Consider the following 72089-nt stretch of genomic DNA (forward strand, 5'->3'; position numbering starts at 1 on the left):
AGAAATGACTCCAGGATCCCTGACCTTGGCTATGAAGCTGGCCCCGGCAGCAGCCAGGGACAGTGGCTTGGCCAGCATGTCTACTGGCAGATCCGCAGGTCTCGGGGGAGAAGAGCCAGCCTGCCGGCTCTTGGCAGTGCTCGACGGTGACCTAAAGGCACTGGGAAGTGCTTGTCTGAGGCAAATCCCTCTGTGATCCAGTACTACCCCTTTTTGGCAGTGAAATGTCGTGTTGTTGGCACTTCCTAGCCCAGGCTAAGGAGGCCTTTCCAGGAAAATAAGGCACGTAAAAGATCAGTGTTGCACTACGAAAGGGGTTCAAAGGAAAGTATTAAAAGTAATATGAATAGTAGTGCTGGAAACACTACCTCAGGGAGACTGTGTAGGTAAACAAAAGTTGCAAAATCTGTAATACAGGATTCTATAAATACTGACAAGACATACTTCTGAATGTATTGTGAAGTCAGCACAATCCTTAGAGGTAACCTGCTTTTTTTTTTTGGTTCACTTGAAGTTCACACTTTACAAAACTAGGACTGGGTAGCTCATGGGATGTAGTGCAGAGATTTCACCTTTAGGGACGTGGGCCAGTCCCGGGCAGCAGTGACAGAAACAGCAGTGCTGCCGTGGGGACAGCTGAGGTTAACTGGGTGGTGGTTCCTGCCTATTCCAATCTATTTGACAAAGATTTTTATTAGGTTTAGTAGGCCAAAGAGTAAATTGCAAAAGTAACTAGATTATACTTGCTGCTGGATACAGTCCCCCTAGATCAACATTGAGACATGCTAGTGAGCAAACACACACCAGTTTGCAAACCTGACTGGTATATTTCCTTCAAATAGTTGGATAGACTTTAATATGAACTGGTAGTGAAGTTTGGCTCCGAAAACTTGCACCAGTATAAAGCCAACAGTCTTTGACATAGTCTCTTTCTCTGTGTTCAGGAACAATGCCTCCTTCTTTGCTGATGTTAAAGAATGTTTTATTGTAGGGAGCAGTATAGAAACATGGCACTAAAAGAGGAAGCAGGGTTTTACTGCCAGCTGGCCATTATTTAAAGAATTCCCAATTCAGTGCCAATGATCAAAACTTTCAGATCCTGGGCTCAGTCTGTAGGAGAAAATATGACTCTGAAAGCCACTAAATTTTATCTAGAAACCAGAGATGATAATCATAAAGCTGTAGGAAGTAGATTTTATAAAGTGCCTTTCTAGAGCAAAACTTGCTTCTTACGTTGCAGTATGATGCCCCATTTTTAGTCCTATACCCAAGCAACTAAAATATTATTCCTCAAAAATGTAAATGTGTATTGTAGATTTCTTTTTAATTTTTTGACAAAAAACCATAACCACCTTACGCTGATCATCACTGGAATGATTTTTAAAGATTATTTTTAGAATTTACTAGGTTTAAAAAAATATTTTAAAATGGATATCCCATATTAAAGCCCTGTTCTCTTTCTCCAGATGTATCTGAAGAAAGTCTAAATCTTCTTAGATAATTTACTTTTCAAATTAGGAGATCATATTTGACTGTCATTTTGGTCAATACTAAAGCCAGGAAAGCATTCAGGAAAATACTACTTATCTGCAAAGAACTTCACATTCTCATCACAGTGTGTCTTTCCTGTAGACAGCATGGCAGAAGATTTTCCATCTATCCACCTATATATTCTAGTAGCATATTACATTATTTCTTGATGTTGGATATCTAGTTAAACTGAAATACATAAAAATGTGAAAAATCTGAAATGCTTAAAAACGATAAATAAGTTTTTCAACTAGCTATATATGGCTTCTTCCCTTACAGTAATGCCAGTCATGCTTGAATTACCTAAGCAAATTTCATCAAAATGTCAAAAATCTACCAAAACTCTTTTTTTTTTTTTAAAACCCCAAACACAAAGTGAGATTACAAAATGTAATTTGCTCTTCAAAAGATAAATTTCCAATATGCCTTGGAGCCACTCTTAATTATTTTCTGTAAATCACTGCATTTTGCTTTTCTTTGCCAAGATCTATCAGAATCATAGCCATCCATAGCTGACCAGTTTCTTGGTCCAAGAAGAAATCAATGACCATCAAATGCTTTCTATTGTTGTTACTTTGTAAATACAAATCCTTTTCTTCCAGCAGGCATAGTAGCAAACTGTCCAAATGGCAGTTTTTTGCAGACAGCACAAGAATGACATCAGTGCAGTGAGGCAGCGTTTTGGCTCTGAATGTCTGAGCGCTTTGATACCAAACTTGGTTCCTGATGCTTTATGGCCCTTTCTTGCTTGAAAACCCTCTGGTGGTGTGGTTTCTCTCATCTCACACAGTGAGACCAGTGGTCTGGCCACTCACTCCTCACCAGCCAGGTGCATGCAGAGCTGAATTTCCTGCAGGCCTGCCTGATGTGGCTGTTTTATGTGGCGTGTTGGTGATTCTGGTTTTGCTGACTGTGTGCTGTGACTCTCTTTCGGAGCACTCGCCTCAGTAACCAGTAGCAACCAAGCCACTACTGTCCTTTGACATTACACCGTAGTTAGTACACACACACAAAAAACCCTTTGCAAATCCATCAAAAATCACAACGACAGAGTTAAAGCAGGATCTTTAATAACACCAAGGCCATGGGTTTGATCCCTGTATGGACTATTCACTTAAGAGTTGGACTCAGTGATCCTTGTGACTGCCTTCCAACCCAGAACATTCTGCGATTCTGTCACTGGCATCCCACAGACTGAGCCAACTAGTGCTTTAAACCCGTAACCATTCAATGCACCACTTCCACCACGAAATGCTCCATTTCAGAGCGTGTGCATCCTGCACGGAGGCATCCCGGTGCGGTGCGGAGCGGGCAGAGCCGCCGAGTGCCGCAAAAGGCCCGTTTGCAGCAGCGAGGCGTTTGCGGCAGCGCGGCCGGGCCGGGGCCGGGCGGGCAGAGGCGCGGCGGCCGTGCAGCATGCTGGACCCGGAGGGCAGTGTGGAGCACCAGCCTGCCTCCTCCTTCCCCAAAGTCCTCCTCATCCCTCTAGCCATGCTCCTCGCAATTGCAACGCTCCTGCTCTTAGCCTTTTCCGCTACGCGGCAGAAGGAGCCTGATTTTTACACTTTCAAAGTTGTAAACATCAGGGGCAAGCTTGTGTCTCTGGAGAAGTACAGGGGCTCGGTAAGTGCGGCGGGGAGGGCGGCCCCCGCCCGGGCTCACTAACAGGCAGCCCTTGCATGTCCGCGGAGCGAGCGCGGGGGAGAGCGCTCGGGGCCTCGGTGCACACACGCGTGGGCATCTGGGCAGCTCAGTGTGTGGCTGATGGAACACGCGCTGCCCTTTAGCGAACAAGTCTGGCTAACACAGGCTCCTCTTCAATAAAGCGTTTGCAGTCTAACCCCCGTGTGTGTCCCCGTCTTCTCCTACTGCAGCCGCCTGTAGACGTGGCAGGCAGGGAATGCTGCCCTCCTGCCGTTCTTGCAGCAGGATGGATCGCTTTGGATTCTGCCTACTCCATTGGAAGTTCAGGAAGTTTGTGTCTTTGTGTAACTTACTTTTGGAGTTTATTTCTGCCTTTTAACTGCATGACTTCGTGTATGTTATTCTTACCTAAATCCCATTCCTTTTTAATGTTCTGCATTAAAAAAAAAGGGATTTGGTCCGCGGCTGATGGAGTTAACAGATTTCACAGTACTTTGTAAAAACATGAGAGACATTACAAAGTATCAGAGTATAGTGAAATTGTAACAACATCATGCAATTTCTCTGTCACTTTTCAGTGTGACAGCAATATGAAGGGCACATAGATACACGTTTTTATGATGTCTTCTAAATTTTGTTTACATATTACATTAAGGATTTCTAGGCAGAGCTTTCCATACCATTTTAAAACAATATTCTTGACTATAATCTGATTTTATTTCATTTAATTTAATTTCATTTTATTTTATTAGTGGTTTGATCATCTAGGAAAGATGGTCAGTACCTATGGAATAGTGAAAAGAGAACTTAGCACACTCATTATACTTAATAATATAAACTCTTATAGCCCCTTTCACAAATTATAGAAGCTAAAATCAACATCAACCCCCCAAGTGCCACTCTTAGCACACAAGTGCCACATCTGTGATACAGTCAGGCAGTGCAATAGTTTTCCTGCTCCCCAAAAGGTGGCACCACTTATTGCTTTCACCCTTTTTCTCCAGCTTTGTGTTTCCACCTTCCTTTTTCCCTCTCCTCAGGTGTCTGAGCTCACTGGTCCACAACAGCAGGTCACTAAAACATTGGCAGGAAGACAGAGAAGCTATATAGGGAGATGCACATTTTCTTGAGCTCAGCAGAAAGAGATACTGGTGGATTTGGACCAAATGAGAGGTCTAAATCCTACCTGGTCAAAGTCCTCATCCCCCTCCATACAGCAGAACTGGTCCTATGCCCACTCAAATATCTGTGTTGGAGAAAAATGTGGAAGCTGTTTAATATTGAGCAATATTTGTGGTTTTTTAATGAGCTCCTTCCAAAGGCTCTGTCAATAAATCCTGTTACTGGGGCATGTTTTGTCTGCACATCATCTGCTAATCTGAATAAGCAAATATGACCTGTAGCTTCTCTATCTCAGGGCCAGAATCCACATGGAAAGGAGTTAAGGGAGAACTCCAAAGAATTCCTTACAGCCACTCTGCAGAGAGCTGGGGGTGTTCATCCCCTCTGGAACAAGCTGCAGAGCCTGGTCTGGAATCTCATGAACAGGCAGGTTCAGGGTGTGTGCTGTATCCCAGTGCTGTGGTTCCAGGCCATCCTCGAGGCACGGCTGGTTTCATAGAGGGGAGCTCTAGAGCTGTACTTGGGAAAGATAATACCACTGATTAATGGTATTCCTTGATCTCTGCTAGGCCATATGGAATAGTTTACTCCAAAAAAGTGACATTCAGCTTCTGTATGGAATAAAAGGTAGATTTGCATTCAGGGATCCTATTAATGTTCAGGCTACCTGCTCTTTGATAATGCATGTGCACAATTTTAAAGCAAATTATGGCAATAAAACACATCCCTTTCTGTCATTATATTGTCAGAACTCAGTATCAAGATAGAAAAAGGTTAATTAAAACTCCCATTTATTTCTTAAAATAGACTTGCTTAAGTCTCCAATTAGATAAGTAATGTTAGGGTGTAGATTTATCATAATATTTTAAAGCTATTAAAAGAAAGCAAATATTATTAAAGTACTACATGAGTGCTGGTGGTATTTTAAGGAAAGTGAGTCACTAGTTCGCTCCTGGAACAATAGTCTGCTAATTGCTAAACCAGCTTTTACCAGCCTTAAGCTTTCTGGCAGATGTAGTGAAGACATTTTCTTCAATTCAGTCACTCAGCTAATTTATTTCAATAACTACTTAATTGGTAGTCAAGAAACTAACTAGGAATTGAAACAATCCAAAGACTTCCAGAGTCTAAAAAAAAAAATTGATAAAGTCTGCTAATTCTAAAACCGCAAGAGCCATGCTAAGTATAAACAATCAGTGCAATTCATGACTGACAGAATCCTTCTTCAATAAGTCATTATTAATATAAACTTGTGTCTGTTCAGATCATTGAAACAGTTTTTTCATCGTTAGAAAAAAAAGACTGATGGATATAATTCACTTTCTATTCGAGTGTATCTTGATACGAACCACAATTACCCTCTGTTATATAGTAAAGAAAGGGAGGACTATTACCACTGAGAAAAGAGTTCCACAAGTGAAATAGATCAAAAAAACTGTCTGGTTCACTGTGTTGTGGAGAAGGCCATCCTTCTATGGTTTTTCCACACTACCATAAACTGTTGACCCATCTACATTAAAAATCAAGGGCAGCGATGAGGATGGACAAGAATTAAGAGGATCCAAACAAGATTAGTTTTCTGTCTAATCTAATTCAATAATCTTTTCTTTTATGATCTGTGTCTGATATGCTGTAAGAGGCAGTATTCTTACCAAAAATAGTACCTCTTTGGGAGTCAGAACTCCCAAACATCAACTGTTCCCTGCTGTGTTTATGCCTATCTTGGTGTAATGATACCAATCTACCACCCAGCTAAGTACAGTGTGCTGGGGTGGAATTAAGCAGTGTCAATGCAGTGCCTTTGGAAATCTTGAGCCATAGGTACTATAATCATGGAAAAGCATTAGACACTATAACAATTTAAGTATTATTTTTATACTCAATATTATTATTGAGAGGAGTGCTAGGCACTTTGGACTAGAGCTCACTGCAATCCGAGAATGTGGTGTTACTGAGTGTGGATAAATACCGAGCACAGCCACTGAATTACTGCACAAATATTGCTATTGGTTCCACGAAGGTGATAGCTCAGTGAGTTGGTGCAGTCTGACACTTGTGGCTGGTTCCTCCATCAGTCACATAGAGCCAGTTAAGAATCTCTGTGTCTAAAAACCCAAGCATCTACTATCTCTGCTGACAGGTCCACAAAGGGTTACTTGAAGCTGAGACAGATTCCTAAATCTGTCCCGGGATTTTTCCCTAAAGAAGGCACGCTGGTGTAAATATGAAGTAAAGCAAGAAGAGTTTTTTGCAGTGTTAAATAAATGAGTTTACTACTAGAATGCATGGTTTTCTAAGCAAAGGCAAGGAAAGGATTAAGTATTAAAGTATTAAGAGGTCAGACAACAGCTGATAAAGAATTCAGCTGAAATGAAATCATTTTTGTGAGGTCCACTGAACTGTTTTCACTGCACACTAGGTGGTGTGCTTGACTTGCACTCCTAAAGTCAGGCATATTGAACTTAAATTAAGTCGTTAACAGCGGTAAGAAGTCAAAGTACAGCCTCTACATGAGAGCAAAAAGAGTGACTTTTATTAATATTTATTAAAAATAAAACACAGACCAAAAAAAATCACCACTTTAAATCACTTCTAATACCAGACACTTGAAAGATAACTCAGTAAAGATTTTTAAAGAATAATTTTAAACATTCATTGAGAAATACTACAGATCATGCAAGTTTTCGTTATATGTGTTATACATTTAAGAGGTCTGCACTATTAAGTTATGGAGTTCAGGAATGGAGAATTCAGTTACAGAGAATGCATTTTTCTAAGGAAAAAAGAGAAGCATAATGTGTCTGCCATCCCTAGAAATGCTGCATGTAGTTTCCATCTGTTTCGGAGGAATATGTTTGGAAGTTTGCACTATTTGCAGTGTGAGCTCTCAAGCCTTTCACCACCATGCCAACTAATTACTGATTTTAAACAGCTGTAAATGAAAATAGTTGTTTCTTTTTGAGTGAATCCTTTCAAGCCCTCTTTTGACTTAAAATCAAGTAAAAGTTATAAAAGCTTGATTGTATTCACTGGCAATTCATCTTTCATATCTGTTTTAATATGAACACAATGCTTACAAAACCTTATTTCCCCCAAACCTCCAGTGATAAATTCTTACATTACCATTCTGCTTGAGATAAAGAACCAATAGAGATGAATTCAGTAAGGCGGATGAATACTTCTGCATCATGAATATTCCGAGGCTTAAAATATATTTTTAAAAGCTTCTAAAATTTCATAGGAAAGAACTACATATGACTTCAGCTCTTAGTAGTACAATTTATCTTTGTTTCAAACTAAACTACAGTTATCACTATGTTTGGTAAATCAGATTATTTGATAAGAACAGAACTGCCAATAGTTATTTTTTATGTCCAACATATAAATTCTACTTCAAATGCTGAGAGTCTGCAACAGGAATGCATCATAAAATTATTACCTCTTCTCTGAAAAAAAAAAAAGTCTAATTATATGTCATAATTTTGGATGTTTTAGGAGACTGAATTTAAAATTTCAGGCAGAGCTTGTAAGTGTTGTCTGAATGAAAGGGATAATTCAGAGCTGAGATGGCTGCAGGTCATATTTCCTATACAAGTGTACAGGGGTTGCTTAGATTGCATCCTGTTGACACACTACACTACAAAGAAGATTACACTAGCTTGTGCTTGGTAAGATTACCTGTCTTCCAGGGAAAACAGTGTCACTCCAAATCCACTTTAAATTCAATAGCTGGACTTTGATGATTCTTGTGGGTCCTTCCAGCTCAGGATATTCTATGATTCTATGATGGCCGTACAGCTATACAAAGTAGAAAATACACAGAGTAAGTGTTAATGTTTAATGTAAGAAATTGCAAACACCAACATCCCCTTAGCTTTTTCTTTACTTATTCCTACTCCTTTTACTTATTTCATCTTATGATCCCATACCTTACCCAGGTATGTACTTTCACATGCCAGTTTGTTTCCTGGCTTTAAAAACACGATGCACATGTAGCCGTTTATTTTTTGCTAAATGTAATGTATTTGACACACCCTATTTCCTTAAATACTTTTGTAAAAAACTGTTAGAATTGACTCAATTTATGTAGAATGAGCAGCAACTTACACAAAATTCATGAGAATAATAAAACTATAATTCTAAAAATAAATTCTAAAAGTTATTTAAGGATAAAATATCTCAAAAACCAATGAAAAATTCTTCAAGGCTTTGAGAAACTGTAATATATGTTAGTTCAGAGTTAGGTCACTTTATTTTCCCAACAAATTCTGTTGTTCCTGTCTGTGACAGCTTCCTCCCAGCTGGATCTGTGCTGGCAGATCCTGGTGCTAGTATCTGAGTGACACAATGCACACAGCATTGGACATGAGCCACTGCAGGAATGACTTCAAAGGATAGTGGGCAGCCTTCACCTCTTGGAATCACTAATTGAGGCAGTAAACCTTTCAGCAAAAATTGTTGTCATTTTGTCACAACTGAGTAGATTTACTCTAGAAGTGATGGGAAATTTTACAGCCCACACTGCACAGAACAACCCCAAATCCTGTAATTGCTTCTATTAACTTCCAGGTCAAGACATCTACACTAGCAGTGATAAATGGATCAGCCAGTTCAGTATGGGCACCAAATTCTGTGCAAGAAAAGATGCTGCAGAACAGATGCTTCACAATAGATAAATAAACAACAAAAAATACATTGATTTACAAGTTTCTTTCATTTAACTTAGTATATCTTAGCTGGATGGTCACTTCTTAAATATCTTTAAAAATTGTCCAAAAGGCAGAATGGAGAAATACATATTCTCTGTAAACTGAAAATTAAGATTGCTTAGCAGTTGATTGATTATCTTAATGCTTTCCAAAGAGGAATACATAAAAGAAATATTAAATGTTCCTTTTGTGAATAGAACTCAATGTAGTTTCAAATATGTATTCAGCCACAGTTCCCTAGACATTCTTTCTTTTTTTAAAATAATCTTCATTCCAGTCTACCTGTTGGAAAACTGACATGTGCAGCACATTTTAAAATGTGCTCTCTTGTTCTTCAGGTGTCTCTAGTTGTCAACGTTGCAAGTGAATGTGGGTACACAGACAACCACTACAAGGCCTTACAGCAGCTGCAGAGAGACCTGGGCCCGTACCATTTCAATGTGCTGGCATTCCCCTGCAATCAGTTTGGGCAGCAAGAACCAGACACTAACAAAGAAATTGAGAGCTTTGCACGAAAGACTTACGGTGCCTCCTTCCCCATGTTCAGCAAAATCACCGTCAGTGGAGCTGGTGCAATTCCTGCCTTCAAGTACTTAATTGGTGAGTAACCTGGAACACTGGAGGGTTGTTTCTCCAGCATAGAATTCCTCTGACACAAAATACCATCTAACAGAAAAAGGAGATCTATGATTGAGTTCACAGAGTTGTCAGGCTCAAGGAGGTCAGAAGTCATGTAGTCCCTCCTCCTGCACAAGGCAGGATTTCTCTTTGTTGCCTTTGTCTTACCTTCCAAAAAGATCTCCAGAGATGAAGACACATCAATAGCAGATGTCTTGTAAAAGCTGGTTCAATAAACCTCTACATGGAACACAGGCCTTGAAATACTCTCCTCTACGCATACAACACCCTGACCTTTTTCCACTTACAGCCTCGTAAGTGCTCCTCCTGTGACATGAGTGCTGCAGGTTGGATTTATAAGACTCATCTCTAGAGCTGTAGGATAAGTGGAAGCAAAGCACCTCACAATTTACTTCAACAATCAAAAAGTGAAACCAGGCACTAGACGATGTCCTTGAATACTCCCTTCCTCATTCCTCCCCAAGCACTGGAACAGCCCTACTGTACAGTTCGTCCAGTTCCAATCTGCCTTATAGCCAGCACTGAGACCAGAAGAGGTTTTGCTGGTTCTTACCAGCCAGCTGACAAGATACACTGTAAGGCAGGATATTCCCTATCAAGGCACTACTTTTCTTGCACTGAACAAATGCTTTGAATACCATTTAAATGCTAAATTAAAATGTCAGTCTTAACCCAATCTGAAGGAAATGTCTTTCAGCAATGAAATATAGTAAAGCCCAATGTGAGACAGTATCACCTGAGCTGCATTCTGCAAGGACCATATCCCTGCTGCTTCTCTCCAGCACCACAGTGTTCTCCCACATACCGCTGAATTTAAAGGAGTGTGGATATTATTTCTGGCTACCTCAAGCTCACCTCCTTCCAGGTGTCTGTAATGGATCATTCTGCTAACAAAACTTCCCTGTAATCCTCTTCACATCCTTTAATCTCTGTTTTGCCCAGGAGAATTGTTCCTGCAGGCATGTCCCAGGAAATTTGCAAAACTTCTGTTTCCCCACTGGCCTGCCTGCAGAGGGAGGCTGCTGGAGGCTGGGTCTTTATTCAGCACAATGACAACACAGTTGAAAGTGTAGGTCTGGCTGTGTCTTGATGATACTTTGAAATAACTTCTGATTCCTTAGGAGGTTTGCCCAGTGTAAAATCAGTGGGAAAAAAGGTGCTAATTTGTCTGCAGTGTCTGTACTTGTGCTTTTAGTGGGATGAGGTTCATGGCCTAATTGAAAGTCCTGGAAATTTTGTTAGTCACATAGCAGAATAGCAAAGGGTAAGGGTGTGGCTCACGTAAAAGAGTATGTGACCAGGAAGGGGAAAACTAGGAGATGAGAATTAGGTTTCCACCTGGAATGATTACTTTGTTATTTCTTCTGGATAAGCAAGTAGTCAGTCCTGATACAGCTATATTGTTATGCCAAATTCAATTTTCCTATCAGTGTTCAGCTGTGTCAGGTATATCTGTATAGCACAGCAACACATACATATCCCCTCACACACTTCAGCACTGATTGTTGTGCTTTCTCCGAGCTCAAGCTTCCCTGTTTCCATTAGTCGCCAAGGGACTACTGCCTAGTTAAAGCTGTCTGTCAGAAAATTAATCTTATTCAGTCTGAACTTCCTCTTAATTTTACATTCCTTCTTCCTCTGAAAGGTTAATCATCAAATTGACAAGAACAAATGTCAGGAATTGGCTAACGTGTTTTTCTAATATATAACTTTTTCTCCCCCCCTGTAGATTCTACAGGAGCAGAACCAACTTGGAACTTCTGGAAATACCTGGTGGACCCCAATGGGAAAGTAGTAAAGGCCTGGGACTCCACTGTCTCTGTTGAAGAAATAAGACCCCATGTTACAGAACTTGTAAGGAAAATCATCCTAAAGAAGAAAGATGAATTATGACTTCCATCATAAAAATCCCAGCATTCCAATTGCATCTTCACTGAGAATCAGGGCTGGATTTTTTCTTTTCACATTCCAAAAGAGAGGATGTGGGGAAAGGAAATTATGACCAGTTGAACCTGTATTCACCATCCTAGGAATGTAGAAAACAGCAAGTTAGCACAGCCAAAGTAATTTAATATTTTTCTCCAACTGAATTCTGTTCAAGTTTTCTAGAAAAGGAGAAATCTTCAGCAATTGTTTCTTCCCCAATTTAATTATTAAGTTGTTGGTAACACTATAGGAAATCAGGTCATGTAGGAAGAAAGATCAGAATAATGAGAATGTCATAGCTGGGATCTCCCTGATATCTACAAATCTGTTGTCATATTTTGATTGCAAACTGAATAAAATAAAGAGCAAAAAGGGCATGATTGACTTGAGGCATGTGGTAGGAAGGGGGCCAAAACAGATACCTTCAGACTAGGCAGAATTTGCATGTTCTAATTACCACAGCCAAACACAGCTAATTTCATGTGTCTAGAAAATTTAGAATGGCACAGGGAAAACACATCTATAAAGCTTAAATGAAAGAAATATGAAGACAAAGTCTCTGTAAAAATTCTCCAGAAGCTATGAGAAGAATTTCTGCAGTTTTCGCCAAGTAAAGATTATCAGATGATATTTAAATAGTCATTTGAATATCTGTAAGACCAGAGCCTACATGAAATGGCTATTTCTTTCTTCTATTAGCGTGTTACCTTAGAATTACTCTCACCTCATAAAACTGATGTTAAATTTATTTTCCATTTTATAACACTATCCAATTTTGCTGCATGTACAGACAAACATCAGTCAAAATATTTTTTCCATGGAAATAATTTTGCAAATATTTAATTCTTGCATAATGTTATGTAGTTTAATACCACATTAGTGTTACAAATGCTTAATGGCACCTTTTTCAACTCCAGCAGTCAGGAATCTGCTCAGACTTCAGAAGTCCCTAGCTCATGCTAAAATAACACTAACATTTGCAGCCTCATTGTTCCTTGACAGAAACCCTTTGAAAATCTTGTCAGGAAGAACTCTTTTTATCTCAACAAAAACCCAATGTTCCCATCCTCTTAACCTCAGGATGCCTTAAGAAGAATCTAGTCTTGTCCAACTGCAGTATTATTGACAAGTGAAAGCCTTTTTTATGCTTTCTGATGCTCTTTCAAGTAGCACAAACAATGTTTGTCCATAGAGTTGTCAGGGCCCATGTGTACAAATAAGCCTTAATTGACATGACCATGGTAAGGACTTTTTCCAGCTCCTCACTGCCATTAGAGCTCTTCAGTGTCCAGACAGGCTCTTGTTGAAAACAAAGGCAAATATTATGGCATGTCCAGGCTTGCAGAACAAGAGAGGAAAGAATACTGACTGGACTCATTCTGTGGAGCTCTCTGCAGAAGTAAGAGCTCCAGGTACTTTAGGATTTCAGGAAGAACATGAAAGGCAGAGATTATACTGTACAAAACAATCTCAAATTGCCTGAAAGAAGCTGAGAGCAAGGTTTTTTAAGTTTTAGTGAAAAAATAAAGGGGGGGGAGGGTAGAAGAGAGAATAAAAGGAAGTAGTAATAGAAGAACATAAGTAAAAGGAGAAATCAAGTAAAAAGGAGGAAATGAGAAGGAAATGAAAATAGAGTTTACAGCCAAATAATCATTGGGACAGACAAAGCATGGAAATGTTCAAGTCTGAACATTGATACAAATGGGTATGTTCCAAGCTCTATCAGCTACTTCTCACTTGAACTGTAACTTAGGAGTGCAGGAAATTGGTGCTTGTGGCAGTGAATATCTGTATTTTCCTCCTCTGCTGGTGAGAGAAGTGAACTCTATGCCTGATTCAGTCATTTAGTCTATTCTTACATGGATCAGTCTAAGACAATGGTTGCTAAGGATATCACAAAGAAAGGAAAATCAGGCCCAGCTGATATTGTGCACGGGCAGAGAATCCAACTCTTAGAAAAGGAGGTCTTTATTACTCCACAGACTGTTTCTCTTTTCCTCTTTTATCTCCTTTGATACTAATGCAATGCCCCAGCACGCTGTTAGCAAGTGCTGCAAGGCTTAAAATTTTCTCCTTCAAAAGTTTGTTTCTATTTTATATCTGAAGCCTGGATGAGACCAAACCAGGCTATGAAAAATATTTTAAGCCTTTACCATTTCAATTTCACTTCAAACAGAACTCTGGATTTACATAGAAACAAACTTCCATTCTCTATTAGACAAATCCTACAAGTCTAAAGAGATATAATGGCAAGGATCAGTTGGGAAGGTTTTGTCATATATGGACAAATATTGTTTGTGTTGCTTTTAAAGGCATTACAAGGCACAAAAAAAGCTTTTGCTTGTCAATAATACTGCAATTGGACAAGACTATATTCTTCTTAAAGCATCCTGGGGCTAAGAGCAGGGGACCTGAGCGTTATGTTTTTGTTGAGATAAAAAGAGCTCTTCCTGACAAGATTTTCAAAGGGCTTCTGTCAAGGAACAATGAGGCTGCAATTGTTAGAGTTATTATTTTAGTGTGAGTGAAGAATTTCTGCAGTCTGAAGTCTGAGCAGATGCCTGAGTGCTATGAATAACTTCAGACTGATACTGTCAGAATTGGTGTTCTTACAAGTTTGGCCATTTAAAGAGAACTAAGGTAAGTATTACATATGCAAGCCTTGAAAAAAACGTATTTGATCAGCCACATGATTTTAAGTACATTACTACTTTCTCTGAAGTTAACAGATACATTTACATTATTAAATTAGGCATGTGGCATAGACTCCATCCTTTGTTGCACTAAATAATTTTGTAGAACAAATGCTCTGGCCTTTTAATCAAAGTTCTGGAGTGAAAGTAAATATGCTGTAGAATATTTATGTAGATTAATACATATCTGGTCACACTGTAAGGACTTCATGACTTCCTGCTCAGAAAAATTGCAAATCAGATTGCACCGAGTTGAATTTGACTGTTGAGACTATAGAGAGCATGCAGAGATCAGAAATTACTTTTTTTGCCTCATGAATTCCAGCACTGTTTTAATCTGACAGAGATCTTCCCTACAGCAAGTTCTGAAAACTGTGAACCAGCTCTGAATCTATAGCATGAGACTGTTTTTCCTTGCCACTTATTTGCTTTGCAGAGAAAATAGTAGTGTATATTAACAGATGAGCACATTGATGCATGGAGAGTGATTACCTTCATCATCTAAGACTTGATCTCTTACAGTTTACAACTTTAAAGGAGTAAACTCTTCGCCTGTTGATTTAAACATTAAACTAAGCACCTGGACACAATTGTATCCAGCCATGTGCCCCCTATGGCATGCCACAGGGAAAAGGAATAATTTTAAAGCCTAAATATAAGTTTAAAATTAGACAGAGCACTTTTGATCTTTTGAAACTTCGTCTCATAAAGAATGTAATAATCAGACCTACACGAAACCAAAGTTCTGTTTTGAAATGGAATATGCTACATTGAAATAGAGCAATTGAATGAAGCAATAGAGAGTGGGTTAAACCTCCTTTATTAGCATTATAAGGAAAAGAAAACCAAACACCCTAGTTGTCCTTACAGTCACATCTGCTGTTTTAGATAAATTCTAGGGACGTTTCACTTGAGTTTCTATTGTGACTTCAGTCAGAAACTTCAGTGGCAAACCAGACACAATTTCTCTGTGCTGGATGGTACTCAGTTTATCCTTTCAAACACAATAGCATCTCATCCAATAAATTGCTGATCTTAGTCAAGATTTTCAGAAGACTGGACATCCCTTTGATTAAGCAAACAGATTTTGTGCTACCTTTGATTACTGAATCAACCAAATAGATTCTATGCACAGGTAAATTGATACTTCATCTACTCATAGAGCTAAATGGAATTTAACAAGCTTACTTCTGACTGATTCACAGAGTCAAGTAAGCAGAGAAATCAGGTATTCTCTGTGACAATTAATAGATCCCGCAGTAAAAGCATCACTGACAAAACACAAAGAAGTTTACAAACCTTTTGACAGATGAGATACTGAAAGCACCAAATGTGAGGACTAATTCTTAACCATATCAAAGCTCCATAGCAGAGACATATGCAGAGCAGAAGGAAATCACTGAGCTGTACCAAACATCATCTCAAAGGTGATCTGTGATCTGATGCTACACAGTTAATTCATCTACATAGGCAGCTCACAAACACAGTGATGCCCACAATATAGGATAAGAAACAACAAAACATCTTTAAGCCAACTCTGCAGCACCTTGGCATAGACAACAGTGGAGGCTTTTCTAGTGACAGTGGCTGCCCTCTTCCAGCTGTCTCCGCTCAGCAGCTGAAGGCAGCCCAAGTAATTTTCCATCCTTAGCCTAGAAAACCTGATCCAAGCCATCAGTTCACCTGCCTAAGAGATAAGATAGGCTGTTTTATCTCAAAGCACTGCACAATACCTGCTCAATAAGAAGATCTTCTAAACTAATTCCTGGAAATTAGAATGATTGAAGGATCATTGTGTTTTGAGCAAGCAGACTTGTATTCTGAAAAGTAAGCACTGACATGAATTTTTTAAGGTGTTTCTGCTGATGCAGATTCTTTTCCCCCATTCAAATCCCACTCAAGCAGAACTAACAGCATCCAGTCAGGGACAGATTCTTCCCTGAGCAATAATTGATGGAACAGTGGCAGTAAAAGGAAATAACACTATTCTAGAACAATAGAAAAGATTGAAGTACAGTTACATGAAGAACAGACTCGTGTAATGCCTGATCTGTAATTGCAGTTCTGTGGAACACTTCCCCATCAGACAGAAATTACAGATATTCCAGCTTCAGGGAGCTGTAGTTTTAGCTTCCTTAAGTGAAAGATGCAGTAAGAAAGCTGTTACTGTATTATATTAAACAGTCCTCTGGTTTTCTTTGTCCCCCTTGCCCTAAAGCCACTGCTGTTTCATCATAATTAGTGCTTTCATCCGAATAATAGGATAAACCATTATATTTTTCTTTATCAAGGAAGGAAATCTGACAGTGATAAATAAAGAACAGCTGGCAAGGAAAATATCCATAAACCACAGATTGTTTATCCATTCTTTGGAAAAGAGCACAATAGTCAAACTGTTCCCTGTAAGTAAAGAGCTTGCTGAATTCCCTGTTTAAATTATAAATCAGCTTCTCTAACCTTTAGTTAGAGTCACACCACTCATTCTGATTTGTCATTACTTCTATATTCAAAAAACTATTTATTTTGTTACTGGTATTTTCTTGTCCTCTGGAGAGACCACTAACCCCTAGAGATATGTAGGGAAATGTTTTTCTATCATATAAGCATTTTACTTTTGAAATCTCCTCTTCCAAATCCAGGCAGTACTTCAACTTTTTAAGCAAAAGTAACCCCTCAACTGTCAGTTTGGTTAAGCTGAAACACTTAGTTGGATATAATTGATGAGAAATATTTCAAAGCTGATACTGATGTTTTCAAACTTTATAAATAAAATATTAAAAATGAAAAGAATTTCAAACCAAGATATAGACTCTAAATGCCAATATAAAAAGCTTTGATGATTTTAAAACTTAGAAAATTGATTTTGCGAATTTTGTCAAAACATATTTTTCTACAAGTTTCAGCTTAGGGAACATTTTGGTTAAAAAAATTGACAATTCTTATTCTTTCAAAAAAGTCTTGCTAGCCTCAGAGGCTGCCAATTTTTCTGCCTTTAGCTAGACTGAAGTCAACAGGAATATATCATTGAGTAAAATTGCAATATCAAGTGTCTCTCTGATTATATGAATCACTCGGTTTTATTGAGTACTGGGAATTGCAAGACACCGTTTCTAGTTGTTAACTGCATGTTCAGTAAATGTGTTTGTCAAGCCATTAAGAAACTGGGAACAAAGAGTCCATCAAAAGAGTTTCAGAAAACCAAAACTATTCAAAGAAATGACTTAAAAATAATATAATGGGAATAATTCATGCAGTTAACATGTAATCAGCATAATTTAAGTAATTTAAATAGAAGATGTAATACAATTTTAATTTTTTTTTAAGATGTAAGAAGTTAAGAAAACACAAATAGACAGCCAGCTGATAAAGGATAAATTTTCCCAAGTATTAGGTGGGAAGTTGTATGCATTGAAAGGTGTCATTGTATGTACAGATGGGAAGTTCAGGGTAAATTATTTCCATGCCAGAGGAAAATTATAGAGCAGAAGCATTCTTTTGTTATCAAGCTCTAATAAAAAGATGTATTACTGCAGCTAATGGCAAGTGGATGTATAATCGTCTGTCTTCTATTGGGAAATTCTTCTTCCCTGTGAATATTTAATCTGGTCTGGCTTAGTTCTCTGTCAATTTTACCTGTCAATTTAAAGTTCATTGTTTTTCTAGCCTTTCACCTCTGACCATTTCTTTTGATTCTTTCCCTGATGTCTCCTTCTGACATAATTAAGAGCTGATAGCCCACTCCACAAAGTATCTATTAAAAAGTATTCTTAAAACATCTGCTAGTAGATCAAAACACAATGGATGAAAGGAGGAAAAGGGGTCCGATGTAAGGTATAATGATTTGAAGATATGTTATTTTCTCTCTCTGGTTTAGTTTATAATCAGTGATTATTTTCTCACTTTCTCTATTAACAGCAAGACAACAAAAGATAAAAGAGATATTTAGGATGCCTATGTTGGCAATGTGTTGAAAGGGGAACCCTGGATGGAAGAGGATCATTCTAGTTTGGTGCCAGGACTAGTAGATTAGCTAATTAGATTTTAGCACAATGAACTGTGCTTACTCGGTGGAGTCATTCTGACTTGGGTCTCAAAGGATGCTCTGGCCATACTTCTGTACTGTAAAAGTCAAGGTGAGCCTCAGCCTCCTGTGCTTCTACTAGAAAAACCACTCCACTGATCTAGCTGAAATTCAGTTGCCCAGTATCGAGGGTACCTGAGCCTCTGAAAATCTCTCTGAAGAAAATCTCTCACAAGTCTGTCCCAAGATGTGTTCTTCCTTACGTTCTGCACTGGGTACAGAAGCTCAGTAACTGCTACCGATGACAAGATCAATGAGCAAAATCTACCTGAGTCTCCTGTGCATCCCAATCTTACAGCAAATACTTGTCTATTTTATATCCTGCAAAACATAATTTCTAACCACTTCAATATTTATTGAAAATCCTCCTGAAGAATCCCTGTTCAAAATACTGTCTATTAGTCTGAAATGTGCCTGGTCCTTCCAAATAAGCAATACTCTGAACCTCTTGTTGGAGCCAGTTCTTTGTCAAGGACACACCTAATTATTTTCTTTCTTCCAAGAGCATTTTGTATGCATTAAAGCACTGCATGTGAAAAATTTGTTGCAGATTTCTGCATCATGTAGTGTTCAGACTGGATGCTCTCAGTGTTGGACTTGTCCTCTTGCATAGGAAATGTCTTCCTTCTGATACCAAGCGTATTAATTAATCAGGCTATAAACTTATTTTCCTCTCATTTAGTAGAGTTGATAATACTAGGCAAAATATTTGTTAGTTAATTAACAAGTGAATTAAATCACATCCTACATGGAGGCTGGTCTTAAAATGTCCAGTATAATATGAACAGAAGTCCTAATTAAGAAACAAATAATGTTGTTATGAATAGCTACAGAGATGTGTTGGAAGGACCAAGTGCTTAGCATCTATAAAGATTGGGCTTTCTTGTGTATTAAATCTCCAACAGCCAGTTATAAACTCACATTCTTGTGGCTCCCAGTTGGCTTGAACGTCTGAAATGCAGGAAATCGCTTTCTCAGGAATCAAACTCACCCCGAGCCACAGCAACTGGGGAATAAAGAAGTAAAAAACACTTGAAAAAAGAGTCAGTTTTGCTTCTAGCACGTCACTATCAATGCAATTTGGTTAGTGATCTTAGTTCATATACTTTAGCAGCTTCTAAAATAAGTTTAAAACCCCCTCAATATATGCACTAATTCTTATAATTACAGTTCCACTTACTGGTCCCCTTTCCTGTTTGCAATAATCACCTGTGGGGAAAAGCAGGATGACGTCTCTGGGACTAGATGGTGACTCACCAAAGAGTGACCTCATGGCAGGGGGCTGATTTTGTTACCACTATTCTAAATACATTTCAGCCCTTGATTTATGAGCTGAATGGATTATTTTCTACAATGAACAGACAGTAAAGCATCCATTTTTGCCAAAGAAGTAATGAATGCTCAGCACTCTCCTGACTGTCAGGCCAGGTTTGCTTTTGTGTAGGCTTGCAGCAGTGAGCCAGCACACTTGTTATTTCTCTTCCTTTTGAATTCCTGTGAGGAAGATGACTCCTTTTAAAGTTATTATAATAATTGGTGCAAGACTTAAATACAAGCAATGAGATTTTGCATTATTTTGAAAGCATGCCCACAAAGCTTTTTACACTTAAAGGCAGATATTTCCATATTGCTGATAGCACAGAAACATAGACTATCTTGAGTTGGGAAGCACCCATAAAATCATTGAGTCCAGCTCCTCACAGAATCTCATTCACATTCTGCCAAAAATATGGACAATTTCCAGATATAAGGGCCTCTTGTTGTAGAATAGTTAGGCTTTCAAATTTTTACACCCAGGAGATAATGTGGAAAGCCTTAAAGGTTAGGTGAATTACTGCTTATGTTTGGCCTTGTATAGGATGCTGTCTTTGTTTATATAATCACAATTCTTGCATTTTTTTAAACAAGATTTGGGACTTTCTGAGAACAAATTGCAGTAATATAAAAACATTACATATTTCCTATAGGCATTATTCTGAAACAGAAAAGAGATTAGAATTTAGAGTGGGAGCTTCTAATGTAAAAATGTCTAGTGTGATAAAAATTATGAATTTTAGACCTATAATGAGATAAAAATTCAAATTTCCATTGGAATAGGCAGTGCAGTGCTTGTGTCTCAGCCTGAACATTTTGAATGTAAAATTTAAATTGCAATTCAATTATAAAACAGCAATCAGTGAAGCAAAAAAAAAAAAAGTCATTGAAATTCCATCTCCTCTTACCCTTATCTTCCTTTACATTGATACAAATGCTGATTAAAAGTCCAACAATAAGAAGAAGCGTGTAGAACTACAGTCATACATGTGCATTCCCAGCTAATAGTGCGAGTGACAACAATTCTTCTCTGAAGAAAAGAGGCTTTGTACCATATTTTTGTTTACAAGGCTGTACATACGCAAGAAGGAAGCATTCCCCAATAACTGAACCAGCTGATTGGGAAAAACATCTGTGAGCTGCTTTAGAATACTTCTTAATATGAAGTGAATCAACATGAACAGCTAGGAAACATCCATGATCAAAACTGATATGGTGACATTGGTCTTTTTTGCAGCTTTTTCCCAGTGATTGTATGACTCAATTAGCTACACACAACTCTGTTCATAGGCTCGAGCTTTTCATGAATCCATATAGAACTCCCAGCCCAAGACAAGCTCTTGCAGTTTCCTCCTCACCTGAAGATTCCTTGCTTTTTATAATTCAGATTATGTAATTATGGCTTAACACCAACCAGACCTTGGCTGCCTTGCCTTCACAAATTTACACTATTTGGACACATATTCTGCAAAAAATTAAGACTTTACTCTTATTCTGGTAGGATGGATTCTTAATTATGTCAATGGAAAAACAATTTCTCAGCAGATCTTTTTATTAACCTTCAAATTCATCCCTGGTTACAGAAAACAACAACCAAAAAAACCCCAACAACAAAAAACCAGCAAAACAAAAAGCCCCAAAATACAAACAAACAAAAAAATCAAACCAAAACAAAAAAACCCCCTAAAAACCAAAAAGCAGTTTAAATAATTGTCCTTTTAAAAATTTTAGAATACAGCTTTTTCAATTTTTAAAAAAATAAATGTTAAGTGCTGTAGTCTAAATTTAATACATACTCAATGTAATGAGGTGCAAAACAAAACAGGAATATTTTTAGTGAGATGGAAACCAAGAATGTTTGTTACTGATGGAGGAACTATAGTAATCAGAAGGAATGGTAAAGTAGAACATTTTTAGTCTAATATGGTGATAACTATATCCGGTTACTGAAACTTTCAGAAACCTCAGAGCATCATGAAAAAAAAGCTTGATATTGATCTTATGGGTGAAGCAACTAAGCATGTGGGTGATACCATTTTCCCAAAAGCATGTAACAAGTGAGTGAAAAGCAAAGAACAGAACCTGATCTTCTGCTTCCAAGTTTGTACAATTGTATCTATCACCTTTAGTTAATCCGACCAGAGAAAGCAAGCTATCATGTGAAAGTTGATTATTTTGGCATCAGTTAAAGGGAAAAATAGACAGCAACAACAAATGAAGTAATCACATTCCTTTCCATAAGGCAAACAACAATGCTACTGTAAATGAAGATAATTTAGCTTGATTCTGCTTTGACTACTTCTGTTGAGATGTTCATCATGCCCACCCCAGTGAGTTGCACTGATGCATTCTGCTTCAGTAGCAGCACAGAAACAACTCCTGTCAAAATCCCTGGTGTAAATTCTAGGTATGGATGAAGGATGAGAAGATGGTTAGGATGAACAGATACAATATATCTTATAGCTTCATCCAATTTCTAAGAGAACATCTGATTACTGAGATTAACACAGATGAAATGAATCACTCATCTGAGATGTAGCTGGTGATCTTTTCACCAAACCAGGACCAGTGAGGTGGAGCCCTGACCAATGGCTCACTTGGCCCAGCTTCAGAAGGCCTAGTCTGTCACTAGAGCAATTCCATTAATTACAGATTGTGTGGTAATCAGGTGCTCTGATAATGAGGGATACATAAGATTAAGAGGTAACAGTTGCATTTTAATAACTATTGTGCAAATGTAGTTAAGTTGGAAGACCTGTAGTGTCCTGAAGACATAAAAACCATTAAACCTCTAGTTATTATTGGCAGTCTATATCCATTTAATATTCTGAACCATCTTATCAAAGGACAGGCTATGTTAGGTGTTCATAATAAGAATATATTTTTTATTTTTCCTTTGGATCATCTTCTTATGTTAGACAACTGCTCCTTGTATCCACTGCTGAAGTGAAAAGGGATTTGAAACTGAGTAAGGCTTTCTAATTTCAGCCAGAGACAGGAGGGCTGTGGAAACTGATTCTCTTTACAGTATCTCCAAATATAGTTGTGTTCAAAGATGGAAAACAAACTCACCTTTAGCACCAGACATGAGGAATAAAACTGATGTTTTGAAGCTAGAAAATAAAACTGAAAGTCTGTCAAGGAAACAGTTGCTGAGAAAGGCATGTCATTGCTTGTGAGCAATGTAACAATATCAGGAGTGAAACACCCTCACACCACAGAGCACTGGAAAAATGAATTAGTATCTGTGAAGTGATCACAAGTATTACCAAAAACAATGGCTGAAGTAATTCTGTATTCCCACTAGGTATGGTTAACATTCAGTAAATAACCTTTTGACCATCCATTAGAAAAGAGTAAGAAAATAAAATCATTAAAAACTCATTGCAAAATGCACTGAAATCTCCCCAAAAATAGTATGGTTATTAGCTCTAGGTCTGGAATTTCTAAATTCTGAGTAATCTGATATTCTTTGAATGTAATTTTGTACACAAAATTTCTTCTGTTTGAAAACAAATAGAGAAAACAAGAGCAGAGTTTCATATCGGCAATGATATGAGTCGTCTGAAATATTTCAAACCACCATACAGAGTTTTGCCACTTGAATTAATGACATAAGGAAGTCACTGTTTGCCATCACATGTGTGAAAGAGAACTAAATGAAGCATACATTTTACCACAAAGTTTAAACATACTTGCTCATAGAAGAGGAAGGGGAAACAAGTAGGAAACTTGGGTTCTGTCCCAAGATTCATAGGTAGGGCACAGAGCTCCTGTTACTCCAAAGGCTGCTTCTCTTTGCCTTGTCCTTTCAATTTGCCTCTTTCCTACTCCCATTTCTTCACCCTATCCTTGTTCTCTCTAACTGCCAAACCCCAGCCTCCAATTCTTATATTTGTCACGCCAGTTCCAGTTTCTTACCCCAGACTAGGTCAGAGCCTGAATCTTTGGCTTTAACACTTCTTTCACACAGGACAGAAAACTTCAGTCCCAACAATAAAGCTTTTTAAAATAAGAAGCAATTGTAAATAGGCTCATCAAAAAGTTTTTCTCCTGCTGCAGAACTTTAACAATAGATGATGTTACCCCCTACACACGAAATATAAAGACAGTTATGTGGGAGGGTTAAAGAGGAAGAATTATTGCTGCTATTGATATCTGCATCTCTTTGAATTATAGATTAGAATGAAAGTTCTCTATGATGGCTAAGTGACAGAAAGGATTCTGAGCCAAGGCACACGAAAATATGCAAAAAATTTATACAGTTTTATAACAAAACAACTTTTGATGTTTTAAAAATATGCTTAATAGGACTAAATCTAAATTATTGACCTAAGAGGTTGAACAAAATGAAGAAAATTAATAAGCTTCAGTTTGAGTTTACCGTGAAAATGGTGGGAAGACGTTTTATTGCATTATTTATTCGCTGAAATTTAGAAGTCAGGCCTTCAAACCTGTTTACTTAGGTATTTTTCTTTAATCTTCAGTTTCAGACAAGGTAAATTCAAACTGTGGTAGAAAGTGACAATTCATATAAGACTATGAATCTATAATTTTCTGTTTTGTCGAATAATGTAGAATAAATGCTGAAAGGATCAAGCAACCTACACGTTTTACATGTGCTATCTCTGATGGAGATCTTGCTTAAATAGTCTGAAATAATAGGCCCATCATTTCTAACTGTCTTGTAATTGAATAAGTCAGTTTCAGAACTATCCCCCTAATCATCCCCTACATACAGAAATAACATACTTGCTAGAATCCTTTAAAATTTGTGTCCTCCTATTCAAACAGAAAATGCATTACAACATATCTTTGTGTCTCTAAAATTATAAATCATTCTATTTTACAAGCAGGATAAATGAAAGCAAAGGTAAATGATTGAGGCCGGGTCAGAGTGAGATTTTTTTTGTGAGTAAGGAACATGCCAATTCTGTGTCTTTTACTCAGTTAGGTAAAAAGAATTTTCCTTTCTGAAAAGAAAAAAGAAATGAAAACCACTCCATGAAGACTGCAGTCAAGACTATTTGGTTAGGTTCATTGTTGAAAACTATTTTATGCATCTGATTATTCTACTTCTAGATAGGAGAGTAAGTGTAAAAAGATAAGATTTGCTTCAGTGAGTCATTATTCTGAAATGTTTACCAAAACAGCGCATTAACACTGTAGATAATGAGGCCATTAGACATACAAACACAAATTACTTATCGGAGCTCCATCCTCACTGCAAAACTACCAATGTCAACACTTCCTACTTCTCTGTTTCACTGCTTTTCCTTCTTAAAATCTTGACTGAAATCTCTTCCAACTGCCTGATGCTCAATATTACTTCATCCTTCTTTGTTATTTAGTTCTGTGAAGCAGAGACAGCTTAAAGTCAAAATCTATACCCTATATTAACTGGGGGAATCAATTAGTGGATAATGTGTATGAAGTATAGTTAAAATAACTAGGAAAATTGGTTGGCTCTAGAGTGACCTGAAAAACTCCTATAATGATACTTTATACATGTGTTCACTTGCACAGAGAGGATCTCAAAATACAAACACTTTTGCATAAAAGTGTCAGGCAACTCCATCACCATCACAAATCTACGGAGTTAAACTGAAGCACAATCTGGGAAAGCAACTTGCTTGCAGCTGGTTGAATTGAGAGCAGAACCCAAGATGTATCATATCCTCTTGATAGATTTCAGTCCTTCACTAATACACAGTTCTTTTTTAGTCCTCTCTTGAGGACAGTCTTGACTGCAGTCTTCATGGAGTGGTTTTCATTTCTTTTTTCTTTTCAGAAAGGAAAATTCTTTTTACCTAACTGAGTAAAAGACACAGAATTGGCATGTTCCTTACTCACAAAAAAAATCTCACTCTGACCCGGCCTCAATCATTTACCTTTGCTTTCATTTATCCTGCTTGTAAAATAGAATGATTTATAATTTTAGAGACACAAAGATATGTTGTAATGCATTTTCTGCTTAAATAGCAGGACACAATACAGCATCTCACTGTATTGCAAGTATGCACCACTCAAAACTTCTGTGCCCCTTTTTGGTTTGAACCTTGTGCTGTCATCTGCCTTCCTGAAGTGCCTGCTGCCCATGTAACGTGATAAAATACTTCATCTACACTAACCCTGATGTCAATTTAACTTTTTACTCCTAATCAGAGCTCGTTACACCATCCTGGCATGACAATTTTGTTTAATTGCATAATTTGCCACCAGATTACTTTTGAAAGTAATTTATGCAGCTCTTGCTAGGTAATAATTAGGTTATGCTCTTAAGGAAAACCTTGCCATGTAGATTTGAAGATTGATGCTGATCTAGACAGCTATATCACAGTTCATAATTAACTTTCTGTGGAAGGTTGGCTGGTAGAAATTTGTCCCACAATGGTTAATGTGAATGTTTTTAGCTTTTAAGTAGTGGTCAGTGGAGAAGCACAATTCACTTTGACTTGTCTCTAAATAGAAAGGCTAAATCAGGAAGTTTTCACTTTTCTCTCAAGCCTCCTTTGCTCTAAACTGTATCAGCCAGAAAAACTCCTGTAATTTGCTAGAAAGTTAAACCAGCCCAGTTCTGCTGGCCAGTATCTGGTGGAGTCAGGATAAGTAAATAAGGCTGTATGGTTTTCACATTAATTGTAGTTTAGATGAAGATTACAATTATTTTTAATGACTACAAAAATGCTGTGTTCTAATTACTGCATAGACAACATACATCTATTTATGAGTACATCTGGAAGGCTTGAAAGCAGTTATAAGAAAGAGAAAGCTGCAGATCCATGGCCCCAAGTATTTTGAAGAGAGGCTTCAAGTGTAGCTATACAGTCTCTTGGAAGCCAATGTGTGTTCCAGTAAATCAGTTAAAGATTTGCAGAAGAGTCTGGGTTGCAAGCATCTTAGAAAGCTGGCACATTTTACCAGAATTAGAGCAGAGCTTCACTGCAGAAGAGACTCATATTCACATGGATGATAGTTCAGGACTCAGAGAATAGAAGTATCCTGTTTTGGATACAGCTCTGAAAGCTTCTCCTGAATACCTGGATAATTTGTCTCTTAGTTAAAAGTGTCCTACAAAGGTCTTTGATCTGTGTTTTTTCTGAAAGCTGGATGACCTCATTGTTAGGTTGAAACACATTTGTCACTCAGCAGAAAGAACTGGTCTTGTCACCTGTGTAGTAACTTAAATTGATACTGGTAATAGTGAAGAGGAGGGCAAAAAATTTTATGAGGTCTAAACCACTAGCTCTTACTGGAAGAGGTCTGTGTTTTGTAATTGGAATGATAAAATATGTGATCTTTTCTTCTGACATAAAGAAAAAAAGATAAAGATGATGCACCTGTTCCACTGGCCAGTGAAGAGCCTCCCACTCACACTTCAAATACTGTTTCTGAGTGTCTCATCAAAAGAGAATGTTTTTTTATTTCAATCCTCCAGCAATAACATAGTTAATTCAGTCACTGAGGCAGATAACTCAAAGGTAATTTCTAATGTTTCATATAAACCTTCCCAAATAATTGGAACAACTAAGCATGCTAATTATTGTCACTCAGTAATCATGGCAAGTACAAATTGATTGATGGTATGAATGAGTACACCGATCGATGAAACAAACAAATGAAAAAAGATGTTGCCACCTCAGAACATTTCAGCTTTCTTTGAAACCAAATTTCTTCAAGTTTGGACAAAGAATCCACCCTTACTCCAACTCTGGCACAGATCTACCCTACACTCATTAAGTATGGATGAAAGTTTGTGTAAGACTGAGCATAAAACCGTGATGGGAAATTTTGTTTGTTCCAAATCACTGCAGTAATACTTCGGAGAGGAAAATAGTTATCTGAGTTCTGAATAATGAGAGGAAAATCTCCAAAAGTAAGATAGCAAAGTGAAGTACAAAAATAACCAAGAATGTTCTCTATTCCTAAATGTCTCTTGACCATTTAATTTGGGAACGCTCACTTGAAAAGGTGAACTGAATGACTCCTGAATTCACGACTCTCTGCCATGGTTGTTGAATTCTGGTATGAACAGAACTTCAGGGGAAACAATCAAGAAAGGATAAGATGAAGAAAAAAACAATCCCAGAGGGATAAAGAGAATCAAAGAGAAACACAAGGATGGGAATTCATATTTTGGAAGAAAACAGCTATTAGCGATTGAGCAAGATACATAAAGACATTTCAAAAGATTAATACCTATAAGACTGGAATTACATGTTTCTCCATCCTGGGAAGTTGTAAGATCTATTTAGGTTTCTGTTGTGAACATGGTGTTGGCAACTTCACAAAGTCTTGAATCAGTCTCCAAAACCATGACATTTACCCCTGTATTTCTTAGTTTCAACCACACCACATGTTGTTTAGCTGACTGATGCATACACGCAATCTGGGCAACCAACTGATGACTTCTGAGCTAAGATTCGCCCATCCTTTCCTCATTAGAGACTTTCCTCAATCACAGAAAAACAGTCCCCATGCCTTTGTGAACCAAATGACCAGGAGATTGTCTCTTAATCTCAAATAACACAAGAGCCACAATCAAATCCTAGCACATACTGGCACAATTGACATAACCGAGGGGAAAAGGCTGCCTTCCGGTCTTTGGTAGATCGTTTTGCCATATACATTTCAAAGAAGTCAATCCTCAATTTTATCATTGATCTGATTATATCTGATTTCATCGGAACAACTCAAGTGATGAAGTCACAACTGTCACAAAATCTCATCGTTATCTAGCCTTTTTCTTTGTTGATATTCAGCACTCATTGATTTCTCCTGATCTCCCCATTTCCAGAGTCTTTGCACCAGCCACATCGCTGTCATTCATCCTCTCACTTTGCGCAGTGCATCTTTAAGTGTTGAGCCTGTTTTTGAGCTGGAGCTTTTCCCCCCTCATCAAGACAAGGGGGGCTGAGTCCTACAGAAGTGTGATCCCTTCTCATGCTCTCCTTCTTTTGCCTGTCCTGAGACCCCACCCAGGTTATGGGTGAGGACGAGCCCCCGAAAGCCCCCCTCAACATGGGACCCAGCGCTGAGGGACAGCCAAGAGCCAGCCTTTGAGGTCGCAGCCCGGGGGTGGCCGGCCCCTCACGGCGGTCTCCCGCCCTCCCCTGCCTGCGCTGAGGGCGCGGGCGGCTCCCGCCGCTCCCGCCCTGTGGCGGCCCCGGGGCCAGTGGGCGCGGCGGTCCCTGCCGCCGGCGCAGCCCCTGCCCGCCCGGCCCCGCCCGCCACCGCCGCCTCGCCTCGCCTCGCCTCGCCTCGCCTCGCCTCGCCTCGCCCTCTCTCCCGCCCGGGTGCTGCCGAGCCGAGGCGCCGGGCGGGCAGCGGGCGGCCGGCCGCGCCATGAGCGCCGAGTGCAGCAGTTACCTCAACGCCGACAAGGTGCTAGTGAGCGGGTTCAGCTGCCCGCGGGCGGGCGGCGACGCCCGCGCCGTGTTCTGCTGCGGCTTCCAGGACGTCAAGTACTGCTGCGATGACCCCCACAGCTTCTTCCCCTACGAGCACAGCTACATGTGGTGGCTCAGGTAGGGGAGCGGCGGTGCCTTCCGCGGTAGAGGCTCTGAGGGGGAGACCCGTGTTCGCCCGAGCTCGCTCGGATGTGTGTTTGTGAGGTACTTGTAGCCGGGCACTTGAAGGCTGCCTTTGTCCCGCTGAGAGTAGAGCTGCATCTTCAGCCCAGAGAGACTTTTGCTCTTGCCAGGGTAGTTTCTGAAGGAAATAACTCGTGGTCTTCGTAAGGAAGCTCTGGGAAACGCTCGGTGCCTCAGGCAGAGCATCCGGAGCGTCTCCCGCCCTTTGGGTGTGAGCGGAGCGGCTATCTCGGGGCCTGAGCGCCTAAGATGCTGGGCGCATAAAGTTCCCAGTGACTTGAGCTACTTTTCCATGTAAGATAAAGTACTACGTAACTTTCCACTGGGAAGACGCAGATGATGAGCCTGGTACTCTCCCGGGATAGTGCAGGTATTTGCCTGGCTCTGGCTGGATCTCCAGCAGCGGCAGGAAGAGTTGCACTCAGCCAGCCCGGCTGCTTTCTGTGCCTGATTCTCCTCAGGCTCCACAGCATCCACACTGGCCGTGTCAGCATGTTAGTACACCTCTGCATGGGGCTTCCGCTATGTTTCTTACGGACTTGTTATTCTTATTTTGTCAAATCTCTTTCTGGGCTGGCTTATACCGTCTGCTTCTGCAGCCCTGGTGGCAGCAGTCGCTACCTGCTGTTTGAAGATAGGTAATTTTATCTGTTTTATACTGTTTCCTACCAGTTTTCCTGAGTGCCCTCTAGTATTAGGATTGTGAGATTTGGTGAGCAGCAATTGCAGGTTCAGTTTATGCCCAGTGTTTAAAATGTTGTGAGCATTTGGTACATCTATTCTCAGCTTTCACCTTTCCAAACCAAACAGCTTCTGGACTATCATTGAGGCAGATGCTATGTCACACCAATTATTTCACTTGCATCTTATCCATACTGTTTTTCACTCCACAGGGCTGATCTTAGAGGTGCATAATCTGGAGCTGCATGCCCAAGACGTGGGTGTGGCAGGGTTCTACAGAGTGGCCAAATATTGCCTCCAGTCTTGCTCACAAAATCCTTCCTGTTGGTGGCCAAAGTACTGTTGATGTCTTTGGCTGCCAGTTCACATTGGCTCCATGATTTCAGTGAGCTGTCACTGAAGACTCTAAAACTTTTCTCGAGTTCAGAACTGTCTGTTCTGAGTTTATTGCTATGTAGGCTTGGTTTTGTTCTTTATGCATTACATTATGTACACTGAAACTCAGGTACATCACTTTTGCCTGTTCACTCAGTTTTCTGCAAGTCTTCTAGCATTCCTTGCCCTCAGCATTTGATTGCTTGTAGGGGCTTAGGATCATCAGGAACTCAGATTTCCTTCTTCACCAGGTCATAGATGAAGATATGAATAAAAATCAGTCTCAGTGACTTTTCTTTACACTGAAAAGAGACCACTTAGCCTTGCACTTTGCTCCTTATGCTTTTAAGCAGCCTTAAATTTGTGGCAAAACCTTTCCCTAATCCTGTATTAGTTCAGTCTTTTTAACCCCACATTCAGTGCAGGGCTTTGTCCAAAGGCTTTTTGAGACATCTGACTCTGTCTTCTGGGTTCCTTTATCCATCTGCCTATTGACACTTCATAGACTTCAGCAGGTTAACAAGGTAGTGTTTTCTCCTCATCCTAATGCTGATCCTTTCATTAAAGATTTTATGTCAGGAAGCTGCAAGTGCCTTCAGCTTCCTGTGGGTAGAGCATAGTAACGAGATGGTTGGGGGTGGAGGCTTTACCATCAAAGGACCTGTCTCTCATATTCGGGGAAGGTGAGCAGGGGCATCGTGGCTTGGGGGTCATAGCCAGGCTCCGATTCAGCACTGTGCAACCAGACACACCCAGCACCTCGGCCAGCAGCCCTGCAGTTCCACATGTGAATTCCTTCAGGGCTCGTGAGTTAATGCTATCCAGTACTGTGGACTTACTAGTTTAATTTATCTGGTCTAATATTTAATGTATTATTATTTAAAATCTACTTTGTCTGGTGCAAAGGGTGGGTTGATTGTGGGGATCTCCCAGGCATCTTCCGCTGTGACTGACACAGAATTATTTGGCTTCTCTGATGTGAGAAGACATGTCCAAGTGTCCTTTTTTACACTTTTGCTATGAAATACTCATACTGTTTTAATGTTATATTTTTGCATAGTCTTTGACTGTTTCAATCACAGTAAACTTGCTCAAAATGGCAGAAGAACTGAAGGAATAAGTTAACATGGCATAACAACCTCTCATCTGGATGTTGTAGTGAAGACTCTTAAAGCTTGATCTTTTAAGAAACTACTTCCAAGAACTGAATCCCAGGAGAGGCTTTAATGAAGCACCTCTCTGAACGTTTTTCCTTTAAAAAGATTTTGTAGGGTGTGAGAAGTAACTGCTTAGCTTTCACCTAAGTCAGAAATCTGGGCCCAAACTTTGAAAATTAAGGATTTTTTTTTCTTCTTTCTACAGTAGCCCTAAGCTGTTAAAAGGACTTAAGGAAATTGCAATTTGTGGAGTTTTGGTTGTGCTTAACTTCTGCCATAACTGACTATATTCATTGTAGAAAATAGGTGAATAAATACAATTTACCTCTCCAAGCAAAGTTACTGAGTGGTTAGAATTGAACCACTTCCTGTAAGTGTTTTCAGTAACAAATAGAGTAATTTTTAGTTATTAACACACTGAAAACATATTAATATTCATTATTTTGAAAACTGTATACATTTTCACATGACAGTTCAATTAGAAGTTTAAGTAGAACATAAAAATAACATTTTCTGGCCTCCCAGAATGTTTTGGTGATCACTAGACTGTTACTTGTATTGGTTGGTAACAACCATATGTTAAAATAATCCTTAAAATGCTTCCTTCAGCCCTTGAGGACACACTTTTAAGACTTGAAACCCTTAAGACTTAAAATTAAACAAGAGTTAGGCAAATCAGCCAAGGTAAGTCTGGAGGTGGAATGTATTGAGGAAGGGAAAGAAGTTGGAAGCTCTGATGGGGGAATTGTTTCAGGTTTTGCTGTACTCCAGAGCTTTAGGTTTATTTTCCTAAATCTTCATTTGCTTGCCTCCCCCCAGATATTTGAAAGCAGTGAGTGACTGCACCACAACTGGTTGGTGATACCTAAGGGATTACTTCAGTTTGGTAGCACATCAGGTAGAATTTCAGGAAACTGTTGCACATTTCACTTGTGTTTTTCCTGCTGTGGGAGGGGCATGGCATCCAGCTCTGATGCAAGCAGTTCATGGAGAAGCCAGCAGCCTTAGCAACCTGAAGCAATAGTCTCTTGCAGGCCTATCCTCTTCTTTTTTCTTGCCAAATCTCTACTGCCTGTACTGTGTTTAGAACCAGACACTGCCCTATCCCTTAGCAACATGGAACCCTCTTTCCCCCTCCCACTTCTGCAAAAACTGCAATATTTGACAACATCCTAACACCTGCTGTACTGGGAGCTGCTGGACTTACATAGATAATAGACCGTTGAGCAACTCTGACACATTTCATATTTCCCCCAGAATTTATTATATGTAATTAATACTATTATTAATTTCTGTATGCAATTGATAGTATTATTAATATATGAGTTATCCTTTCTTTTAAATTTTTTTCTGTTATTTAAAATCAAATAATATAGTTCCTTTTTTTTTGTTTTGTTTTGGATTTTTTGTTTGTTGATTTGGGTTTTTTTTATTTTGGTTTTCTTTGGTTTGGTTTGGGTTTTTTTGTTAGATCATAGATCTTGAAGGACTTATTTCCACAAAGAAGAGGGAAGGATGCATTTTGCTGTCTTTTAGAGCTGCCAGGAGCCCATGGAACAGGGAAGGCAGCACTAGGAAAAGGCAGAATTTATCAGAAGGTTATTCAGCTTTTGAATCCACAAAACACAGATGCTATAAAACACCAGCAAGCAGAACACTGAGCAGCTCAGCCTCCAGAGCAGTGTGCTGTGCATGCACATCTGCTTTACCTCCCAAGCTAAATGGAAGGGGAGAAATGCTGAACATGTGATATTTGTACTGAACTGCAGCAGTTATGGTCAGTCAGCCTTTTGGTTTCTCTTTGTTTTAAAATATTTTAGGTTCATTTTTGTCACTCTTCTGTGAAGTTTTGTTTTGCAAATTTAATGGCATCTTTCAGTATCAAATAGAATTATAATATCCATTCCAAAGCTGTATCTTTTAAGTTGTGTGTAATAATACATATTTGATTCAAATTCTGTCAAGCCAAGTATAGATTTTACTCAGAACGCTTTCTTAATTAATACCCGTAGAGCTATGGTGGCCTAATACTGAGGCCAAGCTTTGCTTGGCTGTACCGACCTCCAGGCATCTGTTTTGGCTTTCCAAAATAGCAAGTCTTCTGTTTCTCTATGCCCATTCTTCCAGTTTCTTGAGAATATTTATCTGTGTGCTTTGCAAATACTATGAACAACACGTCACTGCAACAATGGCATTGGGAACATTTGATTTACTCGGATCCGGGTGACTCATGAGCTTCCTTTTAGTCTATCTGTGGGCAATACTGCCTCTGCTCAGCCAATATTTAAATTTTCCTGGCTGTTACTGGTGTGGATAGACTAATTTTATGGACTAAAAATAACTGTATGTGTGTGATGCTGAACATCCACTGACAGACAAGTTGATGACCCACTCAGCAGCTCTCTGGACACAGCCTGGGAAGCCCTGGGCAGGCTGCTGGCAGAGTGGAGCCTCTCTGCTGAGTGAAGCCTTTGGCTCTGCTGCAGGCCTGGATGTGGCACTCAGTGTAACAGCATGTGTGGTATGGCTCCTACTTTATGTGGAAAGTAACTTGGGAGAGTTCTGTTTGGATGTCCCACCACATTTAACATTGCTTATGTCAGGGTTACCTCTACGCCTTCTTTGCCATCTTTATACCAGATCATCACTTTGGGGTTGAGTGGGTTGTTAATGCAAAACGGTTTTGCTCACTAATGAGGTCACAGCTGTGGGCAAGAGGGACTTTTTAGTTTGCTTGTTTAATGTCTCTGCTGTCAGAAGACTGATCTTGAAGACAGAGACCCTGAGACCTTTAGACTGTTACCATGTAACTGCTGGGTGGCCTGCAGACAGTGTTTAAGGTAAAGAATGGAAGGTCGCAAAATGCTTTTAGCAAGGGCTTTTTAAAGCAGATATGCAGCACCACAATAATTGCTGTAGAATCTAGAGGATATGCTGTAAGGTTGTCTTTAGTTTCAGAGGAGTGTAATTGTTAAAGTGGTCAGCAATTATAGTTATTTGGTATTTTGTTTCTGACAGCTTTAACTAGTAAAAAAGACAGAAAAGATTGTGTTCTGGTTAAGAAACATCAGTATTCAGAGCTGTGGAAGACATATTAAATTTCTCTGAATAAGATAAATTAAGACACAACCCTCCATCCCCAAACTTTAACTCAAAATTAATCTTATAGAACGTAATTATACCTTCTCTGTGGGTTGATGGCTTCAGCACTTTGAAAACAATCTGGTATCGAAACATTGTGTGTTTAAAAAGAGTAAGTACAAATTGTCCTGATTTCTGATTCATTCAGGAAGTGCAATCAGAGTATCTACTTGGTTTTGTGATGGTGGTGAGATCTTCTCATGTTGCTGCTGCAGCATGAGAAACATTTCTTGTAGCACATAACCTATGATGAGTTTTTGACCTGGAGAGTTCCTCAGGTTTTTCTTATCTTTGCCTTTTGTAACTCACAAAGCATCTTACACAAGTTGTGTAGTGATACTGAAGATGCATTGTGCTGTGCAATACACAACTGTATTGTTCATATCATCATCTACAACTGCATGAAGGAGAGCTACAACCAAGAAGTAACACATTCCTGAACAGAAAAATGTATAATCTTTGATATATACTTGATCTATTTGGCTTTAGGGCAGCTGACTACTCAGTGTTTGGATAATGGTGAACAACCTCCTTAGTCCTGCACCCCACACTGGAATTTAAATGGAATATTACAATAGGGCTGTTTTGTACTGCCATGACAAAAAAGCACAAATAATTGTTTCTGAAGAATCTTGTTTGTATCACTTGGTTCTATGGCTATTCAGCCTCCTGTGTATTTCTTCTGTTTCGTCTATTTGGGTCATGGTGTTCCAAGTAAAAATGCAAAAATCAAGCCAGAACACAGGTGAGATCTCTGGCTGTAGGTCATATTCAGATTCCATAGTAAGCAGAATATTGCTTGCTTGCAAGTTTTGTTTGGGCCAAAAAACAATAAGGAAAAATTTGCTTAATATGTGCATATATGCATGAATACATAAGGACATCCTATTCGATGAGGATGATAAATACCAGGAAAAATCTTCAGAAGGGTAAAACTCTTCTTTCCAGAACCATTTTGCTGATAACAAATCATTTTAGCTGTGCATGGAGCTAAATGTTGCCCAAACTTCATTACTGAATCAGACCAGTAACTAATGAAAACTGCATGTGAAAGTCATAGTGATATCTGCTGTTCTCATCCTGCTGCTTTTAAGAGCTTCTCCTGTGGACGTATCTGTGTGCTGGTGCTGTGGGAGCTTGTAGAAAAGCTTTGCAGGAGCTTGAATGTAAAATTCATAAAAACATCCCAAGGCACAGTTCTTCTCATCTCCCTGCAAGGCCACAGTAGAGTTGACTTCTCCCTGATAGCAGTGATATATAAAGGCATTTTTATGACTGAAGGACGGAGCTTGTAGAATTCAAGACATTCATCTCTCTTCTGACCTTTTGACGTCTGTCAAAATTGCAAATATACCAGAGCAGTAATATAGGGATTCTCAGTCCTCAGACTCCTCATCTGTGACCAAAAGGCTGCTGTTTAATTTCACCAGAAGTCAGGATCTTTGGCATGGACTGTAGAATAGAGGACTGGAACATGGAAGGCATTAAATGGCCCGGGAGAGTGTAGGAAATGATAGCTAGACTGTATCGTATTGGGTCCTTTATTTCATCATGAGACTTTTATATTAGGAAAGACTTGAAAATAAGGGTTGGAAATCAGGAGAGATTTCTGTATATACGTATACTGCCTCACTGTATGCCTATGGGAGATGTGTAAAGCAGCTTTTATCCTGCAGGAGTAGTACCTTGATAAAATCTACATATAGTACTGTATTTTAGGCCTCCAGAGTAATTAATTCCTGCCTCTTTGATGCCTTTGATATTGTGAGTAAACTAATTCAGCTTTAGTTTTCCTTTTACTGTGGCAAAGATCATGGGAGAATTTCTCCAGTCCTGATGGGAGATTTATTGCATTAACAGAAAGGCACAACAGTGATCACAGTACTCCACCCTGCTCTGAAGAGCTGCTAACAGAATTCAATAACATGGCTTGCATGTTTTGTATACTATAAAAATGGCATTTCAGACTGAAAATACAGCTTTAATAGTCATGTTGCTTGAGTTTCCTGGAGCTCTAGAATCACCCTCTGTGTGTGCATTTGATATTTTGTTTATCTAGGATTATGTATTGCACTGAAGAACTTCTTGATCTCACTGATGTCAGTTACTGCATGAAGTTATTTCTGATTTTCATAAATATGCTTTAAATCAGACTCGGGAGTAGTATGCAGGAAATGTCATTGAAGGCTAGATATTCAACTACTGTGTAATGACACTGACCCTTCTGAGGGCAGTGAAATAACTGTGGTTTATGCAATTGAAGTATTGAGCTCTAAACTTCTGTTTACAGTAAAATACACAGTTACTCCCATGCCTGACTACAAATAAACTCCAGACATCATCTTGACCATTGTTTTAATGGATATCCCCGGCTGTTTGTACACTTAATTTCTTTGTTTTTCTCTCTTAGTGTTGGAGCACTCGTGGGCCTGTCAATAGCAGCAGTGGTCCTCTTTGCTTTTATCATCACTGTGTGTGTTCTCTGTTATTTGTTTATCAGCACCAAGCCGCGCAGCAAACTGGATACTGGTTTAAGCTTACAGATGGCAGGTAAGACCAGTTGTTATTGATGTGCATTGTCACCTGCAGAGGAAAAGCCTTACTCTGTCTTTAAATGGATGTGGAGGGATCCAACAGTGTGTATTTTCTTTCTGACGGGGATGTCAAAATGTAATCAAGCTATCCTGCTGTTTTACCTGCTCTGTGAAATCTGTACCAAACTCAAAACATTTAGCACAAGCTCAGTGTATTTATTTAGTAGTAGGAAGAGTGTAAAAGTTTGCAATACTGAGTTAAGGTGCAAAAAATAAGCCCCTTTATCAGAAAGAGACTTACTGACTTAGTTGCTCTGGATTTCCTGTCAAGAGTACATAAACATATAGTAGTGATTCATTCTAGGGATAAGAATCTCAGGAGAGATTTTAAGTGTATTTTCTTGTGGCAGAGAGAGGTCATTCTTCTTTTTTGCTTTCTTCCTGGCATAGGATCCAGTCTTTGAAGTCTAAGACTCTTTGTTCCAGTACCAGTAGTCTATATCTTTGTGCCTAGACTATGTTGGCAAATGCCTGCAGGAATAGTGCATGTAGTCAGCACTAACCCACTCACATGGGAAAACTGCTGCTGCTGCTCCAGTTCACTACATTTGTGAAATCTGACTGCAAGTCTCGTTTGTAAGATGGGGTGTGATAAGTTTCACCCTTTGTCTTGGACTTCCTACATATTTAAATGAACCTCTTCAGCAGTTCAACCAGTAAAGTCATAGGAAATAAAAGGAATGTTGTACTTATTTAGGCATTGAAAGTTCAACAGGTTGAAAAAGGGGAAGAATTCTTGGACAAAAGTCCCCTCAGCTCAAATTTTCTTTTTAGTTGTTCGTTTAAAATGCTTCTATACCTGCATGGCAGTAAATGACCAGTGAGTTACTGTAATTATAGCCTATTTTAGAGCAGTAGGCCCCCTCCTGAGTGTCTAGTTAACACAATCCACTTCGTACCAAGCTTCCTGTGTCTAATTTTGTTCTCTGGAGAATGCAGGCTTTGGTTTAAAAGTGGTTCATAGAGCTGTCAGAACTGCAAAGCCTCCGTGTGTAGCTGTACGAGATGAGCAAGCTGCTGAAGTCACACATTCAGCAAACTGCTACTAATCTGCAAATTGAAAACTTCACACTTGTCCTGGAGAGAGAGTGGAATTAAGACCTGCTACCTAGAACAGCTTAAATAAACTCTTGGGTGGGATGAACAAAATGCTCTCGTGCTCTTCTACAAGATGGTTGTGTTTTATTATAAACTGGCATTATGTTTTTGAATGTGTTGCTGTTTAACTTCTTCCCTCAGGCTTTCCTGCTACGGCATCAGCTCCTAATCCATTGCCAGGACAGCAGTGCTGTATTTCTCATGCCTTTTATTTTTGTGCCAGACATGTTTTGCATGTGGGGAGCTGGGAAGGAGGCAGGTGCTACTGCACCAATGCTACCAAGCAATTCCATCTTTCTGTACGGACTCGAACCCTGCTGCAAACCCACATCCTGCTTGGGCAGTAAATGTTGTTCCTTGCTTCCTATCCTGAGGTGAACAGCATCCCAAGTTCCCCCACTCATGACCCAGCATTCATGTAGGCATTCCAAGTCACAATTCCAACCTTACAAGGCTGGGAGGCTGAGGGATCTTTGCTTTTTCCCAGCCATTTCCTGTGTAGTTTGGAGCTTTGCTTGGACAAATTCCTTTGTATTTAAACAGAGCTTTGACTTTGCTCTCATCCTGTGTTTTCCACTTTTATTATTCTGTTTCTTTGTCTGTTTCGAATGACAATTATTTCACATCTAAATTCTGATAGCTTTGGCTGTTGGTGAGGTGGGTTGCTGGAAATTGAAAGCCAGTTGCTTTGCCAAGGTTGAGAGATCTTTGGAAATGTTTTAGGATTTCACTGACAAGCCTGAGTGCTTGCCTTCGTCATACTTGGGTTTCTTTTGCGTGGAAGTCATGCAAGGGCTGACTGTCTGATGAGATGGCTGGTTAGCTGCTTGCACGCCTGGGGAAAATAAAAGCAGCCTCTCTCCTCATCTTTCAGTTCTTCTGAGAGTTCAGAATAACCGTATATAGGCAATGAAAACAAATTAAAAAATTAAATTAGTTTTTAAATGCTTCAGAAAACTGCAGGCCTGAGGACTGAGTTTTAACTGTGAACTCAGTTCAACAAAGCTTTTTCTGAACTAGCACAGTTTTGCCTTTAGATGAAGGCTATGGCACACTTCAGGTGCTGTGCAACATCTGTTTCCCTGGAGCACTCACACAGCACTCATTTTTGAAAGCAATATTTTTTATTATATTCAATTTCACCCATAATACATCAGCTCAGTTGGAGTTTTGTATCTCATTAAACATAAAATTGATTATTTTATGCCTTTCCTACCTCACATAATAGTAGAAGTTGGTCATTGTTCTGTGGGCTTATCTAAGATCTCCTAAATACGGAAGTGGAATGGTTGAATTTTTACAGAAATAATTTAAAGATCGATGATAAATCTAACAATAAAGTGAATATGAAGCCCTTTATTAAGGTTTCTGATTCTACAAAAGGCATATCAACTGGAATTTGCCTCTGTTTAGCCTTTAACAAATGGTCTTTCATAGCATCAGCATCCAATATTACAGGTTGGGTTCCTGAGTTAGCTGAGGATGTTCTAGCCCTAGCAAAAATTTACATTTTAATCTGAGCACTGAATTTCAGGAGAAATGAGCTCAGTCACTGGCATAGACAAGGAAGAACTACTTAAATGTTCCTGGAGTTAGACATTTCTAGTTGTAGTATCCTAGTGTAGAGTGCAGAGTTGATCCACAGTAGATACAGACAAACAAGAAGATCCTTCATTTCAGTTGCTTGTTAAGCTCTTTCTAAGAGAAAAGTATTTTTCATTTAACTCATAGTACATGTTTTTGTTTCTCCCATTTGAGGGCTGGAGAACTGTAACAGTGGTAAAAAAGGCCTCAAAGAAATCCAAGGCCTGAATATGCAAACATTATATATTTATTCAAGGTGAAAGGGAATTCGGTCATGTGCTTTGTGCTTCTTCTAATAAAAAGCTTCTCTTTGTGCCAAAGGTTTATCCCCTTCAAAATATGGGGAACTAGGAAGTCACAACTGCAAGTGTTTTGTTAAGGCTGAGTGAATAATGCTGGAATATCCCCCTAGTGCTAGAGATAGGGAGGACTGAGCAAATACTGCATAATTGTCAGGATAGGAGTGGTAAACAGTCAGAAAAGGGGAAATCCAGAGGCACATCTTCCTGACTCTGGGAAAGGTGCGCATACACTTGCCTTGACCAGGCAGCTGATGGGACAGGAGTGATCATCTTCTGCTGGCCCCTGAGACCAGGCTTTGCCATCAGACATATAAAAGGTAGAGAGAGACTCTTGACCTTGGTGACCCAAACAGTTTTTAAACACATTTTCTGAGTTGCCCCTGTATTTCTGCGAGGTCTGGAAAGACCTTTGAGATGAGGTGTTCTATGCCACTGCAAAGCATGAATAGCAAATTACATTTTATGATAGTAACTAATATTTTTCCCTTAAAATTTAGCACAGGAAGACCTCTGCATTCAGAGTCAGACAGCAGGGACCTTTGGGTTGGAGTGTGAAAGAACTGTGGCCTTGTAAATTAATCATAAGTGCTGGGGGAAATGTGCTTTAATAAAAGTTATTAATTCCTTGTTCTTGCAAAGCGGTGACGACATAATATGCAAAAGTTCATGGTTTCATTTCATAATAAGGAAAAACGCAGCTTGAAAAATAGCCAGATGACTTTCCTGTCTCTATTTCTCTCCTTAATTAAAGATTCCTCATGGAGCATGATTCAAATATATGAGATATTTAGGTATTTTGATGAAAAAGCACAAAACTCTCACACATTGTCCTTCTTAGCTCAGTACAATTATCTGACTATTGGTTGTGAAAGCAGATAGCTGCTGTGTGAATTCAGATGCACTGCTTGGCTTTTGGAGTGTGCCTTGATAACTTTGCCGTTTAGGTTTAGGAGTAATTTCAACTGCGTGGTGTTCTTGTAGCTGCCTTTAAATTTTCCCCAGTTAGGCTAGTTTTATCTTTGTCAGTCATCTACTTCAGATTGCTGTATGGGGAAATATCAGCCAAATGGCCTCAACTGTTTAAAAAAAAAAGACTATTTTTTTTTTCCTCTTTAGGAAATGAAGAATATTTCCATTTTGGAGCTGGGAATTCAAATTTAGTGGAAGAGTACATCACTAGGAATGATTACATTTTGAAATGTCTTTACTGAACTCCTTAGCTTTTAAATTTCCCAGACTTTCTTGTAGCAGTGAGATTTTTGCAGCTCATTAGGAGTCAGGTTTTTTACTACAAATATACCCATAGCTGCTGTAGGCTTCAAAACTAAAGTGTCTTCCTCTGTAACTGATAAGGATTTTTTTTCCTTCTTTTTGAGTTTGTTTTTTATCACAGCTGAAATAACTCAGTTGTTTTCAACTAAGTTCTTAGCTTAAATATCATTGTACAGATTTTTTAAAATGTCAAACTATCAAATCCTATTTTTGCATTTTTGAAACCAAACTGCAGCTTTTTCAATTCAAACAAAGTAAAATGCAGCTTTCAAAACACCTCAATAACAAATAATTCCATTTCCCAATCTGCTTTGTTTCAGTTCCTTATTAAATTAAAATATTAGCATTCTCAACTTTTCATCCCTTTTGGATATAGGGAACCTGTTTTTCAGTCCCTTCTCCACACATTTTCTTGGAGAAAAGTACCCTGCCCAGTGAAGTTCATCTTTTCTGTACTCTTTGTGTTGGCCCATGCTTGGGAAAGTGGAAAATGAGGTCAAAGCCAGTGTTGAACTAGAGGGTAATGTGAAATACAGGGAGGCCAGGGAGGAAGATTGATGAGCTCCATAAAGAGAATTAGATGACAGGATAAAGCAGGGAGAGGTTTTGGAGCTGGTAGATAAAGGAGAAAACTGCAAGGAGCTGAATGCTGCTGGGAGCATGTGGAAGAGGGATGGGACTGATGGAGTTGAGAGCAGCAGAGCAGGGAGGCAGCAACGCTGGAGGGGATGGAGAAAGTCCTGGGGGCCAGGAAGCAGAGCTGTGGCTGTGGGTGGGCTGGGGAGCAGAAGCCTGGTGCTTGGGCAGAGGGATGGAGAGGGAGCCTGGCAGATGGGGAATCATGTGCAGGGTTGAGATTTAGGGCAGAGAAAAGGGAGGAGAGACTCCAAGTATGACCTGCTGTTCATGGATATGGGGACTAGCATGGGAAGCATAGTAGCAGAAAATAAGGACTGGAAACAGAATGAGGAAAGTAGGAAGGGAATGAAAGAATGAATATCAGGTAAGAAAGAAAATTAATTAAGTTGAAAGTGTGGTTAGGAAAGTCTTTTCTTCTAGAGCTTTGTTTTCTCAGCTTTCAGCAGGGATCAGTGGAAACTGGCAGAGTATCTCTCTCCTCCCTTCCTGCAGTGATCCACTGCAGGCTGCCTTTGCTTTAGTTACTCTGATCAGTTGGGCAAACTGATTCAAAACTTCCTGCCCTTCTGCTCCAAGCAGGTGTCTGTATCAGTTAGCTGGTGGAATTTTAACTATTACTTACATTAAACTATGAAGCTGTGCTCTGACAAACAATGTTCAAGTGCTACTAAGCTTTAAAACCAAAGGCTCAAAAGATGGGAGATGTGCAGAACTAAAGATTTTGTGGGAAACTGGCAAAATGCTTAACTAAAAATATTTTAATGTGCTCCTGTCATCACTTTAATCTTTCTATAAAATGTGGGTAAACTTCTTTGCATCAAAGAAGTATTGTGAGCCTCCACACACACAGAAAGAGCTTTGGGGTCACTGGATGAAGGTGCACTGAAAGCAACAGTGCCTGATTATGTTTGGAGAGGGATGAAAGTTTGAGATTTCTGGTCTATTTTCTTGAATATGGGAATTATTTTATGCAATTTCTTTCAGGAGACAGATTTCCTGCTACAGGTCCAACTTATACCACAGTGCTGCTACCTTAAACTGCTCTTCACTTTGATGTTTATTCCTTTTTAACACAAGTAAATTAATAATTGCAGCCTCCCGGAGGCCCAGGAATGCGAAGTGAAATGGTTTTGATCTGTCTCATCCTCTAAAAATTGTAGAAGGTTCCAGTAACTGTGGTTTTTCTAGTGCAGTGGGCATATCTATGTATTACTATTTGCAACTTATGGAAGAATAATGCTCTTAGTTCTTCTAAAAATGCCTTTGTTTTACAGACAGTGAGGCCAGAGGGAGTTCAATATGTTAAAAAACAGAAGCACTGAATGGATTCCACCAATGCTGTGAAGAAAAGAGGTACCATGAGAACATTTATTTTCATCTCATTCTGTTGTATTTGTATACTCTCTACTCTGTTTTACATGGATTTTATAAAATGATTCTTTATGTGGGTTTTTAACTTTCTTAAAAGCACTAGCAAACTGTCTCTGATTTGTTTATACACTGCCCTGATGCTGTAGGGATGTATCTGCAGAGACTTGGACAGAGTCCTTCCCCAGACAAATCTCTTCTAGATTTACTGGTACATGAATACTCCATCATGGTTATGTGCCAGAGAAGATTACAATCCCCTTATGCTGTTACTGTCCTTTCTCTGAGCTGTCCTGGGTGCACCAGAGTTTACTAAGGAGGCAGACACTGTAACTTATTCAAAAGAGTTTCTTCAGTGATGAATTGCCAGAAAGGCTCCTGTGTGACAAAAGGTGAAAGCAGTGAAGTTTCTGGTGGGCAGTTTAGTCATACATTGCTTCCTGGGGATGCAGGAATGAGTGCCAGGTCAATTCTGGTACAAAATTACAGAGGGCTATCTTGCAAGAAACCAGATTTTTATGCTGAAATCATGTGTGAAGGTTGAACTGCCTATGGCACAGACCATGCAAAATAGTGTTTAAAGTGTACCCCGATACATAGAGATGAGTTGCACTTCAGACTTAAGAGGAATTTATGAATAAAGCAAAGGACTTCAGATGGCATGAAACATGCATTTTACTTTCTGCAGGGGGTGAAAGCTCATGGCTGAACAGCCACAGAATGTGAGAATAGCTGCAGATCAGCAATGTCAGTCACAAGAAAAATAAGTGGTCCTGTTTGCTCAGCAGTTGTTTTCAGATGAGCAGGAAAGTAAATGAGTCAAGAGTTTCCTGTTTCATCTATTTTCTCTTGTACCCTTAAAAAAAGCCACCCCGTGCATCTCAAGTGCAAATGCATCTTTCTCAGAGCTCTTTATCGGCATAACAACTTGATTTTGGCTCCTTGTCCTTATAAAAATAGTGAAGTGTAACAAAACTCATTTCAGAACTCCTAACCACCTCCACACGTTTTTTTTTTTTCTGCTGTTGCAAATGAAAAGGCTTGTGGGAGAAAAATGCCATGGGAAGACTAAAACGGATCCTGCAGTCAGAAAGCCGTCTGTAGTGAGAAAATCCAAAAATATCTGAGGCAGGCGCCAAGTACTGAGATGAGCTGAGGTCTGTGAATGTGGCATTGCTTTCTGAAAGCCATGAGCCTCTTGTTTCCTCATGCTTTTGTTTGCCTGCTTTTCTGTTGTGGTGGAGGAGCTGATGTTTATAGGGTGCCTGCTAATCACTATTGCTTACAGGGAGAGAACTGAGAGGCAGCTGCAAAGGACTTGTGTAGGGTTTGAATGCATGCATTATATAAAGACCAAAAAATTTGGAAGCTTTTTTTGTGGATTAATTACCCAACTCTTTTTGTAGGCAAAATGAGCCTGGCATTGTAGTGAAGACTCAAAATACTTGAGACCTCATTTGGAGCTAAATGCAGGAAAACTATGTCCTTAGCCTGTGAGCCTTTTCACTTCCCAACTCAGAATGGAAAAGCTGGGAACTTTCTGCGAAAATGGAAAGGGAGGCAAGGATCTTTTCTGAACTTAGCCATATTTGTGTTGAAGTGTTGGTAGAAATTCCAGGTCTCTAATAGTTTTTTGTCCCCTGCTTTTCACATGTGTTTGTTGCAGATTTCATACCCACACCTGTCAAGGGGAGCCACTTCACAGTGCAGCATTAAGCCAGAGAGTCCATCAGTGGCTACAAATTTCTGCTGTGAGAAAGCTACAGGTGCCAATTGGATTTCCTTTAGCAGGCATATTTCCTCTGCCAAATTCACTGAGTTTTAATTAGGAGCAGGACCCCTTACGCCTGGTGTAGTTCAGCATACAATTCAAGCTTGTTTGCGTGCTCTTTTCCAGCAAAAGGGCAAACACAGCTCTTAGCTTTTAAAAGGAAAAGGAGAGGAACTAGGCAGCTGGAGGCATTGCTTCTAACTTAGAGTGATAATATATTAAATTATTAAATAGTTGAGCTATGCACAAGAAAAATCTGATACAGATTCAGATCTGAAGACAGATCATGACAAACCAATCTAATTTCTCTCTTTGTCAAGGTAGTTTTGCCTATCAGATGAGTGGGAACAAGTGGCTGTGATTACAAATCTTAATGAAAATGCAGTCAAAGAGAAGTTTTCAGTGACTCATTTTTAAGTGCATTTTTGGAGGGAAGAGGGATGTCTTGGGTAGTGTCTGGTACATTATCCCAGATGAGTAGTAAGAGCTTGTCTGAAAGACTAAAGAGCTCATGAATAAAATTTGTGAATGACACCACTCTGAGAAGGGTTGCAAGACTCTGGGGCTAAAACTACCTTTCAGAATTATCTCAGTGCCCTCGAGAAATGTTCTGAAATAATAAAAAAAAGTGAAATACAAGAAAAATCAAAGTACTGTAGTTAAAAAGGAGAAACCAAATCCTCAAGTAAAACTAAAGAAGAATAGCTGACTAAGTAGTAAAGAAATGCTTCCTAATGTCCAGTCTAAACCTCCCCTGGATGGAGCTTTGAATCATTCCGATGCGTCCTATCACTGGATACCAGGGAGAAGAGATCAGAGAATCACAGAATGGTTTGGGTTGGAAGGGACCTTCAGGATCATCTATTTCCAATCCTGCTGTCACAGGCAGGGACACTTTCCACCAGACTGGGCTGCTCAGAGCTCCATCCCACCTGGCCTTGAACACTTCCAGCAATGTGGCATCCACAGCTTCTCTGGGCAACCTGTGCCAGCACCTCACCATTCTCTCCACATTCCCCTCCTCAGGAAGCTGAACAGAGCAGTGAGGTCACCCTGCAGCCTCCTTGTACCTGAACTAGACAATCTCAAAGTCCTTAGCCACTACTTATGGGACACTCTATCCAGCTGTCCTTCCAGCCCTTTCTCCAGCTTTTTTAGTCTCCTCTGGATGCTTTTGAGTACCTTAACATCCTTCTTAAATTGCCGAGCCCAGAATTGCACACTGCATTCACGGTGAGGATGCACCAAGCCTCAATACAGCAGGATAATCCCCTCTTCTTGACTGGCTGGTTTTGGTGTTTGACACACCCCAGGGTGGGGTTTGCCTCCTCAGTTTGCCAGGGCACACTGCTGTCAGCCAGATGGCAGTGCTGGTGGAGGGTACAAATACAAGTTTACATCTATGTCTCAGGTTTTAATTGAAGTTCATCGGGAATGAGTAACCATCCTCAGAGCCTTCAGCGGAAAGTAATTTAGAATCTACAAAAAATATCACTGATAATTCAGATGAGCATCATTCCGCTCAGTGAACCAGTACTGAGGTGATGTTCTTTGCTGGTTAGGATGCTCTTGCTGCTAGTTGCCATCTGCCTTGAATCCAAGATTTCATGCTTTAGAACTTCTGTCAGTAGCTGAGTTAGTTGAAATTATCCAGCTGGACTTCAGTGCATGTCCATTTTTTTGCATATCCAGACAAGCATTTGCTTCTAAACCCATCTGTAACAACAGCTGTTGTGCTTTACCTCGGAATCAATCCTGCTTTAATGAGCAGTAGAGCAATTTATTTGTATCAAAATTCCTCAAGTGTAGTTTGGAATATATTCTGGTGTCTTTCAAGGTTAAAGGCACACATCGTATGTCTATCATTCAGAAGAAATTCAATGCCTGGTTTAATGCAGGTATGAGTGGTGCATTTTCCAGGAGGCACTGCATAGAAATGTTAGATGAATGACTGTCTTTATCTACAAAATCTTTTTTGTTTTGTTTTAACACCCCTGTGCCTTGGCCCTTTATCACATGCAAGGGGAAATCCACAATAGAGGAGCAGCAGAAGAGCTACCCATCCACAAACACTCCCAGAGGAGGCACTTAGTGTTTCATAGCTGTAATAATGCCCTTTAGAGGTGCAGTTCTTCACCTGATAAAGGCTAGGAATATAATGAGATACTTGGAAAGAAGTAATGCCAGTGAAATGGATTGAACTGTGTGGTTTGTTCTGGATTTTTTTGTAGGAAAAAAATCTTCCCTGTTCAGTCTAATTCTTAACTATTATTGGTATTTTGCAGATACAGAGCTGCATCCTTCACAGAGCCCCCACCAAAACAAGCTGTTGACAGAGCCAAGTGGCTTCAAAAGATTTCCTAAGCCACAAGGATGGCCTGTGACTGTGAGCCACAAGAACCTGATTCACTCTTCCAGAGGTGTTTTCCTGGCTCTTACAACTACTGTTGATAACCAGAGGCCAATCTGAAGCTGTGCCAGGATGTATATGTTTATGGTTGCTGTACTGAGAAGTTGTGTGTTTTGATTTGCACATATCAGCTACTGCTGTCAATCATTTTCATGCAAGTTGTTGTCTCTAGCCTGTGCAATTCCAGTGAGATAACTCAGTTGTCAAGCAGAGCAGAATTTGGCACACCATGTTGACCAAGCTTTATTTTAAGCTTTCCCCACATGCCATCTCAGTGTGGTGTCTTCATGTCATGAACATGGTTGTGTTTAGCCAAATGTGACTGTTCAGTGCACAAACCAATGTGAATGCAGTACCTCAATAAAATCTGACATTTGTGTTGTATTTTTCTTAATTTATCATTTCCCCCCACCTTTGCTTCCTCAGAAGATTCTTGTGAATCCTGAAATTATTTTGAGGGGAGAATTTTCTAATAAAAGGTGAAGTTAATAATTAAAAGTGAATTTTTGTAGGGAAGTTCAGATTTTAACAGCTGTTTTCACTGGGAACGTTGTACACTGAAATGAATTGAAATAAACATCCACAATTGTTTTGCAGATTCTTCATCAAAACATGTTGGAATATTTCTTGTGAAGCAAACTAAAATTTTCCAGTAGTATTTCAGTTGGGAGCACTAAATTGTGAAGTGTTGAACTTCCTTCAGGTAATCAAAGAGCTCTAATTGCACATTTTATTTCCCCAGAAGTCTTAAGAACAACCAACACAATCATAACTGTCATATTCAGGTTGTCAGTTCTTTCAAGCTTTCAGTCTTGAAATCATGAACATTAATGATAATGATTTCTTTTCATCTTGTGAGGGTTCTTTAAGATGAGTGATCAAAAGAATTTCAAAACTCTTTAACCATGCTGTTGATATTAAGGCAGCAGACAGATTATACCTTCCATTTGCAGAAGAGGCCTAAAATATTTACCTACCATGTCAGTTTTGTCTGTGATTATACTTCAACTTGTTAAGACAAAATCCTTGTCTACTGTTTGGGAGTGACATCTTTTTGTTTGATAGTGATGAAATTTAAACTCCGTAGCTGTCTGGTACTGTGCATCAAAACCCCAAAGTGCTTCTGATCTCATCTGCTCTGGTGTGGAATAATACACCAGTGCCTCCCAATGAAGTAGGGAATGTGGTGTATGTTCTTCCAATAGCTTTCTGCATGTAATATCTCACTAAACTGCTATTTGCCACTATGGGCTTTGAGAAAATTGAAACCACATTGGATGCACAAAGGAAATGTTTTTATAACAACAGGACATAAACCTGATCTTCTGGCCTCATAACTTTCTTGATTGGGACTGTCAAAGAGCAGAAGGGAAAAGGATTTATGAGTTTTGCCATCTGGTTTCCTTGGAGGATACCAACCATGAGATACATGTTCTGGAAGCATATGCTTCATTTTGAACCACCAATAAAAGATTTATGGAAGATGAAAAAAAAAGAAGATGGTTTAAGTTATTTTAACTTCATACAAATTTGTGTCAGCACTTTTAATTTTTAAATTCTAAAGATACTTAAAAGTAACAAGATGTACTCGATATTTTGAATGTTGCAAGATCAAAATATCTTTGATTTCTGTCTCTTGGGCAATTTCAAAATCTTTGATTCCTCAAATGACAAGGTTATTTTCCCTTCAGATACTGGGCTTTTATTCATTTTGAGTCTCTTAAGATACCAAAGTAACAGAATAAAAGTAAAAAAGAGAATGCAAAAAGAATGGTTCCAGTTCTTTGCCTATGTCCAATGTCTGTTTTTGTTTTCTGTCAGTGTGTTTAGAAAAACCCATTTCTTTGCCCTTTTAGCTAGTTGTTTTGTAATTGAAGGTTTCTAAATGTCACCAAAAAGTACCTCCCACACAGGTTTGATTAGGGAATCAGCACACTGCCCAGAACAGCTTTCAAATGTAATGTGCAGTCACAAGGGTGACTCCCTGTGCTTAATAGGCATAATAAGCCTTAATGTACTTGTTAGACATAGCCCTAATTTTTGCCCTGGGAACATTTTAAGCTTAAATTGCTTAAATTACCACATAAAGCAAACTCAGGTCTGTTGTGCCATCAGCCGTACAGAAGCTACTAAAACTCACAGGAGCTGCTGTGAGCATTTTTATTGTTTTTCGGAGTTGAGGAGTTTTTCTAATCATAGGGTCAAGATAAAAATTGTGTTAAATAGGCCTCTCAGACTGTGGGATGTAGTAAGTGTGTTTGTGTCTGTGCCCACACAGACTCCAGCAGAGCAGCATGAGCAGCAGCCCCTGATGGATTTCAGTGTGACCAGGCTGGCTCATTCCGGCTGGCAGTTCTGGGCATGGCTGCTCCTTCGTTTGGAGTCACACTGGTAGAAGTGGCAGCTCACTCCAAAGTGATCTGCTTTTGTCATCCCTACCATTCTCTAGATCCTGCAGTATTAATAACTGCCTGTTCACTTGTGTTACTTAATCTGACTTGGAGTAGAAAATACCTAATCAATGCTGCCACACAATCAATCAAGTATGTAATGACTTTCATAATGAATCTCTTCTAAGTATAATTTCTGAAGGCTTTATCCTTCACAATTTTTAAATTAGGGAAGAAAGACCAAAGAAAACTCACAGTTTTACTGAATGAAAATAATGCCTGTTTTAATTATTTTCCTAACATGACAAATGCTGGAGATTCTCACAACTGTTACATCCTTCAAGTTTTGGAAAAATTGAGACAGAAAAAGCATAAAGATTCAGCTACTTCCCAGGAATAAAAATGAGAAGCTTGACTTCTGTTCTGTTAGCCTGAAGCTCACAGGAACCCTATCTTTGAAAACGAAGGGAGGAATTTAAAAATTTGTCCAATAGATTTAGAAGTGATCTTGTTCTTTTCATAGTCATTTGTTTGGAAGTTTAGGAATTTAAGAAAAAAGTACATATTTTAACAGATACTGAATAGTGAGGTAGAGATCCACTAATGGAGTGGATGAGAGAATTCTGCAATGGACCACCTTTTGGAGAATCAACTCTGAACCATATGAGGCTGTTTCCAGTTCAAAAAAAGAGATCTCTGCTGCAGAGAGAAATTGAAAAAGTGGAAAACCTCATCTGAACAACCACCATGAGGATCTCTCCAAGATCCCAGTACCATTTATTTCTGGATCTTTGGAACAGGTGCTGGTTTCTAGTACTCAGTGTGATTATTGCACTTAGCATCCCTTTCCTGTCATTCTGTAGTTCCTGGGTGTTGTCTACAGGTAGAGATAATTGATTCAGATATGTGTGTAGAGTGTGTATAAGATACCTTTGTATGGGAAGAATCTACCTAGGCATCTCTGAAATCCCTAAGTCTATGACCAATATACTGAAATTTAGATTTCACATGTATTATAAACCAGCTACTTGAAAACATTGTTTTAGTCCCCTCCATTATTCCTATGCTTTTTCCAACCCACATCCTTTAGAAAAACTGTTGAAGAGCCTTGCTTTATATGCTGAGAGTACATTTTGATGGCAGTAGCAAAACAGAGTGGTGAAATTGATTAGTGGAAAGAGCGTAAGTACAAAGAGATGCATATAAGCACCTTTTTTGCATCTGATGTTTCAGGATACTAAAGCTGAAGAGTATCTTATGAAACCACAGCTTCCCTTTCCTCCAGGTTAAAAAGAAGGTGGTGGCAAGAGGGTATTAAGGACCATGATTTTTTTTCTTTCCTCCATCAGCAGTGCTGAGCATTTTACCAGCTGGGTCATGCAGTGTGACCTAGAGATTTTGAGGGAAAATGGGTTGTTCAGGCTTTGTTTGGCTGTGAATGAACTTCTGCAGAGGGACAAGGAGTTGGTGGGGCAGCATCCTGGGCCTCCTGAGCCCTCATCCAGGCAAAATCTGTATCTGTTCCAAAAGGGTGTGCAGAAGCACGAGCCAGAGTTTGTCCCCATAAATAGAGGAGTGTGAGCAGCTGGTTTATGAACATTTTATGTTGTCAATTCTCATGTTTACTATAATCTGGATTTCACAATTAACACCTTGCATTGACCTGGTCCTTTGCCATTATTGCTGCCTTTGTTTTCCCTCTTCTCTCACACAGTGTGTAGCAGGCGGAAACCCTTCAGGTGTTGATGCAGAGTCAAGAGAGTACTGAAGTGGCTCTGCAATGACTTTCATGGGACCATACTCTGTCTGGGAAAACAGAAAAACCTTGTGGAAACCAAGGCTCAGGTCAGATCCATCCCTGCCCAGAGCTGTGACTTACTCCAGGGAGAGAGTTCCTCTTGTTCCTGGTGAATGACTACTTGTTTCTGCAAACAAACGTAAGGTTGAGGATGTTTCCCTTAATGAATGTACTGAGAAATTGAATCAGAATTTTTGAATCAACCGCAGAAATTTCAGTAAATTGGATCTGCTTTTTTTACAGTGCTGAATCAAAATGTCAAAGCAGCACAACTCAGTTATAGGAGAGGAAATAAAACAACATGCCGAATATCAGCAAGTTATTTCAAATTGCCAATGCCGTAACTACCTGTGGGAAATGAGAACAAACAAGGCCAAGATTCAGCCGTGGGAAAATTGGCTCAGAGCAACTTGTTTGCAAAGTTTCAAAACTCAGTTTTGCACCCCATCTGAGCTTTATAGACTGGCTGCACCCTTCAGTTACTGGTTTTGCTAAAGAGATGTTTTAGCTGTAAAGAAGTGAGGCAAAATAGTGGAAGAATCAGTATTTGTGCATTTTTTAAAAAGGTAAAGGAATTTGTTGTTCTTTCAGTCCAGTGTTGGTTTTCGTTTTGTCGTTTTAAAAAAAGATCCCAAAATCCTTTCTCCAGAGGAGAAAATAATGCAGCTGGGAATTTTTTCTTTGCATTTTTAAGCAGAGATGATTCCTTATTTTAATGATGTTGAGAGACATGGTGCAGTGACTTCAATGTCACATGAGATTGTATCTGTTTCATATGGCATGAAAAGCCAGAAATTGCAAGTGAAACATGGCTTTATTCATGAAGAAGGCAACAAATTCAGAATCTCTCCACAACTAACAGGTAACTCCAAGAAATAGATTATGCATTCATGCAATACATGTTTTTTAAAAAATAATAGCAGTTTGAGCTACAGTTGGGAAAGCAAGTGCTGTAGTTGTTGGCTCTCATGACTAAGTGTACAGATCACCTCTGAGCAATACGTTTCTTCTAAGGTACAAGTTATTACAGCCTGTAATTTGTGAACATTTTGTATTTTTTATTTTCTCCATTGCCACAGGAAGGCAGGAGCTGGGAAAGCAAAGGTCATGAGGACTGGTTAAATCTTTTGGATAAAAAAATTGTGAAGTGGTAACTTGTCCTGCAGGTCCTCCCCTCTGCCCCTGAGGATGAACATACTGAGCCTGAGCCCAGGCTGCTGGTACAGCTGGTACAACACCACTGTGGTAAAACTGTGGCTTCCTTCAAGCTTTGATGAGTGTTTGGGTTTGTGGTTTTGGCTCTGCCTATTCCCTTTGCTGCTGATTAGCATTTTAATGGGTCACAGTTGGTGTCAAGATGCCTCTAATACGTCACAACTGGAGAGCTTGTTCCACTTGAGGAAAATAATATTCCTTGCAGGTTATCAACAGGCAGTGTTTCATATCTATCAGCTTGGCAACAGCAGGTGATGTGAGGATCCTGAAGAATACTCAGTGGTAGCATGTAATAAAATCAAATAAAGTAATTTTCTAAGTTATTCAGAATATCACAATATCTTAAATAATAATAATAAAAAATAAGTTGTAAAGCACTGAGCAGTCAGTCCGTAGTGTTAGACAAGGGATGTGAAATAATACTTTAACTCACCAGTTAACTGTTAATTATGAGCCAGCCAAAAATGAAACCATCACAAAACATGATGTCCTGTGCAGCTGCTTTTGGGAATAGCATAAGGAAGCATAAGATATCCCAGGACAGAGAAAAATGAAAGTGCAAATTCTGTTTCAGTGATATAACGGGACTAAATTAAATCTCTAAGTTGCTCTTGGGGAATTCAAACACCCACAGAAGGAATTTACTGGCAGATCACTGGGCTGTATCTGAGCAGTACTCAGCATGCATTGCTTATCCCACATGATAACATACAGGGAAATGGAAATAGACGGGAGCAACAAGCATGAACAGTAGCAAAAGATGGAGTTAGAAAGGACTCGGAGAACAGAAGGCCTGTAGAAGGCGTTGTTCTGTCTGGTCATTTACACTACAGATAAAATGTTTGAATTTGTCTGGCTATGTCCTGTCAAGGACACTGGGCAATAGACAGCAATGTCCAGCTTCATCACAACCTGCAAAAAATCTGTGGCTCAGGCTTGTTTGGGCAAAACTGTGAGGTGCAATGCCAAGGATAGACTGTTTTCCTGTGTTGTTTGAAAAGCCCACAAAGAAAGAGGAAAGGAAGGACCAGGTAAGACAAAGCCATTCTCCACCCAGGGCTTACTGATCCAGAGGGGATGCAGATATGCTGCTGTAGCAAAGAATTCAGTGACGTTGTTTTCATGTTTTCTTCTGCAGCTGCCAGAATTCAGGCTGCCCTGCTCAGCAGTGCTGCAGAACAGTCACCCTGTGACTCTCTGGAATGGTAGGTCACCCAGGAGCATGACACTGGCAGGTGCTCACATCCAGACCTTTACACACTCCTGTACTTTTTCTAGTGTCAGCAGAGATGTGAGAGAAAGATTTTTGGGAAAGTTATTTTCAGCCTTCCAGATTTCAAATTCTTCTTGTTCCTGCCTCAGGAGAAAACGGTGTTTGTGCAGGTTTCAAGTCTCACAGCGTAAGATGATTCAGGGAAAAGTATTTGAAGTTGTGGCTTCTGGGTCCTACGTCCCCTAACATTTGCACTGTTCCAATTTGTTCTTCTCTTTCAGGAACACTGTGTTCAGTTCAGTACCTAAAACTCTGGGGTTTGGCTGGAAAATATTAGACTAAACCCTGGTAACTTTCAGAATCTAAGATCATCTGAATATTTATAAGGTATGTCTTGTAACAGGTTTGGAATATAAATATTTTAACAAAAGTTTGTGTAACACATAGCCTTTCCAGTCTAAGGACTAGGAAAAGTAGAATCCTCCAGTATTAAAGACACATGACAGCCTTTTATAGAATAAATCTTTAGGAGGCAGGAATGCTACACATGCTTAAGAAAGAAATGGAAGGAAACACCCAGAAGCCCACATTTCTCTGGCAGTTAAGGAGCAGACTTCACATATCATTAAGCATAAATTGAGCCTGACAATTAGATCCGTGGTTACCCCTTATTTCGTGCTAATGAGAAACATAAGTTAAAAAACCCCCAGTATTTCTTAATGAAGCAAAAATATCATCACAATCTTTGTTGCTTATTTAAGCACAAGGAAATACAGTAGTTTCATGGTGCAGTTACATTATTAGAGACAATTTAAATGTAATTTTATTTCTCAATAGAACATAATTAATACATATCTAATATACCAAGAATGTTGTTGGATCTTGTACTAATTTCATGTGAATATAGACTTTTGTGACACTGCTGTCATAGGTGCTGCTTTGAGGGGAGGCAATTGCTCTTCAGCTGCCAAGGCCCTGTAGCTGCAGGTTCCACTTTTCCTCTGTTGATTCCCTTTCTGCTGCATCCCTGCAGATGCTATCTGTAAAGCTGGATCTCTCAGGAAAGATCAATAAGCAAGTCACCAGTGCATTAGGCAGGGTGGTGTGACAAGAGAGAGCTGCTCTTCCCCACACAGCAGCACCCATCTCCAGCCAGTCACAGATTTGCTGTCAAGTGTGAGAAGGAGAGAACTAAACCCTCAATAAATTTGTTCAGACATTTTTATTTTCTGTGTACTGGGGCTGAACAAAATACTTAAGGACTTCCAGGCAAGCATTGCATGCCCCAGCCAAAGTAATTTCCTCCCTTTTCCATAGCATTTTCAGCAGGAAAAAGTAATGAGAAATTCTTGTCTACTGTGATTTTCAACCACATCTATTCAGTCTTCCAGAACTGAATGGTTTAGCTGGATGCTGGGATATCAGAGTAAAAGTCTCTTCATCCATCCGTGCTCTGAGACCAGCCACAGTGGGCTTCTGCTTCCATTGGGACCTCCTGTAATATCCATCAAACATTTTTCAAGACTGTGTTTAAACTCCTTGGAAAGTACACACTTGACTCACCCCTGGACGATGCTGTGTGAGTCAAGAGAGCTTTTATCAGGTCAGAGCTAAAAGCAAAAGGTGCCTGATGCTGCCCTCGCACACACTGATGAAATTGAGTCTTTCAGAGCCCCTGGTGTGAATGGCTCCAGCCAATATCAGAATTAGGTCTTGAGTCTTAACTACATATTGTGGTCCTTCTAAATTAGTCAGTTTTCTGTCTTGTGTGCTTTATTTTCTCAAATAAATTGTAGCATGCACTGTGGGTATGCATCAAAGTTTGGGCCAGAATGTTTACTCTGTTGTGCTTGGTCCTACATAGCCCCTTTCCCCACACTTCTTTTTCCAGCTCTTTGAGTAGACAGAGAAAGGTCTGTAGGTTTTTTACAAATCCACTGAGCTAAGATTTTTTGGGGAGAGGGAAAACAGAGTTACTTGAAGTACTTTTATAAAAAGGAATAGTATTTTTGTCACCAATGTTTGATTTGTCTACCACTGTTGCAGACCCAAAGTCCCATAATTTACAGGGAATGTAGAGTTACATTTTTCATTTTTTCATTGTGTCATATTTTCATTCAAAACCTCCTATTCATCCAAGGACATCCTAAGTACCTCGTTGAAACTTGAAAGCACCTAAGTGAACATGCAGCAGGAGAGGTCTGCTGTGATATCCACGGTATGCAGGTGTTTCACTGCAGTTGACTTGGGTGGCATTAGCACTGAGATGCCTTGAGACAGCCTTAGGTGCTTACCTGCGTCCTTCCTGCCTCAAGGACTTCTTCAAAAACTCATCATGAGAAATCAGGGGAAGATAAAGTTCCTCTAGAAGCTTGAAAAACAGAATGTGAACACTTCTTTTCAAAGCTGCTTTGGTTGTTTTTCTGTGGCCCAGACTCCTCGGTTTCAACCAGGAGTGAGTGGCTGTAGATGTGCTGCGGTGGTAACGTTTAGTAGTCAAGTACTGTCTGTTCCAAATTGCTTTGCTCCTGAACCCAGTTATGGTTGCTAAGTGACAAAAACCTAATTGTCTTTCATGACTTTGACTAAGCCAAGCATTTAAAAGCAAGAAAGTGAAGTGCTAAGGACAATGCAGCTCTCCTGCTGTCCTTATAACAAGGCAGGGTTTGGACTGATCTGTTTTCCAGGGCAGACAAAGGTGTTTGTTTGCTGTTCTTCTCCACTGACTTTATTATTCCCGAAAGTATTGTAGAGAATTACATTAATTTCTATGGTAATTGTAACACGAAGCAATTACTTTCAGCAAACAGCAATTACTTCACCTTCCCAAATTTGTTTGTGGCCACACCTGGCCTTAATCCTAGATTTATAACAAACATTTTTTCTGGAAATTAAAAAAGGAAAGATATTGCATGCTCTTTCATGGGGAGGGTGTGCAAATCTGCAGGTTAGGTATCTTAACCACAGTCAAACACCAAGGATATAAACAGATACTTAAAAATCTCATTACTTTTGTAAGCATCTCATGTAATCACCTCATCAGGGCTGGCTTAGGACTGCTTTTAATTGTGATTGGTAGCTTGCTGTAGACAAAAATATAAAATACTTGTGAAAAGGGAGTAAAGTAAAGTAAAAGCTGGAACCAACTTGGTTCCACTTAAAATAATCCATATTGTTGTTCTTACTTTCCTATCTAAGGACTTTAAAGAAGGCACCTATGTGAATATAGATTTAGAAGATATTAGGATAAAAAACATCACAGGGCATGTGTTTGCTGTGTAGTAACATATGATTGTTACTAGGCAAACTGATGAAATACTGTGGCATTAACAGTACTAAAGTGTTATTGAATGCCTCACAAAGGCATTAAATTATATCTAAAGATCAAATTCTGTAAGTTAATTATGTGTATAATTGTTCTCCCCTGTGTTTCTTCTGTTTTTTAAGCAATGCCTCTTACCCAGTAGTACTTCACAAACTGGTTTGGCTTTTTTAATCCTCTGTTCCTGACCCAGGTTAAAAACTTTGGTTGATAAACAGCTCCAGTGGTGTTTGCTATTCAAAGCAGCATTCCTCAACATCACTAATATTCATTAAACCCGTCAGAATGAGAACCCCCCAAACTACTAATAACCAAGGTGCTCTGCTGTTCACATAAGTAAACTGAAAAATGTTTAGTCCTTGGTTTTACTTGGAAAGATGGCATTTTCTGCTCTGTTTGTGCTATTCAGTGCAAGGCCAGCCCTGGAAAATACCCAGGGGCACATTAGCAGGGGATTTTGCCTGGCCAGGATGAAGGTGGAAGTGGAGGATCGATAAGAATCGATGCCCCATTTCCCACCTATCTTCCACGTTTAGAAGTGTTCTCCAAGGACTCCAGAGCAGTACAATCCATAGCTGAGGGCTGGAGTCAGCACAGCAGGCTAAGGAAAATGAAAGGAAGCTCCCACTAAGTGGGCTCACTAAAATTTTCCGTATACATGTGGTCCCCCAGGTTTAGTTTGCCATGGCAAAAGTACATCCCAAATCCGTAAGATTTATTTCATCCTTGTAGCAACTCTATTTTCTCTGGAGACAGATCTCTACAGTGTTAAAGAATGTTGATATTTTCCAGTGCTCCTTATTTCTAGTGTAATGATTTATGGTCCTGGGCCTGATAGGCAGAATAAGTAGATTCCCTGGGGGTTTTCTTGATGGGAACATTTGCCAAGCCCTGAGCAGCACAACTCATAACAGCGCATTAAGGCCATATTTGCTTTTAATCTCTGCTTCGCTCCGTGTGTGCTTTGGCAATTTGGAGGAATAATTGATGTTACCTTGAATCCTATGGTCTGCCTACACTTTTTTATGAGCAGATGTGATCTCACTCTGTGCTTGCTACGAAAATACCATCTCCAAACAACGCGTTACCAAAGCCCTGAGTCTGTGCTGATATCTGCATTTGCTCAGCTTCAGGACTGGGCTGTATAGCTCACAGCCAGCCTGAAACACAGGCTGGGAGAGCTCAGGAGAGAGCAGGAGAAGAGAAAAGAAAGGTGAACTAGTCTTCAAGAAGTTCAAGTAAGGTTTATAACACAGATTGTAGCCTACTTCTCCATCAGACCATGTGAATTAAGCACTTTGCTTTATCTCCAGATACCTGGATGTAATTAAGAATCTTGCTTAGTGTGAATTAATGTGATTGGAATCAGAATTTTGCTTGCTACGTGCTTTCTTTAAATGAAATATAACCTAATTATGCATACCAATTATCAAGGAAAGTGTATCATAATTCCCCCAGCACAATTCCAGAATATAGTCCCAATGGCTGTGTTTGGGATAGTACAATGCTGCCAGTTTGAACACCATGTGATTTTTAAGTGATGCAAAAAGTATGTGAACTGCCATTGTACACATCTTGTGTTCCAATACCCAGTTTTCAAATAGCAGTTCAGTTTTCCAGCTTTATTTATGTGGCTCAGAAGGGCAAAGAACTGAACTAAAACAGTTTTTCCAGAAAAGACATTTCATTAAAACCTGACATTCAGCCACTAAAGAATTCCCCAGTGGCCAAATGAAAACTGGAGAGTGCTGAGGGATATTAATGATGTGCTAAGCCATATCTGCCTTTGCCTTCCAAATCAGAAACAATCAGAATTAGCAGAGAAAAAAATTGCTTCAGTCAAATCAAATTTTAAGAGATACAAAATTATTGTAGAGTGAGGTAAATTCATGGGGAATGTGAAGGGCAGCTGGAAATGTGAATTAATCAGCAGTATGGATATGGAGATCATGAAAGCCATATTGTTCAACAAAATTGTAACAATGTTGTTTTATTCTTCTTCCCAGACAATTAAAAAATTGGATTGTCTGTCTATTTTACCACTGAGTACAAAGCTGAAAGACCTATTCTGATGTGCCAGAGGATTACAAGAGAAGGCATCCAAGTGTACAGCCTGGGCACTGCCACTGCCTTATGCACACTGACCACAGAGAGCTGCTCTCCTGTTGCCTCCCTCAATACACTGGGCCACTGGCTCTTGGCACCTAAATTCTCCATGTTTGCTTGGATTTTTGATGAACATTGTAGTCTTCATCATCAGGATGAAATAAAGAACTTGAAACACAATAATGGGTAAGCTACTGTATCTGGTATTTCAGAGTGAGACAGAGAGTAGGCTACTTTATTCCTGAATTTATAAAAGCAGCTCTAGTTAACAGGATTTTAATGGATCTGCCAGATTATGTACAGACCATGTGCAGTCCTCCTATGGAACTGGCCCAGTACCATCCAAAGGGAAAGACAGAGCTGTTGCAAGTTATGCTCAAAATGTGACCATCTTTTTTTGTAATGTTGGGCATAACATTCTTATCCAGAGGCACAAGAAGGCTTGTGATGGTGGATGACTACATCCACTGGAACGAACATCTGACTCTGATCCTTTCAGATAAACCAGAGTCTTACTGGAAGAAGAAAGCATATCGTTTCAGTAGCCAAACAGTATAAATTATAATAAATTATAATAAATTATAATAAATTATCCTTTGAACAAGCTACTGATCCTCAATGTGTATACGTACATTTTGGGAATATGGGAATTTTAAAAATGCTTCCTAAGTGTATATCAAGACTCCACCAAAGTGCTTTCATCTTCATTTTATGCGATGCAAATTTAATTCTCTTTTGCTACTCATATTCCCAGTTTAAGTGAATCAAAAAACAACTTAGACTTTTTAAAATGATAGTATTAGCATGAAGAACAATAGACATCTTTCTTCTGGAATTATGGGAAAGCTGCAACAAAAATTTCTTTAAAGAAAAGCCATAAATGCCATTAATCTAAATTACCAGGGAGCAGATTCAGAGGCTAGCTGACAAATCCTTTGTTGTTATAAAATAAAGCATCCTTTTATGCAAATGAGCATCAGTGGTACTCGGATAGGTAAGGACACATTAAGAAGCTTAGGATCCAAGTTCATTATTCCAGTTTCCTTAGCATGATTTCTGTGACTTTTAGTTATTTCATCCTGTCCATGTGGTAACTTCATTATACATTTCTGGTCCCAGTCTCTTCCAGGTCCCCCGTCTCACTACCTTCTTTTGACATTAGGCTTGCACCAGCCATGGTACTTAAGCAGTGTATCTTCTCTCCCTCCCTCCCATCACAGCCCATGGGCTTCTAGCACCACTCACCTGTGCTCCTATAAGGTGGAATCATACACTGTTCAAGATTTAAAAAAATTAAATATGAACTAAGCTAGTTTTCAGTTTACATCAGCCATAATCCCCCACCCAGTCCATTCCTCCTAACCCAAACCCTGCTGTACAAGCAAAATAGGTACAAGACAGAAAATATGTGTAAAAGGCAGTGTTTCTCCCAGCATCAGGTGTGGACTATAATACATGGCTTTCCATTCAGGATTCCTCTGAGAGTCCTGCAAGGCTACTGCAGTTAACAACTGCTGCTACAATTAGTCTCTCAATTTTAAAAGAGTAGTGTTTTTCTCCTTCATTGCTAGTTGGTGGAAATGGTGTTAATTGATAGTCCTGCAGTCTGCAGTTCTAGTTAAGGATTGCTATGGATTGTCACAGGAGCAGAGCGCTGGACAGGAGTAGGGTTCAGTCTGTTTCTCTTGTTAAAAGCAAAAGCCAGTCAAGAGAAAAAACAGCCCAACATGAGTTTTATACTGCAGTGTAGACTGGTGGAGCAGGAGATGTTCTTTCAGACTAGTAATCGAGGAAGGGCAAGGACAAAGGTAAACTTCTTGGCAGCATGCCTGTGCATAGTTCAGTATCCATTTCAAACATCAGGACTGCTGAATTCAGTATTGCTGAATTTCCATCCTGAACCCATGCAAAGGTTTAGTTCAGTCCAGCAGATACCTCAGCCTGCCCACTGCCAGGTGCTTTGCAGAAAGAAGCCTAAACAAAACAGTACTAGAGGGCTAGGGAAGAATAGCCATGTGCCAATGAATGGGGGAAGGAAGTTTCTTTAATCTTCCTGGATTTTTCCTGAAAGCAAGAGTTCTTGCATATGTCTTGTAAAACCAAGCAGATCTTCTAAAAGCAAAGCAAACCAGATACAGCTGCAAAGGGTACATTTGCCTCACTTTTTAGCAATCTAAATATTAACTGAATTCAGCTATTTTTCCTCACTTCTCCTGTAGCCAGTGGAAATAATAGACAGCAACCAGCACCTGGCTATTCCTACTGGCCCGGGAGAGAGGTTCCACCCTGCAGCAACATATGTTCCTGCTATTTGCTGTTGGAAGGGATGCAGCTGGCTGTCTTGGAGTAGAGATCAGCCTTTCAGATATTTATAGGCAGGAGAGAGGGATCCTGAATGGCAAGACTGTGTGAAAAGCAGAGAGATCCTTAAAGAGTTTTGTCCATCTCTCACAGTTTCCACAAATGTTCATGGAAAATATCAACTGCAGATAACTCATAGTTTGATTAATAAACTGTATTGATCCTACCTCAGCAGAAAACAGAGAAGCAGATATTCATTGATACTGACACAAGTAAGAAAGGATCCAAAATTGCCCATTATGAAAGCTGCTGGTAGCTTTGCCTCAGGATGCTCTCTTTGCTCCTACAGTTCTCCAACAAATCCTCTAACATTTGCAGAGTACCAGGATGGAGGTGAGTCTGGTACATGAGCCCATCTCTAACTGAGAGTAGCAGGGTGGAGGCATTTAATATTTAGTCATAAGTAGGGTGTGACATCCTAGCAGGGCTGTGGATGGCACCCCTGCATAGAATTACAGAACCATTTAGGTTGGAAAAGACCTTTACGGTCATCAAATCCAACCACTGACCCAACACTGCCAAGTCCACCCCTAAACCATGTCCCTAAGTGCAACATCTGCTCATCTTTCATGAAAATCTATTGATGAGGAGTTGATTCAGACATTGCATTGATTAAACTAGTCTGAATGGAAGAAATGCACTAAACTATTTATTCATTTCTGAAACACATGCCATAGGGGAAAAAACCAAAAAACCAACAACAAATAAGAGAACCAGCTAATTTTCTTAGAACATGAAAAGTAAAGACAAACTTGCTTGATTGCCTATTCCTGTGAAGTGTCTCTCTTCTTATCTGGAAATGGTTTGAACATGTCAGGAGTTTAGGATGCTTTAAGGAGTGGCTAGGAAATGCAAAGAGTGTGTAAAAAGTAGTGTAATGATCTGCTTGAACAAGGAATATTTTGTTTTCTGACAGAGATTCTGCTCTGAGTTTGATGAGAGCAAAGCTGTCCTCCTTCACTGGGTTTCTTTTACTAGCTCTTATCCATGGCAAATGGACATTTTAATTTATAGCTGCATATTACACTTATTCTTACACACCATTTGCAGTTTTCAGTGCTTCTCATTGGCAATTATTTCTCTTGAAAGGAAAAGATCGAGCAAATTAGTGGACAGCATTCACCATGAATCCTTCCTTCTTTTCCTTTAGGATATTCCTGAAGTGCAAATGCTGAGAACAAGAAATGGTTTAATACTGTTTAAATAGCTGTCTGTGTCAGGGTTAATTAGATTCCATCAGGTAGCCATATATTCCTAGAGAGAAAATTTTTGAGTAAAGACATCTGGCTTGGATTTTGGAGCACAAAGACAAGTAATATCACAGAATAAAAAATTGGTAGCTGATGTGGGCTTCCTTCCCAGCCATATTTGATTCTTGCATTTAAAATGCATTGAGTTTGTCTTTTCTGAAGGCTGAATTCTGACTTGAAGCACAATGTGAGCCAGATTCCTTACGTCAGAGACTGGGTTTGAATGAGGTGGGGGGATCAGCATCCATTGTATAGTTTGTGGACCCTGACTGAAACTATCACTTTGTCTTGAACAATTCAAGATTTGAAGCAAGCAAATTATTTTCTAAAGCCCAGGATGAAAATGGGTCATGGGTTTAGCACAAAGCCTAATCTCAAAGAGGCAGCATCGTGAACAAGGGTAATCACACTGAGATGAAATCTGAGCTGATGGGACAGGTTATCTCTGCAAAACCTTGCTGCTCTGAACGACATGGCCACCTTAGCTCTGCAGGCCAGCATCTCTTCCTCTCAGATGATGTAATTCCATCATAATCCGAAATCCTGGTGTTGTGTAACAGCATAATTGCATGCAGGAGGGAGCAGAGGGGCTGTCAATTTGAGACAGGGAGTGCAGCACTCATGGGACTCAAGCAAGAGCAGGCCTGGGAAGGCACCTTGGCTGTTCTCAGCCCTTCTCAAGCTTCTCTTCTTCACTGTGGGGGAAGAAGATATGTTTTCCATGTGGGACAGGAGATAAACCAGAGAAAGGAATCATATCATAGAATCACAGATTCTTTAGGTTGGAAAGGACTTTAAGGATCATTTCATTCCACCCCCTGCTATGGGCAGGGACACCTTCCGCTATCCCAGGTTGCTCCAAGGCCCATCCTGCCCAGCCTTGGACATTCCAGGGATGGGGCAGCCACAGCTTCTCTGGGCAACCTGTGCCAGGGCCTCACCACCCTCACAGGGAAGAATTTATTCCTAATATCTAATCTAAATCTGCCTATTATTTAAAGCCTTCCTGGAGAGTCCATGTGTGCATGTACAGGCACATTATATTTCAAGAATACTCCCACTGACACATCCTTCCTTAGCATTGAGATGTCCCATCTTGGCATGTCCAAAGAGCGAATGTTTTATGCAGGATGAGCTCTTCACTGAGACCTTGAAATACTCAAAACTGTAGGCTGAAGGTGAATGAGGAGGAGTCATAGGCTTTACTACAGTGGGAAGTAAAATACTCTAGCTTAGTCAAACAGGGCCTCTGTCTGGCCAACTGCAAGGCCAAATCTATAAATTCCAGGTGATGTGAGAAGTTGTTTTTCTTCCGTAATATTTATTCCTTCCCTGGTTGCACACTTTTAATCAGTTTGTTAGGAAAATGCTCCTTGACCAACAAAACACTGCTGAACTGGTATGTTTTAGCATCCTTCAGTGACAAGAATTGCCATTTTGCAAGTCACCCACCAGAGTCATCCTGGGAGGAAGCAGCTTTAGCTGGAGGTTGGAAGAGTGAGACAGGAGGCTGTTGTGATGTAGAGGGATGCAGGAAGAGCTACTCAGTAGTTATGGAGGGATCAGTCTCTTGAGTAAACCCAGTCTTAAATGGCTGTGGGACTTCCATGGAAGGGCACTTCAACTCCCATCTGCATAAGCAGGAAAAAAGTCACCTCCCCTTGACTGAAGGTCATGTCCAGCAGAATGTTATTATCAAGTTCTTATTTCTGGAAAAGAAAAGCAAATTGGATTTCACAACTCAATTTTAGTCTGATGCATGCCTTCCAAAACTAGGGAAAAACAATCCCAAACTGAGGATTTCAATTACAAGAACCTCTGCAAATTCTCGTTTTCCCTTTGCACCTTTGCTCCCAAACCCAGCTGAGCACTGATAGATCATTCAGACGGTGTCTGTGATTCTGGCCCTGCAACGTTTTGAAGAGAAGTGCAGCAATTTTCTATGTCAGACTGTGATGCAGTACAAAAAGGCTATTTCTGTAAGATTATTTCAGCTGAAATACTTGTGCACTGCTCATGCAGCCTCAGCTAGAAAATCATGCCACATCATGGAAAGTTTCTAAGTGAAGGCAAACTGTTCTAAAGGCAAACACCAAGGTGTTTTGGACAGGTGTGGCAATACAACCACCAGCTGTGCTTGGAGACAGATCAGATGGAAACACTCTGAGATGGACAAATGAGAAATCGTGATAGTGTTGGGACTAATCCAAATTCCGGCATCAAAAACCTGTGGAAATGGGGATTGACTACTATAGTAGTTGCAAAGGAGGAACCAGTTCCTTATGAGTTGTGCTTTGGAAAACACACATATAGTAATAAGCACAGGAAATAAATGAGGTCTGGAAAGAAGCACTGAGGGAGGTTTCCAGGTTTTAGAATGCAAAACCTACTTGCTGCCTCAGTTGGATGAGTACATGCAGCATATTTAATCTGAAAATATTCCCAGAACTTCTTTGCTGCAGACAGAATTTGCTCAAATGAGTAAAGAAATACATTTAATTCTTTGAATCTCAAAGGTTTGTTTTGTTTGCCGCAGATGTCACCCACAGCAAACATTTTAAATTAATGGCTCTCTAGCAGTGATGTTACCTTTCTCACTTGCCTGACTTTGAGGACAGCTAATTTCTGTGTTTATCTGTTCTACTTGGGATGCACATGATGTGCTAATGAAGAGAGAGAGAACAATAATGTTGCTCAGCACTTATACAGCATTCATTCCATTTTACTGCATAAATATTAATTGTGAATCTTCACAAAAGCCCCCAGGAACAGATTAATACTATTATCTTTCTATTTAGGGAAATAGAAGCAGAGGTGAAAGACTATGAAAAGGAAACAGAAGTGCACAGATGTACTTTTCTAAGCTTTTTATAGTTTATGAAAGAGACCTGTAGATGTTGTTTATAAATCTGATTACAGTTTATATTAAGGTGTTATAGGAATAGTAAATCTTGCCTTCCTCCCTCTTTCCTGGGAACCTGACAAACGAGGACCAGAAACATCCTTAGACTGTAACCAAAAGATGAGAAAGTTACACTATCAGGGAGGATTTTTCTTCCAAATATTTTATTTCAACAGTCACTGAAGATAGTAGAGACTTGGAAACAATGAATAAAAGTCACTTATCCCAGTTTGGCACCACTTCCCTGCCAGGCTGCTTTCTCCAGCGGTAATAAATCCTCCATGCCCTGCCCTGCTGCAGTGATGTCTGGGCTGCTTTTGTGTCACTGCAGGTCCCCACACCACAGTCCTTGCACCTGTCTCTTGAACCTAAAATGGACAAGAAAAAGGACACCTTGTTTTGGACAGATGATAAGCACAGGCTGTTCTATCATCCAGCTTATGAAAAGCTCTCCAGGACTTCTTCAGTAACATTGAATATATTTAGTTCCAAAGAGCAGAAATTAATCTCTTCAACAATTAAGGCACTTGATTCTATGATAGCATTACTATCCTTGAAGAAACACAATGCATTAATGGTTTTTACTGTTTGTATTCCTTGAAAGATGCATTTGTCCTTTCAAAACAGACATTACGTTCTCAAAATCCATTTCCAATTGAAAAGCCTCCCACTGCCTCCATGCAGGTGTGGATGTTTTCTGATTACTGCTAATCAAACTTCAGGGTTGCTGCTTCTCCCATGCAAGGGAGAGCAGGATAAACTCATGTTAATGAAACAGAGGAAGCAATGTTAGTCTCAGGAATTAAAACAGATGGGTTTACTCTGACTTCCATTGAGTTTGCAGAGAGGGAGAAAACATTTATTTTAGATAGAACATGTTCAGTTAGATGCAATGTCTTTATGTAGAGAGTATATAATGAAAAATGTGTTTGTATCCTTCAGGATGGCTGCTCTGCAAGCTGAGGTATGAATGTCCCCACATCAGTTTGCCTCCTCATTGTGTGAAGGGAGGTGCTGCAGCATTTTGTGGCTTAGCTTGTGAATAGCACTTGGGGCCAAAACTGCAGCACAGAAAGGCCAGGACAGGAGGCCAGAGAAACTTGATGAGTCCTGGCTTTGCACAGCAAGGCAGCGCCCAGCTTGCAGCTCTCCAGATGCTTTGTCAGCACACCGGTGTAGGGGTGAGCCTGCGTGTTTTGTCAAAGCATAGGCTTAAACATTTCAGTGGTTTATCAGAACCAGAGCTAAAGACACACTAAAGAAAACAAAGCACAGACTTTTTAGTTAGTTATGCTTGGTTTTAACAAGTTTTTCAGGATTTTTTTCCAAAGTACCACAAGCTATAAGGTAACTTAAAATTTCCAAAGCTGAAAGTGATGCTGAGGACCCTGCCCTCTGCTTCGAACATCAATTCATGTTTGTACTCCAGGTTCATTGGAGTAGCGTCCTGAGTACAGAAGATTTTCCTCCCCAGAGTCTTTTCTCTGAGCTACCAGAAAATGTACAAGTAGTACTTTGACATCATAGGTAGAGCTGACTTCTTCAAATCTTCTTTGTGTTCCTTAGTTAACACATTTCTGCTTTTCTCTTCAGGACTGCCATAGGTACTTTATAGACCACATACTGTGAGAAGCAGTGGTTGTGCTGACACCTTTGTAGAGGTGTGGCTTCCAGCTTGTTGTGAACTTGGCAGTGAGTCTCTGCTGGTGGTTTTGCTGCCTGTATTAGGTAAGTGCTTTTTCTCAGTTCTTGTTCCTCACTCCACCTACTGTCTGGTACTCCTGCTGCTGCAGACATTTAATGTGCACAATGCAATGTGTGACCAGAGCCACCTGAAAAGTTCCTTCAGTAACAAAATGTAACATGTTCTCATGTAGCTGTTGCAGCAAATGTTGCAGTTAATTTCTTTTAGTGGATTTTGCCACTCTATGATGAGCAGTTGTTTGGGGCAGACTGCAGCTATGCAAATGTGCACTCCCTGGCCTAGTAGAGCCAGGGTAGTGTGTGACTCTTGTTATGTCTGTTGCCTCCTTTGAAAGAATTTTTGCTCTGAACAGCTTAATTCTTTGAACTTTTTGCTTCCTGAAGGAAAACAGTGAAATTACTTCAAGTGGCATCCCAATAAATTTTCATTTCGGTAAATTAAACCACAAGTGATTACAAGACAGAGAGGCTGCTAGTGACTCAGGCTGTTTCTTTCGATTTTTTTTTTTTAATTATTATTTTATTTTAACAAGGACACCTGCAAAAAGCACTGCAAATTGTTCATTTGACCCAAACAGGCCCCATTCAATCTCCTGGCAAGCAGAGGAAACACAAACCTCCTCAATGCAATTTTGTTTTCTTAAGTAAGCAAATGCAAAGTGTACTCTGTCAGTATGGGCAAACTGAACCTTGCTGCATCTTCTGGTTATTCACAGGCAAAAACCTGTCTAAACCTTTCTCTTTTTTGCAAACCTCCACGTACTTTTGGGAAAAGTGCCTTCCCAGCAGGGCCTGGTAATTGGCTGTGAGTTTCCAGGAGTCAGTAAAAGCAGGTGGGTTGGGCTGATCTCTTGTATGAACCCATCAGTTTTTGACAGAGAGGCTTAAGGCAGAGACTAGAACATATTAAAAAACTGTGGGATCCTAGCAAGTATGAAGAATATTGTTGTCTCATCACTTTGCTTTTTAATGGAGATTGCTCCCTCTAATATATGTGAACATATTGATTACTCTTTTGAGTCAATGCTAAAATGTGTTTCTGAAGCTTTGCTTTTCATTAGGCCGCATTTGTTACCGGCACCAATAAATCAACCTTGAGCTAAATGGCAACAGTGGTCTGTTACCCACTGGTGTTCCCACTGGGGCTGTTGGTCTTTTACATCCACAGGGATCAGCCCATGGTCAGAGATGCTCCCTAAAAGCACTGCTGTACTTGGGAGGCCCATGCCAAGGGCGTTAGGAGGTACAGAGATCCTGGCAATCCTTCCTAGTGTTCGCTGGAGCTACCAAGCCAGCAGTTGGAATTTGGAATTGTGAGCTCCAAGACTTGAGGGATGCAGTGAATATTAATTCTGCTACATATACTACTGAAGCCTTTCTGGGGAAGGTGATAAGGCAGCCCTGACCTGATAAGGGCAGCTCAGAGTTTTAATGCAGAAAGGAAATGGCAGACTGTGCAAATGTGATCTGGTGTTTTATTCCATGCAAATCTAAGAGAACTGTTCAGAGAAAGTGGTTTGAGGCCTTCTGCTAAATGAGGTGCTTGAAAGAATATGAGCTGAGTCCTTGGGTCAACCAGGAGCCTTTTTACTGAGCTGGGTGGGTGGGTGAGTTCTGTTTTCACATGGTCTTCACTGGGTTTCCTCTGATTTCCTTTGTCTGAAATGGGAATTTTTGGCTGAAATAATGACCTGTGGACCAACCTTTGCAAAGGACAATGTATCTTTCTATATTGCTTCTCATCAAACAAACCTTCAGAGGCACATTTACCAGATTAGGACTGGAAAACCATGTCAGGCTGCTTATTCAGATCAACAATTTTGGCTTTTTAGCTTTGCTTCCCAGGGAGGTGACAGAGCAGGGCTGTCTGTGCCAGCCATGGCCAGGCTGCCTTGGATTCTCTTTCCTGGGGAACTGGACCACAGCCATTGGAGAGCTTCCATTTTTCAGTAAAAGTATTTTTAATAAAATCAGGATTTAGTGCACATTATAGCGCCTCTACTAGGACAGAAGCTGGGAGCAGCAGGTTTCCACTATTTGCCTTTCCTCTAATTCCAGGTACTATTCCTCTGGCTGGGACTTCTGATCCAATCTTAGTACTGGCGTGAAAATAGCAGCATATCTCATGGCAGGTAAATCTCTTATCAATAAATAAAGCAGTTCATTTCTAGCATATTCCTGAAATGACAGCACTAACAGTAAAACCTGAAGAGCAGTTACACTTTGACACAGTTGAAAGATCAATCTGGGGTAATCCTCATCACTGGTACAAGAAGCTACTCTCATTTATTCTGCCTCTCTCATTTCAATGAACTGCATTTTTACACCTACCCTTTGCCAGTTATCTTTTCTGATGCTGAAGAATCATATCTTGTCTGTACCTCCCAGAGTGCTGAAAGGACTCTTGTTCTTCACCTGGTTGTAAACAGTACCCTACTGCAGTCAGCTTGAACTAAATAAGTACTGGAGGGCCTAAGGAAGCCTTAGAGTGCCAGGGCTCCTGCTTCTGTGCTGCTGGGTTGTTCTTGTTTGCTTGCATATTGTTCTTTTACTACATTGTATTTGTGGTGGTTGAGGAAATCATAAGTTCTGTGCTGGAAAGTTTAGTAAACAGAGGAAAAAATTGCATGCAGTGGCTGAAGCCTCCGGTAGAGGTTAAGCAGATCGCTCTCAGGTATAATAAATACAGATAATTCTGTCTTGAGACAGAGAAACAGACTGTAGAACTGCAAGGCCCCTTACAGCTCAGTTTCAATTTAGGTCACACAGGCTCAGCAAACTAACCTGCTAATCACCTTCCCTCTGTTCCTGAGCTAGGCAGGAACACTGCAAATTCCTGTACGACAACTAAACCCTGAGTGCAGCTCCTGCACCACTGCTTCCCATGTTCCTCCTCCACAAGCTGCCTTCTCTGTCCTCTGAGCCTGTCTGATGGGCAAAGCCAGCAGTCCTGCTTACAAAGATGGGATTGATCAGCCTGTGTACCAGGCATGTCCCTGAATTCTCAGATCTGGTCATATCTGTATCTGGTACGGCCACCACAGAAAACATGGGGGAAAAATAATAAAAGCAGGAGATCCTTTCTGTATTTGTGACTTTTCCTCTTTTTCTCCCAACACTAATTAGTGTTGTCCTTATTACTATATTGTTATAAGTCACCTCATGTCCTTACCAGGTTTCCCAGCTACCTAGTGTACAACTCTTCATCCACTCACATTTATTGCCTATTTTCTCAGCTTCTGTCTGAGATACAATTGTTTCTGTTCCTCTGATGGACTGGTGTTCTTGCTTCCCTCTTCTACCCCTTTCATCACACTGGTCTCCAGTTTCCACAGAAATTGCAAGCCTCACCTTTCCCTTGCAATCTTGGTCCCTTGGTTGCATTTCACGACTTGGTTTGCTCCAGGCATTTAAGTAGAGAAAAAGATGTATTTGATTCCCTCCACAGAAGCATAATTTAAATGAGAGCAGCCTCAGGCTATGGGGGGACTACAGAGAGAAGGTTCTTGTTCAAAGGTCACTGTGTGGAGGCTTTAATGAAACAGAGTATCATGGAGCGCGTAACAGCAAATGAAGGCAGGACCTTGAGGTCTGGAGAGGAGACAAGATTATTCTAATTCCTCTACTGCAAAAGCAACATGTCCTTAATATAGAAAGCCAGAAAGATTAAGAGACGCTGCTTACAGCTGGCAAGCATTAGCTGTATCTGCAGCGACCTGCCCTCCTGTTCGTATGAAGCTGGCTGTGCATGTTGTGCCTCATGAGGCACTGCTGCTGCATGTGGCTAATAGGAAATACCTGTGGCTGGAGCAGCTGAAGGTGGCCTGGCTGTCTCCTGTGCAGGAGGGCAGAGAAACAAGCCCCAGACCTCACCTCCTGTTAGCACTTCTCGGACAAGGCAGTGACCAGCAGGAATAGAGAGATCCCCTGGAGCAGCATCTGGAAGGGAAGGTTGCAGCAGGGCAAAATCACCTAACTCAGTTCAGTGGTATCACCTGGAGCTGTTGCTTACCAGAAACCTGTCCAGTTGTGTTTCTGCTGCTCCTGCAGGAATGAAAGAAAAACAGAGCAATGTTTTCATCCTGTGTCCAAATGCCAACTATTAGAGGGCAGCACTGGTAGCCAAGGGAACAGTCCTCCCAAAGGAAAATAAGAAAAGCACAGCTGAGCAGCACGTAGAGAGGA

The 72089-nt window shown here is 39.9% G+C and overlaps 2 protein-coding genes across 2 annotated transcripts; both read left to right on the forward strand.

Annotated features, from left to right (window-relative positions):
* Window positions 1–2893: 2893 nt before the first annotated feature.
* On the forward strand, window positions 2894–17557 carry GPX7 (glutathione peroxidase 7). Its single transcript, XM_042030706.1, has 3 exons — window positions 2894–3153; window positions 9344–9605; window positions 11374–17557. The coding sequence occupies exons 1-3, from the start codon at window positions 2947–2949 to the stop codon at window positions 11535–11537; spliced, it is 633 nt and encodes a 210-aa protein (XP_041886640.1). The 5' UTR covers window positions 2894–2946; the 3' UTR covers window positions 11538–17557.
* An 11356-nt stretch (window positions 17558–28913) lies between these two features.
* SHISAL2A (shisa like 2A) lies at window positions 28914–48027 on the forward strand. The gene is given in 4 exon segments (XM_042030715.1): window positions 28914–29185; window positions 37016–37155; window positions 47519–47588; window positions 47590–48027. Coding segments are annotated over 4 exon segments (420 nt in total). The 5' UTR covers window positions 28914–29003; the 3' UTR covers window positions 47618–48027.
* Window positions 48028–72089: the final 24062 nt, after the last annotated feature.

Source organism: Corvus kubaryi, unplaced genomic scaffold, assembly GCF_017639235.1.
Source record: "Corvus kubaryi isolate FWS band 111438036 unplaced genomic scaffold, C.kubaryi_AGA036_p1.0 37334, whole genome shotgun sequence".
NCBI classification, from domain to species: Eukaryota; Metazoa; Chordata; class Aves; order Passeriformes; family Corvidae; genus Corvus; species Corvus kubaryi.

What these genes read in the sequence shown, in the direction of transcription:
- GPX7 (XM_042030706.1), top strand. Translation starts at nt 2,947, where the DNA reads ATGCTGGACCCGGAGGGCAGTGTGGAGCACCAGCCTGCCTCCTCCTTC. An exon ending in TGGAGAAGTACAGGGGCTCG is followed by an intron (nt 3,154 to 9,343) that starts GTAAGTGCGGCG and finishes CTTGTTCTTCAG; the next exon opens with GTGTCTCTAGTTGTCAACGT. An exon ending in TGCCTTCAAGTACTTAATTG is followed by an intron (nt 9,606 to 11,373) that starts GTGAGTAACCTG and finishes CCCCCCCTGTAG; the next exon opens with ATTCTACAGGAGCAGAACCA.